This window comes from Acomys russatus, chromosome 19, assembly GCF_903995435.1.
Source record: "Acomys russatus chromosome 19, mAcoRus1.1, whole genome shotgun sequence".
NCBI lineage: Eukaryota > Metazoa > Chordata > Mammalia > Rodentia > Muridae > Acomys > Acomys russatus.
In genome coordinates, this window is record NC_067155.1 from 11,926,337 (window position 1) to 11,996,727 (window position 70,391).

The 70,391-nt window shown below is 48.2% G+C and overlaps 3 protein-coding genes and 2 pseudogenes across 3 annotated transcripts in view; 3 read left to right on the forward strand and 2 right to left on the reverse strand.

Moving 5' to 3' along the window:
- Window positions 1-2,552: 2,552 nt before the first annotated feature.
- On the forward strand, window positions 2,553-8,474 carry LOC127203191 (tubulin beta-2 chain-like; annotated as a pseudogene).
- Window positions 8,475-10,468: 1,994 nt separating this feature from the next.
- On the reverse strand, window positions 10,469-13,913 carry LOC127203192 (carcinoembryonic antigen-related cell adhesion molecule 15-like). The gene is made up of 3 exons (XM_051161988.1): window positions 13,859-13,913; window positions 12,066-12,425; window positions 10,469-10,761 (listed from the first exon to the last, which is right to left on the reverse strand). Exons 1-3 carry the CDS (start codon window positions 13,902-13,904, stop codon window positions 10,469-10,471), a joined length of 699 nt encoding a protein of 232 aa, XP_051017945.1. The 5' UTR covers window positions 13,905-13,913.
- Window positions 13,914-44,073: 30,160 nt separating this feature from the next.
- LOC127203193 (40S ribosomal protein S7-like) lies at window positions 44,074-45,580 on the reverse strand (annotated as a pseudogene).
- Window positions 45,581-50,030: 4,450 nt separating this feature from the next.
- On the forward strand, window positions 50,031-55,897 carry LOC127203637 (carcinoembryonic antigen-related cell adhesion molecule 3-like). Its single transcript, XM_051162464.1, has 3 exons — window positions 50,031-50,085; window positions 53,419-53,778; window positions 55,614-55,897. The coding sequence occupies exons 1-3, from the start codon at window positions 50,040-50,042 to the stop codon at window positions 55,895-55,897; spliced, it is 690 nt and encodes a 229-aa protein (XP_051018421.1). The 5' UTR covers window positions 50,031-50,039.
- Window positions 55,898-66,106: 10,209 nt separating this feature from the next.
- The window catches only part of Ap2s1 (adaptor related protein complex 2 subunit sigma 1), a 9,599-nt gene continuing 5,314 nt past the window's right edge, over window positions 66,107-70,391 (forward strand). Inside the window, exons 1-2 of the mRNA XM_051162462.1 lie at window positions 66,107-66,274; window positions 70,130-70,279. Of these exons, the coding sequence (XP_051018419.1) occupies window positions 66,272-66,274; window positions 70,130-70,279 (153 nt within the window). The 5' untranslated portion in view covers window positions 66,107-66,271. The remainder of the gene's footprint in view (window positions 66,275-70,129; window positions 70,280-70,391) is intronic.

Genomic DNA, 70,391 nt, shown 5'->3' on the forward strand with positions numbered 1-70,391 from the left:
GGCTCCTCTCTTCCTCTTCGCCCCCTCCCTTTCCAGGCAGCTGCCAAGGTTTACATCGTGCATGTCTTGCTCTGTTGTCTTTTGTTTTGTTTTTGGTTTTCCAGGCAGGGAGTCTCTGTGTAGCCCCTGACAGTTCTGGAGCTCCCTCTGTAGACCAGGCTGGCCTTGACCTCACAGTGATCCACCTGTCTCTGCCTCCAGAGTGCTGGGACTAAAGGCATATGCCACCACCACCAGCTTCTTTTCTATTTTCAAAACATATTATTAGCCGGGCGTGGTGGTGAGTGTCTTGGGAGGCAGAGGCAGGCAGATCGCTGTGAGTTCGAGGCCAGCCTGGTCTACAAAAGTGAGTCCAGGATAGCCAGGACTGTTACACAGAGAAACCCTGTCTTGAAAGACCTAAAAAAACAAAAACATATTATTATGTTTTTATTTTGTGTGTATGGGTATTTTACCTAAATGCAAGCCTTGCATGCACGGTGTAAATGCAGGCCAAGTGAGGACATCAGGAACACAGGAGCTAGAGTTACAGAGGGTTGTCAGCTGTTGTGTGCTGCTGGGAATCAAACCCTAGGTCTTCTGGAAGAACAGCCACATGCTCTTAACTACTGTGCCATCTCTAGGGCACCTTTCTTTTTCTTCTTCTGACAGGGTCTCACTGTGTAGCTCTGGCCGGCATTGAATTTGCAGTGGAGACCAAGCCGACCTTGGACTTAGACAAATGTGCCTGCTGGTGCTGAGCTCGGGCACTAAACAGGTGTGTTGCCACTTCAGGCAAGCCCCTGTGCTTGATTCCAAAAACTGAAGAGGGATCCAGAACACAGAAATCTAGTAAAAAAAAAAAAATGTCAACACCTTGCAATCGCTGGGACATTTGTTCAAAGAGATGAGGTTCAGACCCCACTCGCTAATTGTAATTTAATTGTTTTGGAAGCTAACGCAAGCATGGGTGACTTTCAGTCATCCACATGTATTAATACTAGGTCATCATCCATGGTCAATGTTGTCCATTGAAAAGAGTCTAGAATCTTCTGGGTGACAGGCCCCAGGCACATCTGTGAGGGCCTAGGATGTCTGGCGATATTAGCTCAATCACTTAGCACCTGTGACAAGACCCATCTTCCCGTGTGGGTGGCACCATCCCAGCCAGGACTCCCTGGACTATAAAGAGAATTCACGGAGCACTGCGGACTGTGGGTGTGATGTGAGCAGCTGCTTTGAGGTCCTGAAACCGTGGCTGCACCACTGCCATGGACTCTGCCTCTGAACCGGAACCAGATCTCCGTGTTTTACCACAGCACCAGGAACAGGAACCTACAAAGGTGCCGAGGGAGGTCTGCTGGAGTAGACTGGAGCCGTAAGGGAATGCAAACCCATTCTGCTGTCTGCTCTGCCTTGCAGCTGTTGTCCGTTCTCCGCACACTGGCAGGTCTTTGCTCTCTGGAAGCTGTCACAGTCAGACATTGTAACAGAGGCCCGTGCTGACCCAGGCAAGCTTCAAGGACAGTGAGTGGCCTGGATCAGGTGACAAAGTAGAAGATGTCATGGAAGAGCCCCTCTGTGACTTGGATCTTTACTCAAGGCATCCCAGGTCAAAGGGCAGGCTGTCCTGAGGCCGAAGCTGGGTTGAGGCACACCCACCTAATACTGGGAGGGGGGCAGTGTACAGTGTAGGGGTTCTTTTACTTTGCTGGTTTTTGTTAGTTTGGGGCAGATTGTGTGTGTGTGTGTGTGTGTGTGTGTGTGTGTGTGTGTGTGTGTGTGTGTGTTTGGTGTTTGGAGACAAGGTTTCTTTGAGTAGCCCCGGCTGTCCCAGAACTAACTCTGTAGACCAGGCTGGCCTTGAACTTAGAGATTGGCCTGCCTCCACCTCCTGAGTGCTGGAATTAAAGGTGCGTGTTACTACTGCCTGGCCTGTGTTTGATTTTTAAAATTTATTTCATTTTGGTTATTGTTACTGTTTAATGTGAGAATGGCGAATTTTGTAGCACCGACTGGCATGGAACACACAGTGATCCACCTGCCTTTAGCTCCTGAGTGACAGAGTTGAACTACGGCCACCACACTCAGCTTCATTTTGTTGGGTTTGGAAGAGATGATCCTGTAGTGCAAGCTCTTCTTGCATTCCCTATACAGCCTAGGCTGCCCTGCCAGCACTGCCTTCCCATTGTGGGGGGTGCCGGATGCTACCCCCACATCTTGCTGAAGTGCATCTGCTGGCTGTTTTGTTTTTGTTTAATAACTCCCAGTTTGAACGTATCTTTCTTCATGGCTAAGCTCAAGATCCACACGTTAGTAAGGTACCGCAGGAAGGATGCGGTGGCTTTTCCGTCTAGCGCGTAGGAGGCCCGGGATGTTGTCATGGTAACTTGGAGAGAGGGGAGAGAGAGAGAGAGAGAGAGAGAGAGGGAGGGAGGGAGGGAGGGAGGGGGAGAGAGAGAGAGAGAGAGAGAGAGAGAGAGAGAGAGAGAGAGAGAGAGAGAGAGAGAGAGAGAGAGAGAGATCAGAGACCTTCAGACTTCCCCGGAAGAGTTAGAATCTGTATTAGAGCGATGACTGATGCAAAACCGAGTAAGGCTTTGGGACTTCTAGCTGAACGGGGCAGCAGACAGAGGGGTGGGTGGAGGGATTAGCTTCCCTCAGGGTCCAGACCCGCTGGGTTAGTATCAGAGGAGCCCGGTGGGCGGGGCGCTACTGAGTACCCCCAATTCACAGTGTTGGGTTCCCCCCACCCCCTTTTAAGGCACAGAAGTGATTCTCAATGACACGCTCCTGGCAAGGAGAAACAATGAAGCCATAGCACCCAGGTCATCCGGAAGTTAAGGAATTCTGGGAAGTTAAGGAATTCTCCCGAAGGAAGAGTGGCCACGTCTGTAATAGAGGCCGGAGGGAAGGCATTGGGTGACTCCTAGAACCGTGCTTCCCTCAGGCCTGCCTAGCCTGGGTTCTCTACGGGGCTGTCTCAGACAACTTTTTTTTATAATTAGGAAGACTATGAAGAGCTATGAGATCACTAGCTCTTGGAAGTAGAGATCCCCTCTGAAAACATAGGGAAAGGAGGGATTAGTCAGTGAGGCCAGATCTCCCGGCTGAGCAGGACCTGCCTGAGGCAGGACATCGGCTGAATCACGTCTCCAAAACAGACACTGTGACTGCTCTCTACCCTCACGCAGGCCTTTGCGCCTGAAGCTGGGGGAACACTGTGAGTGGTTTTTGCTTCTGTCAAAAGGATTCTATCATTTCCACTTTTGGAGGAATAACTGAGGGTTAGAGTGGGGTTAACAAACAAACAAACAAACAGAAAGCAACTTAATAAGTCGCGTGCGGATTTTTGTCCAAGGGGCCCTTGATTCTTATGTTAAGCCCTTAAAGCAAGAACATGAGGGCCGGGCTTGGTGGCGCACGCCTTTAATCCCAGCACTCGGGAGGCAGAGGCAGGCGGATCGCTGTGAGTTCGAGGCCAGCCTGGTTTCCAAAGCGAGTCCAGGACAGCCAAGGCTACACAAAGAAACCCTGTCTCAGAAAAACCAAAAAAAAAAAAAAAAAAAAAAGCAAGAACAGGAGACCCTGGCAATTCCAAAAGAAAACAAAGAAAACCCAAGACTCACCAGCCCATGACACAAAGCCACTGGAAGGAGGCAATAAAGACAGAGAGTGAAGATAAATAATTAACAGTATCCAGAGTCAGTTCCAGCCGGGTGGTGGCGCATGCCTGTAATCTCAGCACTTGGGAAGCAGAGACAGGCAGATCTCTGTGAGTTCGAGGCCAGCCTGGTCTACAAAGCGAATCCAGGACAGCCAAGGCTACACAGAAAAACCCTGTCTCAAGAGCAAAAACAAAAACAAAAAGGAAAGAAAGAAAAAGAAAGAAAGAAAGAAAGAAAGGGCAGTTCCACTTTTTAGTTTGGTTTTGACAAGTGATTAATACTGACCTCTTTTAACTAGATTAACTTCATAAGGAAATGGGTTAATATTAATAAAACTAGAAGTGAAATTTGGGACTCTGCTATCCATGCTTCAGAATAACAACAACAAAAACTCCGTGGGTAGCAAAGCTGTACGATACATGTGTCATACATGTGATACGTACATGTGATGTGTGTCAGCTATTCCAAGGCCAGAAAGCGTTTCTGCAGATAGCACAACGTTGTCCATAGAGGACCCTAAAGATTTGTACAAGATATGGTCAAAGCAATCTAGACTGACTGTATGATTCTCCTGTATTTACAGGCTTGCAGATATTGGGAACTATCTGTTTTACTCTGCAGTATGTAAGTAAACTCAACACCGTTTCCTGTTAGTTTTTTCTTTTGCCCAGTGTGATCCTTCAGTTATAAGCATCAGTGCATAAAGATGGACCAGCCCAGGCCCCGAGGAATGCCAGTCCCAAGGGGACAGAAGCATAGCTCTACTTTGTCATCAGCAGCTGCTTGGGGGAAGTCCCCTAAGCTTTAGGGACCTGGACTCAAGCCAAACCAGGCTTAATCTTTTCATTCTGTTGTTTTTGTTTTGTTTTGTTTTGCTTTGCTTTTTGAGACAGGATTTCTCTGTGTAATCTTAGCTGACCTGGAATTCACTCTGTAGACCAGGCTGGCTGGCCTAGAACTCAGGAATCCGCCTGTCTCAGCCTCCAAAGTGCTGGGATTAAAGGCATGTGCCACTACCACCCAGCCTTTTAAATTTTTTTAAAACTTTATTTATTTATTACCATGTATACAGTGCTCTGCCTGCAGGTACACCTGCAGGCCAGAAGAGGGCATCAGATTACATTACAGATAGTTGTGAGCCACCATGTGGTTGCTGGGAATAGAACTCAGGAGCTCTGGAGGAGCAGTCAGTGCCCTTAACCTCTGAGCCATCTCTCCAGCCCCCCCTTTTAAGTATTTTTAATTGCCAATAACTATTAGCTAACCGCACTGAATCCACCGATTTTGAGGTAGTCAATGGCACATTGAGGGACTTTGTTTTGTTGTTGTTGTTGTTTTGAGGGACTTTGATTTTACAGTTTTTGCTTTATCCCTCCAATGTCCTATTTCACATATGGTTTTAAACAATCCCCATTCGTCTGGCATCTCCCACAAATACATTCCTTTCTGCTGTCATTCTTCCCACAGTGCCCTCTTGCCTAGAGACCCTAAGTGCAGCATCAAGGTCTTTTTTTTTTTTAAGATTTATTTGTTATTATGTATACAGTGTTGTCTGCTTGTAGGCCAGTAGAGGGAATCAGGTTACATTATAGATGGCTGTGAGCCACCATGTGGTTGCTGGGAATTGAACTCAGGACCTTTGGAAGAGCAGGCGGTGCTCTTAACCACTGGGCCATCTCTCCAGCCCAGCATCAAGGTCTTGAGTCCCCCTTCCACACCCTTGACTGGCCCGGATCCACAGAGCCTGCACCCTCCACCTGCAGTCCTCATGTGGACCCTACGTCCACCAATCTCTGGCAGGAAGTACCCGCTATGACCACAGTGACCCTTGTCTGGACCCCAGCCATCAACACACAGGGAGAACACAGCAGGTGATGGTGACTCACTTTGAATAAAGTGTAATCTGGCTTCCCCCGCCCTTAGCCCTTAGTGCGTCCTGTTCCCTGAAACTTCCAGCTGCGCAACTTCTGTCCCTCCCTGTGTCCTCTTGTCCCTCCCTGTGTCCTCTTGTTAGGGTCTAGGTGATCTGCTGAAGAAAGACCCCCCAAGGCAGTATGCAAAAACAAAGAGTGTTTTTATTCTAGCGTGCTAGGATCACCTCTCTCCTCTACAGGGCGACCCCAGAATGAGCGTGCAGGCTCAATCTATAGACAGTTGGAGGAATCTGTGACAGAATTTGGTCAGAATTGGGTCAGAGTGTACGAGGGCATTCAGGATTGGCTGTTTGTTTGGTTACTGGGGACTTTTTGCGTCACTGAAGTTTTGGGCTCTTACTCAGGAGTTGGCCTTTAATATGATTGGATGGGGCCAGCTGTGTTCTTTACCAAGGCCATGACGTAATAAAAAACATGGTATCCGGTCATTTTGTTCTATAAGCTGATTAGCTGCCCATGAGCTGTCCATAACTTGTGGTTTTTCCAGGAATTGTTAGAAACTTGGCCTAGATAGGCAGAGTGAAAACCTGAAGCCCGTCATGGGGTCTAAGTCAAGCAAACTGGGGTCTTTGGGGGAGGGTGTTGAGGTCCCTGGGGGAGGGCCCCTTCACTCTCCCCTCAAGATTCAGGCAGAAAATGAGTCTCCTCTCAGGGCCTCTTCCCTTCTGAGGTCCCTTCCTCAGCCACTGTGAGCAGGAGCCCCTTGAGGAAAAAGAGAGAAGGGGGCGCCATGGCCTCTGTGCCTGCTTGCCTCAGCTGCAGCCCTGCATCCCACCTGTGCTAATCTTTTTTTTTCTTTCTTTCTTTCCTGAGACAAGGTCTCTCTGTGTAGCCTTGGCTGTCCTGGGCTCACTTTGTAGACCAGGCTGGCCTCGAACTCACAGCCATCCACCTGCCTCTGCCTCCTGAGTGCTGGGATTCAAGGCGTGAGCCACCACTGCCTGGCTCCTGTGCTAATCTTATTCCTTCACACGTGATCATGGGAGCCCCTCCCAGAGCCACAGGACCGTGGAACGTGTTGCATCCCCGTCCCATGCCTTTTGCTACCTGTACCTTCCAGGAACCATATACAGTCCGCCATCCAGGGACGGGAGAGCAAGGAAGAACCCAGGAGGCAGGAACTGAAGCAGAGCCAGTCCACGGAGGGACTGTGCTTACTGGCTTACTTCTGGGCTCGTGTTCATTAATCTTTCTTTTTCTTTTCTTTTCTTTCTTTTTTTTAAAAAGATTTATTTATTTTATGTGTATGAGCACTCTGTCTACATATACACCTGCATGCCAGCAGAGGGCACTAGATCTTATTAAAGATGGTTGTGAGGCACCAAGTGGTTGCTGGGCATTGAACTCAGGACCTCTGGAAACCCTGTGCAAAGTAACAAAGAAACAAAGTGCAAGTATCGCTGGAATGTTTTCTAGGAGTAAGAGAAAGTAGCATAGAAGGTTTTTTTGTTTTGTTTTGTTTTTGTTTGGAGACAGGGTTTCCTCTGTGTAGCCTTGGCTGTCCTGGACTCTCTTTGTAGAGCAGGCTGGCCTGGAACTGACAATGATCCACCTGCTTCTACCTCCAGAGTGCTGGGATTAAAGGTGTGCGCCACCACACCCACCGTTAGTATAGAAGGTTAAGCACAGACTTAAAAACTCAGATTGTGTTGTGAAGCCTTGTATTATAAAAGAGTCTCAATTATTTGTGTGATAGCTGGGTTAAGAAATAGGTGAAGAGGCTCAGCCCATCGGTTCTGGAGTAAGTTCCAGGTGGCCCAGCAGTGGGTGTGGAAGGGGAGGATAGCCAGACCCAATGACACAGATCCAAGCCAGCGAGAAGCTAAGGAGGCACCACGTGAGAGCTCGAGCACATCCATGCGGGCGAGTACGGCAACCTGATCCGGTGCCCAAGTCTGGGAAGTCATCAGTAATGAGCATGGTATCGACCCCACTGGAAGTTACCATGGTGACAGCGATTTGCATCGGGCAAGAATCAATGTATATTACAACAAAGCTACTGGTAATAAAAATGTACCTCTGGCCATCTTGGTGGACCTGGAGCCAGGCACAATGGACTCAGTCAGGTCTGGACCACTTGGGCAGAACTTCAGACCAGACAACTTCGTGTTCCGCCAGAGTGGTGCAGGAAATAGCTGGGCAAAGGGCTACTACACAGAGGGTGCTGAGCCGGTGGACTCCGTCCCAGATGTGGTAAGAAAGAAATCCGAAAGCTGTGACTATCTCCAGGGCTTCCAGCTGACCGCACTCAGTGGGCAGGGGACGAATGGGAGCACTGGCTCAGGCATGGGGACCCTGCTCATCAGCAAGATCAGAGAAGAGTGACCGGACTGCATCACCCGACACCTTCAGCATCATGCCCTCATCCAAAGTCTCTGAAACCCGTGGTGGAGTCCCTGTACGACATCTGTTTCCGCACCCTCAAGCCGACCACGCCCACCTATGGAGATCTCAACCACCTGGTGTCAGCCACCAAGAGCGGGGTGACCACCTGTCTGTGCTTCCCAGGCCAGCTGAACTTCATACCTGAGCAAGCTGGCTGTGAACATGGGTGCCCTTCCCACGCCTGCACCTTTTCACGCCAGGCTTTGAACCTCTCTGACCAGCAGGGGCAGCCAGCAGTACCGAGCCCTGACAGCGCCTAAGCTCACCCAGCAGAAGTCTGACTCCAAGAACAAGATGGCTCAGAGGTTAAGAGCACTGGCTGCTCTTCCAGAGGACCTGAGTTCGATTCCCAGCAACCACATGGTAGCTCTGTACACGCAGGCAGAGCACTGTACACACAATAATAAATAAATCTTTAAAAAATAATAATAAGATAAAATCTATCTTTAAGCAATGACTTTGGTGGGCCAGAAAGACAGTGATCAAAGCTTTTGTGACTTCTAGCTGAAAGACATAGCAGGTCAAGGGGGTTGGGTGGTGAGGGTGTGGCCCACGATGAGGTCTCACATTAGCTTCCTTCTGAGTCTGGTCCCAGGATGGCACCATCTCTGACTTCCCCAGTTCACAAGGTGTTCACCACTTTTCCTAGATGTGCTTTTTCCAGGGCAGCCACAGTGTTAGGACGCAGGATAGATGTCACAGGACCCAGGTCATCCAGAAGAGAATTAGAGTCTGGCCAGTAAAAGTGCCCAAGTTTGGCTGGAGAGATGGCTCAGCAGTTAAGCGCACTGGCTGCTCTTACAGAGGACCCAGGTTCAATTCCCAGCTACCATATGGCAGCTCACAACTATCAGCAACTCCAATTCCAGGGTATCTGACACCCTCACACAGACGTGAATGTAGGCAGAATTCATTCCTCTCAGCATGCTGGACACAGACATCCTGCATCCTCCTTACTCCAGCCCCAGACATCTGTTGCTGTTACCCATCAGAATTGGACAGCTTCCCAGACAGCGTTGTAGGAAACTTCTGATCCCAATTGGTCCAGCATTGCTCTTAAGCCTGGAATCTCTCAACATTTAGAAACTGGACCACAAATGCAATCCCTGGCTTGCTTAACCATTTTCCCTAATTTTTTTTCCACCCCTTCTAAGGTATTATTCACCCGAAATCAGCCTGAAGAAGTCTTAAGAGAACAACATCCCACTTCCTCTAAGGGGGGGTGGGTAGGTTTCTGTTTGCTCTCTTGGTCTACCAATGCTTGTTTTCATAGGGAGGTGGTTATAAGTTATTATTGGTTTTGTACCGAGAAAAAACTAGGGTGAACTCAGGGATGTCTCTCTTTTCCTTTATCTTTCTTTTTGTAGGTAAGGAGATAGGAGCTGAAAAGAAAGGGGGATATAGAAATATAGAGGGAGGATAGAACAAAAGGATAGAAGGAGGATAGAACAAAAGGTGGATGATTGAACCTACTCCTTAACTCAAGGCCTTAATGTTACTCACAAAGGAGGTTATTTCTAAGTCATTGGTATAGTCTTTTGTACATTGATGTAAATCATGGACATGTCAAATACTAGTCTGTTTTTATTATTCTAAAGACTCTTTGACAACAAGACAAGTTAACTCCTGGCAACACCCAGCCGACCTCAAAGAAGATGATGAGCATCAAAGAACCTCCTTATGGAGTTGGCTTCAAATGTGGCAAGCCAGCCACTGGGCAAAATGCCCTTGTTTCTGCCACAGACAGAATTCTGCCTAAAAATGGGGAAGCTTAGATGCAGGCAGAGTCGATGGCCAAACTCTGCCAAGACAGAGTAAGCAAGTCCTAAATAGTTCCTGCCTTGTGAATATGTCTGGCAGAGATATTGGGCCAGAAGGCTGAAGATGACGCTCCAGCATTATAATATTGAGTGACTGTTCAGGCAGTTAAACTGTGTCAGTCATTTTTTCACTTTGGAAGCTGCTAACTTGCACTACCGGTTCACTCAGGCATTTAAGTTTTATTCCTTTTCAATTTTCTGAGGGGGGTTGAAGACCAGATAGTTTAGTCTTACAATCAAGTTTAGTTGGCTAGCAGATAAGATCTTTTTTAGATCAAGATAAATGATTTAAGTTAATAGAGATGAGATATGATAGATACTGAATTTCATTCAGAAATTTAGACCCAACAAGATAGGAAAGATGTTTACTTCAAGTTTGACAAATACAAATAGCCAAATCACTATGAATGTAACATTTATATAACTCAGGATTGTCTCATGGTTCTTCCTGCTGTATGTAGTTTATTTTTACTCATGTGTAATAAAATAAATGTATATGTTAAAAAAAAAATCACTGTCACACGTGTAACTGGGCAGGCCTTGTCCTCTTGTTCCTCCTGACCTGTGTTTTATGTAGGGTATGCCACCACGCTGGCTGTCTCTGTGTCTGCAGGGAGAATTCTCTGCCTATAATTTTTATACCCTTTGCCACCACCACCCCCCACGCAGTGTCATAAACACCTCAGTTCTTTGTGCCATAAGCGATCACCAGGACCAGTGGGTTAGTCTTCCTGGAACTTATGGCGTTGGAGACCTCACAGTGATAGATTCCTATATCCACCTTCCAGACAGGAGATATGGTGAGGGTGCGCTGATCAGGGGACAGTGTGACCCTCTCGGTGACATTCAGGGGCTTGTAATTGAAGAGCCAATCGATGTCCACTCCAGTGTCAGGCGACACACAGGTGAGGATAGCGGAGTTCCGTCTGTTCACTTTAGTGTAGTTGATCTGCAGGTAAGGCTTTGTCACGATCTCTGTGGGTAAACAGAAGAGACCAAATGAGTGATTCATCTTCAGAGACCTCAGCCAGCCCCTCTCTGCTCCATAGGCACCTAATAAGAAGGCCTTTTCATGAGGGAATTCTGGCCTGAGGGTGCAGCCCGCATCTTGTGCTTGCCACTCATGGCCTGGGTTGACCCTCATTCATCCACAGATTCCTGGGTCTCCTTATAATAGGGCACACGGTGAAATACCATCGCCAAGTCTGTGATTTAACTTGAAATATGAACAAGGACCTGACCTTGGGGTAGGGGAGCTGTCCAAATCAGAGCAGTCTATTACCATTTCCCTCACTATAAGATTTCCCCGGGCTGAAGCCGGGCGTGGTGATGCACACCTTTAATCCCAGCACTTGGGAGACAGAGGCAGGTGGATCACTGTGAGTTCGAGGCCAGCCTGGTCCACAAAGTGAGTCCAGACAGCCAAGGCTACACAGAGAAACCCTGTCTCAAAAAAACCCCACTAACACCATACACACACACACACACACACATACGTACACACACACACACACACACACACACACATATATATATATATATATTCTAAGCTGGGCGGTGGTGGCACATGCCTTTAATCTCAGCACTTGGGAGGCAGAGGAAGGTGGATTGCTGTGAGTTCGAGGCCAGCCTGGTCTACAGAGTGATTCCAGGACAGCTAAGGCTACGCAGAGAAACCCTGCCTTCCCTGAGCTGGACCCATAATGTATGAGAACATCTGGCTGATTGCCTGGGCACCCATCCACCTCTGCTCTCCATGGCGAGTCTTAGCAGAAGATGATTCCCAGGGGACCCAGCTTACAAGTGGCTGCCATGGCAGTGAGCTGACTGCTTATACAAGCCAATAAAGCCTTGTTTCCTGTCAGCCCTAACAGGAAGTCCAGTTCCAGCCCTGGGTCCCCAGGGTCACGTGGAGTGGAATCTGGGACAAGGTCTGGAGCCAGAACTTCCTGCTGCTCACATCTGTGTGGGGATCCCATGTTTTGCTCATCCATGCCTGCCTGAGTCCCTCAAGGTCTGTCGGGGCCATGCTCCGAAGGTCTCGGTAGAGTCCGACACCCTTCCTTGAGTTACCCGCCCAGGTCCTGTTCTCTGCAGGATGGAGTCGCTGATGGACTTTGACCTACTGCAGTTAACTCCCTCATGAGCATCCTGCACTAAATGCTCAGACCCCAGTGAGGGGACACAGCAGAGGAGAGGCAGGCTCAGGGTTGCCCTGACACTCCTGCATGCTAAGAGAATGATCACCAAGGACCCACAGGTCCCAGAGAGCCACTTACTGTACACTTGAAGATGGATATATGTTATTTCATATTGATTTTGTGTTTTAAAGGTTTCTAGGGTGTAGATCCCCATGTCTTCCTTTGTGACGGGCCCGAGAATCATGGATCCATCCTTATAAATTTCTTCTCTGCCGCTGACTTTACGTCCAAGTTTAAAGACGTCTTTGGCCTTTTCGTAATGCACAATTGTAAAATTTTCATGCACATCTTTCCCTTTGTACCAGGAAAAGGAGAAGAGGTTCTTTTCCTGGTTAGGGACGTGGAGAAGAACCCTGGCCCCTTCCGCCACAGAGAACCGCAAATCTGTAGATGTTAGGATCGCTGGGGCGGGTGAGCTCCAGCAGGTTAACAGTGAGGCTGGAAAGAGAGATGGAATCAGCATTAGTACTGGGCCCACGGTGTCCAGAGCAGGAGAGTGTAACCAGCTGAGGGAGAGCATCCTTTACACCGGGGATCTTAACACATCAAGGGAGCTCTGTGGTTAGCCTTTGTCTTAAACCAAGCCTGTGACATGTTCCTGGGCTATAGAATTTGCGTTCAGGAGATAAAGCCTGAGGAGGAGAGGTTAGAGAGGAGGACCGTGGGATGAGGAGGATGGAGGGCATCTGTTCCCTGCTTTCCTCACACTTGTCTACTCTGTAGAAGGCAGATGAGTCAGTAGCCAAGTCCCTCCACTCACACGATGTGCATCTTTGTCCTCCCCCGGCATGTGCGCGCGAGTGTGTGTGTGTGTGTGTGTGTGTGTGTGTGTGTGTGTGTGGTTTCAGACTCTAGTTACCTCCCTATCTCCCACAGATGCCCTTCCAGAAGACCACGGGCTCCCTGAGGCTGCATGAGGAATGGAACAGCCTGCTCTAGTTTCTAAGGCTGTCTCCTTCCTAGGTGTCCTGATTCCTGAGAGTGACAGTCAACTAAGAACACGTGAGCTAAGGTACATGCCCTGCTCACCCACTCAGGTCACCTAAGGCACCCTTCCTCCATGCCTCCCCCTGGGTTCTTCACTTTCCCACAGTGATAGCCCCCTCTCCCCCTCCCAAGCCCACCACCCCCATCTTCTCTAGCACGCATCCTGGGCCTCAAGGATCGGTCTCTGTGTCCTGTGTGGCACCTCACTTCCCAGGAAGATGCCCTCTCCTCCTTAGTCCAACACTTCCTCTCTGCCCTAAGTCAGCCCCCCTCTCTCCCCTCCTCTCCCTCCTCTTCCTCCTCCCCCTCCTCCTCCTCACACAGAGGAGGCTCCCATGGCCCCCTGGAGAGTCCCAGGCTCTTCTCTATCATCCCTCCCCCTCCACTGCCTGTCCTCCCTCTTCTCTTTCCAAAGCCCCAGCCCACCAGGGTCTCCTCCAGCACAGCGCTGTGCCCTGCACTCCCTCCCTCTGTGAGCTCCTCCCTGGAAACTCAAAGCTCATCCCACAGCTCAGCATCAAGGTCCTCAGCCCATTCCAGAGCCCGTGATAGGCACAAACGCAAGAGCCTGGACCTGACCCAGGACGTTTGCGTCTTTTGTGTAGGGTCCCCTGGCAAATCTATAGAGGGGAGCACACCCCCATTACCATGGCCTCCCCTGTCAGGACCCCAGCGGCCAGGGCACAGCCATGTTCCCTGTGGTCAATGGCGACACACTTTAAATAGAGAAAGTTCTGGCTTTTCCTCCCCTCTTAGCACCTCTTGTTTCCTGAGAGCACCCAGGGGAGCAGCCCCTGTCCCTCCTGTGTGCTCTCACCTCAGGCTGAGGGTCCCTTCCTGTCACAGTGCCCTCCCCACAGCACTCCAGGACCGGTCTGTCTCACCTGTGAGCAGGAGCCCTTTGCAGAGAAGCAGAGAAGGGCGCTCCATGGTCTCTGCTCCCAAGGGTGCTGTCCTGATGTCAACCTTGCTGGTCCCTCCCTTTTTTATTTCTACTGTCCTTAGCCCCAGGGCCATCTCTCAGAGTCACATGGGCTGTGGGAAGGGTCTCTGCTTGAGGCCATGTCCTGCGTCATCTCCTCCTTTTTCTGTGGACTGAACAGTCCCTTCCCTGCCATCTCCTCCCCTACCACACCTGTCTCAAACACTCATTCTTTAAGATTTACTTTTTTCTTTTTTCTTTTTGCTTTTTCGAGACAGAGTCTCTCTGTGTAGCCTTGGCTGTACTGGACCTGCTTTGTAGACCAGGCTGGCCTCGAACTCACAGTGATCCACCTGCCTCTGCTTCCCGAGTGCTGGGATTAAAGGCATGCGCCACCACGCCTGGCTTTCAGATTCATTTTTAAAAAATAACTTATTTAGTTTAATTTTATGTGCATTGGCGTTTAGCCTGTATGTATATCTGTGTGAGGATGTCAGGACTTGGAGTTACAGACAGCTGTGAGCTGCCATGTGGGTGGCTGGGAGCTGACCCCGGGTCCTCTAGAAGAGCACTCAGTGCTCTAACCACTGAACCATCTCTCCAGCCCCAAGATTTATTTTTTTAAATAGATACAAAAAATTCTTACTTTATAAATAAAGGTTGAAGGTTCTCAGATCTTAAGAGAAGCCATGACTAGATGTCATCTTTTTCTTCCATCCTCACAGACCCCATTTTAATCCCACCATTTTGATTGCCCTGGGTCTCCACAGCCTGAACGTTTGCTGCTTCCTTTACCTCTGAAGTTCTGGAGTGACATCCACGTTTCTCTGCATCAGCTTTTTGTACTTGGTCAGGATGTGAGCCCTGACTGTCTGGGGCCTTTGGGCAGCTCTTTTCCTCCAAACCCACTGTTATCACCACCGGGACATAGGAGAGAGAAAATGCCCCAGTATTCCAACTCTCTCTGCAAAATTATTGTGGTTTTATTAGTTTTAATTTTCTCTCTCTTTGAACTATTTTTTCAAGTTTTATTTTATTAATTTATTCTTGTTACATCTCCCATTCCTCCCATTCCTCCCTCCCTCCCATTTTCCCCTTACTCCCCTCCCCTCTCCCCTATGACTGTGACTGAGGGGGACCTCCTCCCCCTGTATATGCTCATAGGGTATCAAGTCTCTTCTTGGTAGCCTGATATCCTTCCTCTGAGTGCCACCAGGCCTCCCTATCCAGGGGACATGGTCAAATATGAGGCACCAGAGTACATGTGAAAGTCATACCCCACTCTCCACTCAACTGTGGAGAATGTCCTGTCCATTGGCTAGATCTGGGTAGGGGTTTGACGTTTATGGCCTGTATTGTCCTTGGCTGGTGCCGCAGTTTGAGCGGGACCCCTAGGCCCAAATCTGCCTATCATAATGTTCTACTTGTAGGTTTCTAGGACCCTCTGGATCCTTCTACTTTGCTATTCTCCCATGCTTCTCTCATCTAGAGTCCCAGTAGGATTTTTTTTTTTTTTTTTTTTACAGCTTATGCATTGCTCTGATTGACATCCAGACCTCAAGCCTCACCTGTCCTTCAGGCTCCGGTTGGTGTGACTTCTAGCTATTCAAGCCTCCAGGGTCACACTGGGAATTCTGGAGGTTCAAGCCAGCAGCCCCCACTTCTTCCTGTGTGATGATCTGTCAGCTGCACCTTGACTTGTCCTGGGGCGCATGATGGATATAGCTGTGAGGTTAGGGTGGGGAAGGGAAGCAGAGGTCAGGGACTGGAGAGGTTTAGGACAGGGGTGAGGCTGAGGAGTGCTGAGAGGAACCAGTCCCTGGATCCCCGGGGCCTGGCATGTAAATAGGCACCACAGCTAGCCTTGGTCCTAAGTTTCTTTGGGGCCTTACAATAAGCACTGGAATGTGTAGCTGAGGAAGAATGGCCTGGCCAAAGACACTGTATTCTGGTGTATAAGATGACCCCCAAGTTTATCTCTAACTTTCCCAGTTAAAATATAGAGTTTGCAAACCCTGAGTCTGCTGCACAGGGTGTGCGTTGGAAGAGGAGTAGTTTTTTTTTTTTTTTTTTTTTGTGTGTGTGTGTGTGTGTTTGGTTTTCTGAGACAGAGTTTCTCTGTTTAGCCTTGGCTGTCCTGGACTCCCTTTGTAGACCAGGCTGGCCTCGAACTCACAGCCATCTGCCTGCCTTTGCCTCCTGAGTGAGGGGTAGTCTTACACAGCAAGTGTGTTCCAAACTATATTTTAACTGGAAAAGTTACAGCTGAAGTTGGGGGTCATCTTATAACACCAGAAAATGCGGCACTTTTTACCCCCCAAACAAACAACACCCGTCCCCGCCCCCCCCCCCCTCGGAGAACTTTCTGACGCCCTCTCTTGTGTCTGATCTGTCATAGGGATATTGATGGTGACTCTGAGTCCTGGCCCTGCCCTTAGGTCACGAGAAAAGTAAGAGACAGGCTTTCCTGTCAGTGTGGCCAGGGCTCTGTAGGAGACTAGAAGGGGACATCTGACTCAGCATGATGGACATCCAAAGACAGAGTCTGAAAGGACAGCAGTTAGTGAGTGGACAAGGACTTTATTTTTAGGCTGCCATGAGATTTAATCCCAAGGGCTGAAGACATGGCTCAGTGATTAAGAGCACTGGCTGCTCTTCCAAAAGTCCTGAGTTCAACTCCCAGCAACCACATGGTGGCTTACAACCATCTGTAATGAGATGTGGTGCCCTCTTCTGGCATGCAGGTGTACATGCAGGCAGGACATTATACATAAAATAAATAAATAAATCTTTTTTTTTTAAAGGAGAGAGATTTAATCCCCAATATCTCTTTGCTTAACCACTGAGTTAATTTTTCATTCACGTATATTAATTCACATTTACTATTTACTGTTGGTTGAGCCTAGTAACTTTGGAAGTCATTATATATTCTTATTACACTGGTTCCCAACATAAGAGTCCCCTTGCTTCAGCCTCCTAAGTGCAGAGACTATATGCAAACAAAGCTAAGCGTATACAGGTGAGCAGTGCATGCCTGTAATCACAGCACTTGGGAGGCAGAGGCAGGTGGATTTTGTGATTGAAGACAGCCTGGCCACAGAGCTAGTTCTAGGATAGCCAAGGCTACAGAAAGACACTCTCCCTCAAAACACAAAAAACAAAAATGAAAATCAAAATAAGTGTGGTTGCATATCAAAGATGCTTCTTACTAGCTGTGTAGCCGTGACCTATAAAATCTCTAAGGTCACTTGTTAATGGGCTCCACTTAGATCTAACAAAACTCAAACACCAGGTGAACACAGATGACAAAAAGTTATTGTCATCAAGTTGCTACTGATTAATCTCAGGACTCAGGAGCTGAGATGCAACCCTGTGCCAGAATATCACAAATATTTAAGCTTCTTAACCACAAACATTCAGGCCAAGTTATTGACTTTTTTCCACCAATCAGAATATGAGTTGGTCCATGGGCCTGGGAACATGAACTTCTTTGATCCTGCCAGCAAGTGGAAAAGTTATCCTTGAGATGGCCGGACTCAGACAACTGTTTCCTTATAACAACTGTTCAGGTATTGTGAAGTCTCCAGCTCCCCTGGGGCCTGGGACCTTGAACTGAGTTTCTTCTATGATTAAATGAAGCCTGAAAACAAAATGGCAGCACTTAGAACTTTCTTTTTTTTTTTTTTTAGTTTGTTTTTTGTTTTTTTTTTGTTGTTGTTGTTTTTTTAAAGATTTATTTATTTATTATTATGTATACAGTGCTCTGTCTGCATATACACCTGCAGGCCAGAAGAGGACACCAGATCACAGTATAGATGGCTGTGAGCCACCATGTGGTTGCTGGGAATTGAACTCAGGACCTCTGGAGGAGCAGTCAGTGCTCTTAACCTCTGAGCCATCTCTCCAGCCCTTGTTTTGTTTTTTTTGTTTTTGTTTTTGTTTTTTTTTTTAGATTTTTTAGATTTATTTATTTATTATATATATATATATATATGAGTGTTCTATCTGCATGTACACCTGCAGGCCAGAAGAGGGCATCAGATCCCGTTATAGATGGTCGTGAGCCACCATGTGGTAGCTGGGAATTGAACTCAGGACCTCTGGAAGAGCAGCCAGTGCTCTCAACCTCTGAACCATCTCTCCAGTGCACCCCCCACCGCATCCCTTTCTTTCTTTCTTTCTTTCTTTCTTTCTTTCTTTCTTTCTTTCTTTCTTTTTTTAAGTTTTTTGAGACAGGATTTCTCTGTGTTATCTTGGCTGTCCTGGACTTGCTTTGTAGCTCAGGGTGGCCTTCAACTCACTTTGATCCTCCTGCCTCTTTCTTCCAAGTGCTGGGATTAAAGGCATGCACCACCACACCTGGCTCTAGAACAATTTTCTTGTTGGGGGATTGTTGCACAGTTTTTGCTCCCAGAATAAAGATTCATGAGGCTCAAAATATATTTACAAATACTTAGGCCACATAGCTAGGTTCTTCTCTGAGGAGTTCAAAACTTAATATAACCTATTTCTTCTAATTTACATTCTGCCATGTGGCTGGTTACCTGTGCTCAGGTACCATGTGTCTGTCCTCCTCACATCTTCCTGGGCACACCTCTCCATGCCTGGCTCTATCCCAGAATCCTTTCTGTCTGCCGGATGTCCCAACTTCTAATCTACCTATCCTATAGGCCATATTTTTTTAACTGACAGACAATGCATCTATACAATACACAAGATAGTCTATCAACAGGGGATAGTCTTGTGCACTGTGTATTCAGATGCTGGATTCTGTGCCCCAGAACCTGGTTGTTTTCTGGGCCTGGGCATCATCATTTCTATGAAGCATCTCCTATGTCAATGTTGTATAAAAATTGCTCTTCATCATCTCTGATTGGTGAGTAAAGGAACTGATCAGCCTATAGCTGGACAGAGAGGAGAGGAAGCAGGACTTCTGATCCCAGTGGGTGGGTGGGGTCTCTGTTAGAGGTGAGAGAAGAAAAGGGAGGGAGGAAGAGGAGGTCACCATAACGACTTTTCCATGAGAACAAGGATGGAGCAGAAACAGCCAAGGCTAAGATGGCAAGTGACATGAGACATGAGACCAGCATAGACAGGTTTGAGTAATCAATATCTGCCTGGTGACATTTTAAAGCTTATTAATAAATCTAATAGTCTCTGTGTCATTATTGGAAGCTAGAGAGGGAACAGAAAAAAGAACTCATTATTTATATTGTTATACAGAGTTTTTAGCTTGTTCCCAATATCCTTCCCTTTCTTATGCAAATCCTTGAGTGTCTGTTTCTTTCTTCTTCTTCTTCTTCTTCTTCTTCTTCTTCTTCTTCTTTTTTGTTTGTTTTTCGTATTTTTTGAGACAAGGTTTCTCTGTGTAGCTTTGGCTGTCCTAGACTCACTCTGTAGACCAGGCTGGCCTCAAACTCACAGCGATCCATCTGCCTCTGCCTCCCGAGTGCTGGGATTAAAGGCGTGTGCCACCACGCCCAGCTGAGTGTTTCTAAGTAAAAGGGAGTGTATTGGGTTCTTAGGACCATGAGCATAATTGAGTTAATTCTTGAATGAATAAAATAAAGCATCGAGAATGCAAGGCCCTATGAGGATCCGGAGGAAAAGGAGAGACAGTGGTTCTGTTAAGGAGGTGAGCAAGGTGGTTACTCAAGGGGACCAATCAAAGAGATTCTGGAACCAGTTATCAGCCGTTTCCCTTGTTCCTCTCTGTGTAACAGGTTTTGTCTTATTTTTGTTAAAGTATTTTGGACGCGACCACCAGTTCTTCTCCAAGCAGTTTATTCAAGCTCTTCATGCAAGCAACTCCCCCCGAACCACACCCGTCACACGCTAATAAAGCACACCATCATCCAATCAAATCACACCACGTCTCGTATCCTCATAGGTCCACGAATGCGGAACTACTGCAGGCAGCGGGCTATCTCCAAATAAGGACATGTTTGTTTTCTACAGAGGCAGCTCTGGCAACGTGCCAGGCGCCATCTTAGGGTGCGGTCCTCGGGGGCTCTCCACAATTCCTGAATGAATGGCATAAAAACAACACCTTCCCCCCCCCCCCCCGAGGGCATTTATTTGTGACTTAGCATTTCAGCCTGTCAAGGGGGACAGACAATATAATCTCTTTTGTAACTACTTGGATCCCAGACAGGCAACAACCAGAGAACAGAAGACAGGTTTCCCTTAAAAGGTTTTGGACTTCAAAATGAAGTCAACAAATAAGGATTACAGACAGAGACCTTGGTGCACTGCTTGGATTTCCCAGTCAACACACCAGACGCCATGGGCTATGACTACATCCAACATAGCTCAAGCACCAGATAGAGAAGTTTTCTTGTAAATGGCTGAACTTAGACAACTGACTTCTTACAAGGTGTCCCTGGGATTCCTGGACTCAGACAACTGTCACCTTACAGCAGAAACTGTTGGGCTATTGGGAAGTCTCCAGCTCCCCTGGGGCCTGGGGACTTGAACTTAGATTGCTCCTATGATTAAACAGAGTCTGAAAACTAAATGGTAGTATTTACAGTAAGTTTCTCTTTATTGGTCCCAACAACTGTCTAGCTTACTCTGTCTAGTTTGCATAAAGAACCAAAAAAAGCCAGGCATAGTGGCACAGGCCTTTAATCCCAGCACTTGGGAGGTAAAGGGAGGCAGATTTCCGAGTTCAAGGCCAGCCTTGTTTTCATACTGAAACTCTGTCTCAATAAAATAAAAATTAGAAAAAACTTCAGTGCTTTCGAATGCTCCTGACCACAATATTTATCCCTTCCTGTTGGTTGCTGGAGACAGGCTACCCTGTGTCCCACTCTGGCCTGGCATCCTGTGCAGCGGAGGATGACCTTGGGCTGCTGGCCTTCCTGCCTCCAGTTCCCCACTGCTAGGATGACAGGGAGGAGCAGCCTCCTGGATGATGGGGTGCTGGGGTCTGACCCGGGGGCATGCTAGGTGCCCTCAGCCTGCTGCACAGCATCTCAGCCCAGTGAGGCCTTCCAGCAGAGACCCAGGCACCGCCCTGCAGCACAGGGGGCTCAAAGTCTCTGTGAAGCCTTCCACAGAAAGAAGGAACCCAGGCCCTCTTTCCAGGAATCAGGCCACTGCACACACAGGAAGTCATCCTCCTGATGGGACACCTGTCCTGGAAGGGAGCTGACCCCAGTGATCATAGATTAGTCTCCTCAATGATTGATCACGGTCTAGTTACTCACTTCCTAGCCTTGGGAGACATCTCTGTCACCTGCCTGCTGTGTGCGAACTGCTGGTTAGGACCCCAGGATGTCCTGCTCAGTTTCTGCACCACAGAGCTGATGTAGAGAGGCTTGTGCTGCCCTCCCTGGTACCCACTGACTCAGGCCTGGACGCGGCAGAGGGCATCCCGGGATGAGCTGCTGTTCTCTCAGGCAGGGGACACTGCTCAGCCTTGCTACTCACTGTGTGGCCTGGAGGACTGAGACATAAAGAGAGAAAGGGGAGGGGGAGGGATGGAGGCAGGCACTGAGAGCGGAGGGGACACAGGGTCTCTGTGGTCCTGGAAGGTGCTGCTGCCTGGGAGGAGGCTGAGGGAAGGGAGTCACTTTCATCCATGACAGGAATGGAGGGGGGAAACAGAACCTCTTCAGACAGCAGCCTTCATCTCAGGACCAAATCCCTGAGCATCTCTCCCTGGGAGTCCTGGACCGATTCCCAGAACAAAGGAGATGTCTTATTGCTTCTGTCCTGTTGTCTGGGTGGGAAGTTTCAGATCTCACAATTTAATTGAGCACAGCATTAAGTTACAAGGAACACTGAAGAACAAGCGAGGATAGACAGAGATGTCAATCACTGCAGAAGGAGGGGCCATAGGCAGAGCTGTCAATCTCAGCTGTTCGCAGCTACAGGAAGCGCAGTCCTATTGAGGCTGGGGGGGGGGGGGGGTTTCTGGCCTAAAGGTGCAGGCCTGGGTTCTGACAAGCAGGGGATGAGCCCATCCTCTGACAGCGGGTGAGCAGAGGAGCTCAGGGCCTGGCTGGGGTCTCCCTAGGAGAACAAGGACCTGAGAGAAGACACAGAAGGGGACAGAGGCAGCCCTCAGAGAAGAGGAAACCATAAAGGAGGGGGTGAAGAAATGCCACACTGTTTGCTGCTTAAGTTAGTAACTTTGGCCCCTTTACTCTGAAGTCTGTCGTTCCTGACCATGACAGGGCAGCTTTCTAAAAACATCAAGCAGTGGGTGGGACAGAGAGATGACTCTGCAGTCAGAGCAACTTGGTGACAAGACTGATGACTGGACTTCAATACTCAGATGCCACATTAAGGAGAGAGTTGAGTAATGCCCCTTGGCCTCCGACCTACACACACACACACACACACGCACGCACACACACACACGCTTGCACTCATGAACATATGCATACCATAACCAAACTTAAACTGTGATGTCACTCTATCCTTCCATCAATACTGGAGTGTTCTGTGACTCCATGGCAGACATGTAGGGCCCTGGGATGTTCCTTCATTTATTCCTGGGTATCTGAGGCTTTTCCAGGCACTGTGCCTTCCAACAGTGTACACCGGGGTCTCTCCTCATGAAGCCCAGTTCTAATGAGCTGAGACACCATCAAGGGCATTTAGAAGTGAAATCCAGGGCTTTATTGGAACCAGAGGAGAAGAGAGATTAAAAGAGAAAAAGTTAAGAGCCAGGGTCTGGGAAGGAGGAGCCACAGAAGGCAGCCACTCCTCCAGGAACTGTGGCAGTAAGCGTCATGGTTGAGGAAACCATAAAATCCTCACAGAGAGGTGAACACCTGGCTTGATCCAAGGTGACCCTGGGTTAGAGTCTCTCCAGGGCTGGAATTTGACTTCCTGTTTGAGTTGAGAGGGAACAAGGCTTTATTTGGTGGTCACATCTTTATAGCATGTGGAACCAGCTGTTCACTGCCATGACAGCCACATTAAAAAAAAAAGATTTATTTATTATTATGTATACAGTGCTGTCTGCATGTACACCTGCAGGCCAGAAGAGGGCATCAGATCTAATTATAGATGGTTGTGAGCCATCATGTGGTTGCTGGGAATTGAACTCAGGACCTCTGGAAGAGCAGTCAGTGCTCTTAACCGCTGAGCCATCTCTCCAGCCCAACAGCCACATTTACACTCGGTCTCCAGAGCGTCTCCTTCTGAGAGTCAGTCTGGAGATCACAGCTGGACAGGTGCCCAAGGCCTCAGCTAACCGCCCTGATGGGCTTTTGAGACGTCACAGGAAGGAAGGTCAGCGTGCTGGGTAGTTTTAGGTCAACTTGACATGTTAGAGTCACTTGAAGGAAAGGAAGTTCAATTGAGAAAATGCCTCCATAAGGTCTGACTGTAAAGTATTTTCTTAATTACTGATTGATGGGGGAGGGCCCAGCCCATTGTGGGTGGTGACATCCCGGGGCTCATGGTCCTAGGTTCTATGAGACAGCAAGCTGAGGAAGCCGTGAGGAGCAAGCCAGTAAGCAACACCCATCCGTGGCTTCTACTTCTGCTCCTGCCTCCAGGTTCCTGCTCTCTTTGAGTTCATGTCCTGACTTCCTTTGATGACGAACAGTGATATGGAAATGTAACCCAAATAAATCCTTTCCTCCTCAAGTTGCCTTTGGTCATGGTGTTTCATCCCAGCATTAGAAACCCAAACTAAGCCGGGCGGTGCTGGGGCACGCCTTTAATGCCAGCGCTTGGGAGGCAGAGGCAGGCAGATTGTTGTGAGTTCGAGGCCAGCCTGGTCTCCAAAGGGAGTCCAGGACAGCCAAGGCTACACAGAGAAACCCTGTCTCGGAAAAAAAGAAAAGAAAAGAAAAAAGAAAAGAGAAAGAAAGAAACCCAAACTATTCCTCTGACAGACCCGCCAGTGTTGTTTGGGGGGAGGAGTGTGGAAGGACACTGGAACTTTGTGTAAGAAAAGCCATTGAGTGTTGAGAGCTCAGTGAGCACTTATATAGGATCTTGGAAGATAAGAATATTAAGAGAATGCAGACAAGCCGGGCGTGGTGGCGCACGCCTTTAATCCCAGCACTCGGAAGGCAGAGGCAGGCGGATCGCTGTGAGTTCGAGGCCAGCCTGGTCTACAAAGTGAGTCCAGGGGCTGGAGCGATGGCTCAGAGGCTAAGAGCACTGCCTGCTCTTCCAAAGGTCCTGCGTTCAATTCCCAGCAACCACATGGTGGCTCACAACCATCTGGAATGAGATCTGGTGCCCTCTTCTGGTGTTCGGATGTACATGCAGGCAGAGCACTGTATACTTAATAAAAAAAAAAAAAAAACAAACAAACAAACAAACAAAAAAAAACAAAGTGAGTCCAGGACAGCCCAGGCTACACAGAGAAACCCTGTCTCAGGGAAAAAAAAAAAAAAAAAAAAAAACAGAATGCAGACAATGGAGGCCAGGCCTGTGATGTTTCAGGGGGCAGGTTTAAAGTCTCTATCAGGCATTTGTGTGAAGAACGCATGACATCCCATCAGCTAAAGCTGAAGAGCTGGCTGTGAGGAACAAGAGATCAGAAATAGCTCAAGGCCAGCCTGGTCTACAAAGCAAGTCCAAGACAGCCCAAGGCTACACAGAGAAACCTTGTCTTGGAAAAAGAAAATGAAATACTAGCCAGGTGGTGGTGGCGCATGCCTTTAATCCCAGCACTCGGGAGGCAGAGGCAGGAGGATCGCTGTGAGTTTGAGGCCAGCCTGGTCTACAAAAGTGAGTCCAGGACAGGCAAGGCTACACAGAGAAACCCTGCCTCAAAAAACAAAAACAAAGAACAAAAAAAAAAAAAAAAAAAGAGAGAGAGAGAGAGAAAGGGTCTGCCAAGTTGGCCATGGCGTATTGAAGAAAGTGAGTGAGTGAGGCACGGAGCGGCAGAGCCGCACAGCCTCCCACCCTCCTGGCTGGTGTCAGGGCCCGGACGAGACGGGCTTTGCACTCCACCCCCAAGTCCCTGGCAGGTGAGTTCTCCTTGATCCCGCTGGCTGGCTGGGTTCTAGGCCGAGTTCTAGGCTGGCCTAGAACTCAAAGATATACCTGCTTCTACCTCCAGAGTGCTGGGATGAAAGGCCTGCGCCACCACCAGATATTAATGTGTGATCTTGAGGATGAAGAAAGGAAAGGTTGTGGCTTGATAGTGATGTGTTTGTGTGTCAAGAGCTAATGTCGTGGGCTGGAGAGATGGCTCAGAGGGTAAGAGCACTGGCTGCTCTTCCAGAGGTCCTGAGTTCAATTCCCAGCGACCACATGGTGGCTCCCAGCCATCTGTAACAAGATCTAGCGCCCTCTGTACATGCAGACATAACACTGTATACATAATAAATAAATAAATCTTTAAAAAAAAAAAAAAAGAGCTAACGTCGTTTGAGATAAAGAAACCTCAATTAAAATGTCTTCATAAGGGCTGGAGAGATGGCTCAGAGGTTAAGAGCACTGGCTGCTCTTCCAGAGGTCCTGAGTTCAATTCCCAGCAACGTCACGGCGGCTCACAGCCATCTATGATGAGATCTGGTGCACTCTTCTGGCCTGCAAGTATACAGGTAGATAGAACATCATATACATGAGTTATAAAATGTCTTCATAAGAGCAGGCTGTAGGCAAGACTAGAGGTCATTTTCTTAGTTAATGAGTGATGAGGGAGGGTGCAGTCCATTGGTGGTGGTGCCATGCCTAGGTTGGTGGTCCGGGGTTCTATGAGAAAGCCATGAGGACCAAGACAGTAAGCACTACCCTCCATGGCCTCTGCTTCAGCTCCTGCCTCCAGGCTCCTGCCCTGCTTGAGTTCCTGTCCTGGCTTCCCTTGATGATCAACAGTGATATGGAAACGTAAGCCAAATAAACCTTTTCCTCCCCAGGTTGCCTTTGGTCATGGTGGTTCATCCCAGCTACAGTAACCCTAACCAGGACATAAAGTTTTGTGGACTCTGGGAAATATCTCTTTCATTCTTAAGCAAATCAGCCATCTTTTCGTGTTACTTTTTCCGTTGGTCCATTCTGACCTTCAGGTATAAACATCGTCAGTGCATGAAGACTGACAAAGGTCCTGAGTTTGGATCCCAGCAACCACATGGTGACTCACAACCATCTGTAATGTGATCTGATGCCCTCTTCTGGCCTGCAGTTGTACATGCAGGTAGAACACTGTATACATAATAATAAATCAATAAATCTTAAAAAAAAGAAAAAGAAAAGAAAAGAAAACTCACCCAATGGGGACAGAGACTAGCTGTGGGTCAGCGAAGATGTTGGGTACCTCCGCTCCCAGTGAACCAGAGAGGTGTTGACAGTCTCTCAGACAAAGAGAAGCATTTCTGTGGCTAGGAAAAGAGACTGTAGCTGCTGTTGGGTGCAGAAGGGTGGCAACCAGGTAGTTAGGTGAGGGGAGTCCCAAAAACCAGTGAAGAGGAGGAGGAATCCCACCCTCAGAGATATGCAATAGGTGAGAAACTTAGGCTTTGGATTGACAGTGTTTATCTGGACTCCATTTGACCTGAGAGATGGGTTTCCTGTAGCTTACAAGAATCCTTTTAAGTTCATAAAGGAAGGGTGCTGGGGCGATGGCTCAGAGGTTAAGGGCACTGACTGCCCTTTCCAGAGGTCCTGAGTTCAATTCCCAGCAACCACATGGTGGCTTACAACCATCTGTAATGTGATCTGATGCCCTCTTCTGACCTGCAGATGTACATGCAGGCAGAACACTGTGTACATAGTAATAAATAAATAAATATTTTTTTAAAAAAAATGTCATAAAGGGAGATAAATTTCAGACATGTTAGCATCATCCCTGTTAGAAATATACAGTGAAATACACATTGTTAGACATGAACACATTGTAGGAAAAGGCAGTAGACACATAGCAATAGTACAGGCTTGGGGAAAAGAACTTTGTGTTAAGAGCACAAATACCCTGAGTTTGGAAAGGCAGAAGCTCTTTTGGCCTCTGTGGAACAATAACAAAAGGAAATTTTAAATCTTGGATCTATGGTAGGATCATATAGTGGGATGATTTACCATAATTAGATAAATAAACCAGAGCTCCCCACTGACCAGTCTCAGTACTCTGAACAGTTAATACAATAGCTTAGCAAGAGGAAGAAGTAAAGTATTCTTTTAGACATGTTGACCTTCATAACTCACATTTACCAACTTAAGACACGTTCTTAAAACACCTTTTTGGAGCCAGGCAGTGGTGGCGCACGCCTATAATCCCAGCACTCGGGAGGCAGAGGCAGGTGGATCTCTGTGAGTTCGAGGCCAGCCTGGTCTACAAAGTGAGTCCAGGACGGCCAAGGCTACACAGAGAAACCCTGTCTCGAAAAACCAAAAACAACAACAACAAAACAAAACAAAAAAACCCACCTTTTTGGAAGCTTTAAGCAATAGGTGAAATTGACAGTTAAAGTTTGGTCTCCTGCATATGAAGAGAGCCGGGAAGGTACCTGAAGTCTCCCGTGACAGAAGCTGGCCACATGACTATGTTACCCAAGCATGGGTTTAACACAGACCTGTAGCATTACCCTGTGTGGAGAGGCTGCTGAATTGAAGAGCCATCTGGATGCTCCACCAGGTCAAGGAGCTTGAATGCTGGACATGTGCACAGCTCTTGCGCTGGTTAAGCCTCCAGTGGCTGGGCACAGAGAGCAAGCCTGCATATAAGCAGTGACATCCATAGGCCAAATTTGCCAACCGGCTCAGCTGTGGGACCAGCATCCCATTCTGGTTGCAGAAGGTGTGAGACCATGTATCCTTTTGGCTGTATCTGAAACAGGTCCCTGGCAGAGCTGGCTCAGGCTGGACCCCGGCGGGAAGGGGCATACAGACCTCTATTTTCTTGGGGTAGTGGTTAAAGCCTAGAGCAGTTTGAGCCTGTCAGGAAGGCCCCTCAGGTTTTAAAGATTTATCAGTCCTTATATGGGTTTCAGGACACATCCTCAGCCTTTTAATTAAAATGGCAACGAGACCAGTCTTCTCTATCTTAAAAATATTTAAATAGGGGGCTGGAGAGGTGAATCAGTGCTTAAGAGCACTTGACTGCTCTTGCAGAGGTCCTGAGTTCAATTCCCAGCAACCACATGGTGGCTCACAACCATCTATAATGTGATCGGATGCATACTGTATACATAATAAATAAAGTTTTAAAAAAAGAATATTTAAATAGATAATTTTAAAGACTAAGACTTTAGGTTTTATCTTTGTTAAGTTGGAACGTTAATAACACAAGTACAGTCCAAAAACGCAGTCCATGCCGGGTGTGGTGGCGCATACCTTTAATCCCAGCACTTGGGAGGCAGAGTCAGGCGGATTCCTGTGAGTTCAAGGCCAGCCTGGTCTACAAAGTGAGTCCAGGACAGCCAAGGCTACACAGAGAGACCCTGTCTCGAAAAATCAAAACAACAAACAAACAAACAAACAAACAAAAACAAAAACGCAGTCCATAAAAGAGAACAGAACAGTTTTTGTATGACCAATAATATCACCTTTATAATTTTAAGCTAGACATAGTTTAAGGCAGTGATTTAAAATTTAATATTGTAAACAAGTGAATGTTAATATAGTAGAACATTATAAAATAACTTTAAAAACCGTACCAAACCCATTAGCTGGGAAGCCTGTAGTTGAATCCAGCTTAGCTGGTGACAGGAAAAATAGCATTTGTTTACTTGTCTAGGAATTAGCAAAAGCATAAATTAAAACAGCCAATAAAAAATTGTGTACGCAATAAACAATCATACGATTTTTTTTTTAGAGTAGAAAATAAATTAGAGACATTTTTATTTTTAGGAGTTGGAAGGTATAGCCTTAAGAAAAAGCAAAACAAAAAACAAAAATAAATAAATAAATAAAAAGAAAAAGCAAAACTGAGTCTGAGGTCTGGAGGCCTTACTCCGTGTAGGGTATTGACTCCACCCCTCAGCAGGAGGGGCTCGGGAGTAGGGGCCAAGGGTGTTCGTGACTCTCCAGTTTACCAGAAAAGGGGGAGGGGCGGGGCAAGCCTAGGGTGGGATGCTAGCTGTCCCGTAGCCAGGCCCTGGGTAAGAACTTTTTAAGTGGGAGAGAACAGGCAATCCTCAAGCACCCCAGAAATGGTCTGGGGTCCCTTTGGAAGAGCGCAGATGCACAAACTGGTCATGAAGCAGGGAGTGGCAGTAGCGGGCACCATCTGGCCGGAGTAATCTCTGTTCCCACTCGTATCTGAACCATGCAATGCAGCAGTACAGCAGTTTTTTGTTGTTTGTTTGTTTGTTTGTTTGTTTTTAATTTTAAACCTGAGTAGGTCTAGCTCCTAGACCATTCCCTTGCGCAGGCAGTAGGGACGGGAAGCCCAGTGCCTGAGTGCTCTAGGGGACAAGGTTAGGGCTAGCGGCTAGGGAACCGAGACAAAGAGAGCATCTGTTTACCTCAGGGGCAGTCTTGAAAGCTGGCCTGGAAGGCTTCTCCACGGGTGGCCTGGGGCAATCGGCTAGGCTAGTCTGAGGCAGCTGGAAATAGAGCGCCTAGAGGAATTTGTTACAGAGAAGGGAGACGGGATTTCACCGTGAAGACAGCAGAATGGACCGCTAGGTTTAGTATCCGAGTCACGTGCACCAATGTTATGATGAATAAAAAGAAAATATGATGAGATAATAAGACGCCAGGCAACAGATATAATAGGAGGTTTATTAAGTGGGCATGGGGGGAGAAGGAAAGGGGAAGAGGGGTACCCCAGAGAGAGAGGAAGTAAAGAGAGAGGCTAGAGAGAGAAAAAGAGTGGAGAGAGGAGAGAGAGAGAGAGAGACAGCGACACAGAGACAGCGACACAGAGAGACAGAGACACAGAGACAGAGAGCGTGCCACGGCGAGGTTTGTCCTTTATATGGCCCTGGGCAGGGCCACGCCCCCGTGGCAGGTAAGCGATGACATCACAAGTAGGCGGGCTGAAGTAGAATCCTAACACATACCTTGTCCTCAACAGCTGCCTGAGGAAGTCCCCTAAGCTTTAGGGACCTGGACCAAGCCAAACCAGCCCTCATGGCTTCCGAGTGCTAAAGGGAATTTTAGGACTGGCTGGAGGGATAAAGATATTCTCTTGTAGATCGCTGCTTCACAGGGAAAACAACAACACAAAGAAAAAAGACACAGAGCAGTCCTTGCTTGGTCTGTGTGAGAAGGGTTCCTGAGGACAAGAGCTCTTTGCATGGGGCACATTTTCACGCGGCATGAAGTCTCTCTCTCTCTCTCTCTCTCTCTCTCTCTCTCTCTCTCTCTCTCTCTCTCTTTGTATCTTAAAACAGCCATGACATTTTCCTTTGATGCTGAATTTTGCTGTTTGAAGATTCAGCGGGCAGTGTCAAAAAGAGAGGAGAGTAAAGGAGGTTTTGTGGCAATCTTTTTGTTTTTTTTTTTTTTTTTTTTTTTTTAAATTTATTTATTTATTATACAGTACTCTGCCTGCTTGTGTGCCTGCAGGCCAGAAGAGAGCACAAGATCTCATTATAGATGGTTGTGAGCCACCATATGGTTGCTGGGATTTGAACTCAGGACCCTTGGAAGAAGAGCCGGTGCTCTTAACCTCTGAGCCATCTCTCCAGCCCCTCTTTTTGTTTTTTTTTTTTTTGTATTGTTTTGTTTTTGGTTTTTCGAGACAGGGTTTCTCTGTGTAGCCTTGGCCATCCTGGACTCACTTTGTAGACCAGGCTGGCCTCGAACTCACAGTGATCCGCCTGCCTCTGCCTCCCGAGTGCTGGGATTAAAGGCTTGCGCCACCACCCCCGCCTCTATTGTGGCAATCTTAACTCTGACATGACTCCCAGGTTTTTTGTTTTGTTTTGTTTTTGTTTTTGTTTTGTTTTGTTTTCGAGACAGGGTTTCTCTGTTTGGCCTTGGCTGTCCTGGACTCACTTTGTAGACTAGGCTGGCCTCGAACTCACAGAGATCCGTCTGCCTCTGCCTCCCGGGTGCTGGGGTTAAAGGCGTGCACCACCACCACGCCTGGCATGACTCCCACTTTTAAAAATGGACTTTGAAGCCAGGGTGGAGGGTGGTGGTGGTGGTGCACACCTTTAATCCCAGCACTCAGGAGGCAGAGGCAGGCGGATCGCTGTGAGTTCGAGGCCAGCCTGGTCTACAGAGTGAGTCCAGGACAGCCAAGGCTACACAGAGAAACCCTGTCTCAAAAAATAAATAAATAAATAAATAAATAAATAAATATGGACTTTGTATTTGTTTTTAGTATCTTCTTGGGCCTCACCTGTATTTTCCTCAGTTCTTGCTAATTCATTGTGGTGAACTGCCTGCTGCATAATTTCCTTTATACGTCGTCTACACTGTAACAAAAGCAGGCTTCCTATTTGTTACTTTTTATACATTTTAATTGTGATTGTTAGTTAATTGCACGCAATCAACCAATTTAGAGGGAAATGTCATTTTTCCTTAGATTTTGCTTTATACATCCAACATCCTATCCCATGTCTCCCCCCCCCCCCAAGATAGGGTGTCTCTGTGTAGCCTTGGCTGTCCTGGAATCACTCTGTAGAACAGGCTGGCCTCGAACTCACAAAGATCCACCTGCCTCTGCCTCCTCTGTGCTGGGATTAAAGGTGGGCGCCACCATGTCCAGCCCCCATGTCTTCTTTTAAAAGCTCCCAACCCACAACACATCCCATTCTCCTGACCCTCTTCCCACAGTGTCCTCTTGCCTAGAGACCTCAAGTGACCCCGATGGGACGTGTGGCATCAATGTCCCGAGTTCCCCTTCCACACCCTTGACTGGCCTGGATCCACAGAGCCTGTATCCTCCATCTGCAGATCTCATGGGGACCCTACATCCACCAATCTCTGGTAGGAAGTACCCACCATGACCACAGTGACCCTTGTCTGGACCCCAGCCCTCATCACATAGAGAAAACTCAGCGGGTGATGGTGACTCAGTTTGTATAAAGTAGGATCTGGCTTCCCCACCCCCCAACACGTCTTGATCCTGGAAGCTTCCACCTGCACAACTTCTGTCCCTCCCTGTGTCCTCTCCCTTCAGGATTCAGGCAGAAAGTGAATCTCTTCTCAGGGACTTTGCCCCTCTGAAGTCTTCTCAGCCACTCTCAGGACCATCTGACATGTTCTTATTTGCGCTGTTCTTATTTTGCATCCCCCCACTCCCACCCCATCCTACCACCACCCCATTCCACCCCCACCCCACTCCCACCCCATCCCACCTTCATCCCACTCCCACCCCACCCCATCCCACCCCCACCCCTACCCCATCCCACCCCCACCCCACTCCCACCCCACCCCCAACCCACTCCCACCCCACCCCACCCCACCTACCCCCACCACCCCACTACCCACCCACCACCCCCATTCACCCCTAACCCCACTCCACCCCACCCAACCTACCCCACCCCACTCCCACACCCACCCCATTCCACCCCACCCACTCCCACCACCCACCTACCCCCACCCCACTCCCACCCCACCCCATCCCACTTCACTCCCACCCCACCCCATCCCACCCCCACCCCACCCCTACCCCATCCCACCCCCACCCCACTCCCACCCCACCCCACCCCACCTACCCCCACCCCACTCCCACCCCACCCCATTCCACCCCTACCCCACTCCCACCCCACCCCATCCCCACCCCCAAGCCACTCCCACCCCACCCCACCTACCCCCACCCACTCCCACCCCACCCCATCCCACCCCCACCTCACTCCCACCCCACCCCATCCCACCCCCACCCCACCCCACCTACCCCCACCCCATCCCACCCCCACCTCACCCCCACCCTACTCCCACCCCACTCCCACCCACCCCATCCCACCCCCACCCAATGGGTTTCCCTGTGCAGCCCTGACCCATTAGGACTCTCTAAGTAGACCAGGCCGGTCTCGACTCTTAGGTACCTGCGTGGCGCCCTGCCTATGTTTGATTTCCATTGCTGTGCTAAACACCGTGACTGAAACCTACTTGGTAGAAGAAAGGGTTTGTTTGAGCTTATGGTTTACAGTCCACCATCCAGGGACGAGAAGGCAGGAACTCAAGGCGGAACCCAGGAGACAGGAACTGAAGTCGAGTTCCTGGAGGGATTGTGCTTACTGGCTTACTTCCAGGGTCATGCTCAGGATTATTTCTTAAACGGTCTAGGCCAGTGGTTCTCAACCATCCTAACGCTGCAACCCTTTAACACAGTTCCTCATGCTGTGGTGACCCCCTAACCATAAAATTATCTCATTGCTACTTCATAACTGTGATTTTTGCTGCTACTGTTATGAACAGTAATGAAAATATCTGATGTGTCAGATATCTAATGTGTGACCCCTGTGAAACAGTCATTTGACCCCCAAAGGGGTTGAAATTCAGAGGTTGAGAACTTCTGGTCAAGGCTCAACCGTCTATGGATGATACGTTTACATTGCGCTGGGCCCTCCCACATCAATTATTAATCCACAGGCCAACTATTAGAAGCAGTTATTGAGATAAGGTTCCAACCAGGCCTGGTGGCACACACCTGAAATCCCAGCACACAGGGAGGCAGAGGCAGGCAGATCTCTGTGAGTTCGAGGCCAGCCTGGTCTACAAAGTGAGTCCAGGACAGCCAAGGCTACACAGAGACGGGGACAGGGATCAACAGAGGGAAATCCTCGGTGAGCGGGAAATGGTGAGGGGGAAGGGAAGGAAAAGCCGGATTGTTCCTTACTCAAAGCTGATCAGCTTTGGCCACTGTGTTCTGAAGACCTATGTTCCCAACTATGACAGGATGACTCTCCAAAAGTTATCACACCAGCGTGGGACAGTCATGGCTCAACTCACTAGATGCTGCCATGCCGGACCACCTCAGTTCTACGTGTTTCTACACAGTTACACACGCGCATGCACAAGCACACACATACACACTCAGAGAGAGAGAGAGACAGAGACAGAGACAGAGTGGTAGGGGTTGGTGTTGGGGGGGTGTGTAGTCTCAATTTTCTTAACCAATATTTCTTATTATAAACTTATTAACCGAGCATACATCACTTATAACACAACTAACCAAAACAATAGTAAAAGAGGATTAACGGACACAATAACAAAACCGTAAGAATATCAGTTCCGAGGAACAATTCTCCTGGCATGATCAGCAGGATTTCTTCTGCTGGAACCTGGAGTAACCAGAACCTGGAACCTCAGCAGGAGTCGGAGCCCCAAAGTCTTCCCTGGAGCGGTTCTCTCTAGGAGCATCAAAGGAGCGATGAACAGCCAAAACTATCTGGTCTCCAACGGCCCCGCCTCCAGTTCTGGGCTCATTTATATATCTCCTCCCAGAGTCTGGTCACGGGATCTTTTCAGCTGGCAACAATCAAGCTCCCGCACCAGGTGGTTGGTCTTCTAGTGAATTAACCTCACCTGTTCTCTCACAAGACCGTTCTGATCCCACACTTGGGAAACAGGTTTATCTCTCCTTCAGGGGTGTCAGTCAGGACAGGTACCCAGGCCATTAGCCACCTGTTCTGAGGGGCTTGTGAGATGTCACAGGAAGAAATGGCCCTCAAGGCAAGGAACATGGAAGACAGCCCTCCTGCTTAGCGCTTGTCCTTAGGGGTCCATCCTATGGACTTCTCTGGTAGGCAGATAGCAACGGTCTCTGCTGATTTGGGCAGCTCTCCTACTCCAAGCTTGGGCCTAAGGTCACCTTGCAGACATGACAATGGTCCTATTTTAGGGAAACAGAAACATGTGAGATGGTGGTAAAGTCTCCATCACTCAGGCCATGCATGGCAGGTCAAAACAGAAGCTGTGTGCCCACATCTTTAGTGCTGACTCTTCAACCCCGGAGGCCTACAGGTGACTGTGGGCCTGAAGATGGAACTGCTGTCACGTGGTTCCCTCCTCAATTTCTTTACAGAGCCAGCTGTGCAGCCCTCCTTCCAAGCTACCGATACCACAGTCCATGAGCAGGGCTCTGTGACCCTTATGTGCATGTCATTTGACACTGGAATCCCCATGCAATGGATTTTTTTTTTTCTGAGACAGGGTTTCTCTGTGTAGCCCTGGCTGTCCTGGACTCACTTTGTAGACCAGGCTGGCCCCGAACTCACAGCGATCCACCTGCCTCTGCCTCCTGAGTGCTGGGATTAAAGGCGTGCAGTGGATCTTTAATAACCAGAACCTGGTCCCACGAAAGCCTTCACTTACCAGGAAACTGGGACAGAGGGGAGGGCATCCTGTTGGGACTCTTAATGAGAGACGCATGCGAGAATAGCAAAATAAAAGGATCCAGAGGGTCCTAGAAATCTACAAGTAGAACAATATGATAGGCAGATTTGGGCCCAGGGGTCCCGCTCAAACTAAGGCACCAGCCAAGGACAATACAGGAGGTAAACTTTAAACCCCTTCCCAGATCTAGCCAATGGTCAGAATATTCTCCACAGTTGAGTGGAGAGTGGGATATGACTTTCTCACGTACTATGGTGCCTCACATTTGACCATGTCCCCTGGAGGGGGAGACCTGGTGGCACTCAGAGGAAGGACAGCAGATAGCCAAGAAGAGACTTGATACCCTATGAGAATATATAGGGGGAGGTAATCCCCCTCAGGAACAGTCATAGGGGAGGGGAATAATGGGAAAATGGGGGGGGGGGAATGGGAGGATACAAGGGATGGGATAAACATTGAGATGTAACAAGAATAAATTAATAAAAAAAAATTAAAAAAAAAAAACAGAACCTGTTCATGAAAGAGTGAGGCTTGTCCCACAAACAACAGCAACATAAACCAGGCTCAGTATGGTAGTTTGGATAAAATGGCCCCCATGGGTCGATAGGGAGTGGCAGAATTAAAGGTGTATCCTTGTTTGAGGAAGTGACACAGTTGATTCCCCTGCCTGCCGGTCAGGATGTAGAACTCTCGCCGGGGCGTGGTGGCTCACGTCTTTAATTCCAGCACTCAGGTGCCTAGTAAGGGGAGCAGGGGTTGTCTCTGACATGGATTCTGTTGCCTGCTTTTCAATAACTTCCCCCCTGGAAGGGCTGCCTCACTAGGCCACAGAGGAAGAGGATATGCTTAGTCCTGATGTGATTTGATGCATTTGGATGGGTTGGTAGAGGGGTTCCCCTTTTCTGAGGGGTAGAGGATGGAGAAAGGGAAGATAGGGAGTGTGGGACTGGGAGGAGTGGAAGAAGGGGGCTGTGATCAGGATATAAAGTGAATATACATAAATATATATAATAGATGGATAGATAGACAGAGATAGATAGATAGATGACAGATAGATAGATAGATAGATAGATAGATAGATAGATAGATAGATAGATAGACAGATAGATAAAAAGAACAAAACAGCTGCACTGTTTTAAACCCAGCACTCAGGAGGCCAGAGGCAGGTGGATCTCTGTGAGTTCATGGCCATCCTGGACAAGTTCCAGGACAGCCAGGGCTTCTGTCTCAAAAACAAAAACAAAAATAGAAACAAACAAACAACAACAACAACAAAAATCAAAGGAAGAGTACTTGCTATCAGCACAGAACACCATGGTTGGGGTCCCACCATCCACGCAGTGGCTCATCACAGACCTCAGTGCTGGTTCCTGGGGATCTACCGCCCTCTTCTGGCCTCTTCAGGAAACAGACAGGCACACAGGACAGTATGTACATGCTAGCCGAATACTCAGGCATATTAAATAAAAATAATAAATACATCTTTTTAAAGGTCATCAGTATAGGAAACAGAATTGCAAAATAGTAAGGAGAGCTTTGGTTCTGAAGCCATGGGGATTTTTATTTCTTTCCTCTTTTTTTTTTTTCTTTTTAAGATTTCTTTATTATTTATACATTATTTGGCCTGCATGTGTGCCTGCATGCCAGAAGAGGGCACCAGATCTCATTATGGATGGTTATGAGTTGCCATGTGGTTGCTGGGAATTGAACTCAGGACCTTTGGAAGTGCTCTTAACCTCTGAGCTATCTCTCCCGCCAGGGATTCTGATTTCTGAAGGCTCAACTTTCTAAGGTTTCTGCATCCTTGGTTTTAGAAATGTGTGCAGTGAGCTGGGCATGGTGGTGCACACCTTTATTCCCTGCACTTGGGTCCAGAGGCAGGTGGATCTCTGTGAGCTCCAGGCCAGCCAACGTTACTGTTAGCATTTAAAAATAAATAGCGAGGTGCAACAGAACTGATGGAGAGATCTAAGGGAAAGGAGTTAGTTGAGAGCCAGAGAGAGAGATGGGGTATGGGGGGGGGGGGTGGGGGAAGGGTGGGGGTGGCCGGGAGAGAGAGAAAAAAGCAAGAGCAGCAAAATATCCAGATGATATGGTGAAAGGGAAGGAAAAACTCTGCCCTGGAAAGTTCAGGGTAAACTGCAGGGTATGCCAGCCATGCCCTGCCTCAGTTAGGGACTGAGGAATGCTGGGAGAACTTGGAGCTGTTTGTCCCAGCTCTGAAGCACACCGTTCCAACCTTTTGTTGATAATGAACAGGCAAAGGGTAAAGAAATCAATTGTTCTTTGGCTGTTTCCCGCTGACACTGGGGCGGTGACAGGAGGTTTAAAAGGCTGAAATGTTTGCCAGGTCCAGGAAGAGCAGGCTGTTGTATTTGCTTCCTGGGTCTGAGAACCCTTGTGGCTGGGAGGGGCAAGGCATGATCTGCAAGGGTGGACTGGAGCGCCTGTGGGTAGCTGCTTTGGTGCTGCCTTGGATGTAGGAAGTCTAGCAGGATACTGGAGCATTTTTATAGGCAGAAGACAAAGTTAGGTAGGTTTCTGGAGAAAATTCCCTTTAAGTGTACATTTGAAACTTTTGGGAAGGCGAGCCGAGATGGAAGAAGAGAAAAGCATGAACGCAGAGAACCTCCTTGCATTTACCCGATTGCTGACAGTAATTAAAAAGGTCTTGTTTTGTTGGGCTCGGTGGTGCATGCCTTTAATCCCAGTACTCAGGAGGTAGAGGCAGGCAAGTGGCTGTGAGTTCGAGGCCAGCCTGGTCTACAAAGTGAGTCTAGGACAGGCAAGGCTACACAGAGAGATCCTGTCTCGAAAAACCAACCAACCAACCAACCAACCAACCAAACAAACAAACAAACAAAAATAAGGTCTCATTTTAAATTTGTCCAAGTTTGGTTGCAGAGGCCTGTAAGCTTAGAAGCCCTTAGGGATTTGACAGTCTCCAAATTGAGGTGCCATTTAAAGACAAATAAACAAACAACCGTGTAGCGTTGCATAGAGCTGAACAAATCCTCTCACGAGCTCAAGTTATTTCTGCTACCTGGTGCCAGTGCTGCCTTGGACACCACTGAGCCATGGGAAGTTAGGATAACAATAGGAATTTGGATTGGACATGTTTCACTGGGGCAGTCTGACCTGAAGTTTGCTTTATCCACAGAAGGAACAGTCCATGGCACACAAGCCCAGCTGGGTTGAGTTTCTCTCCTCATACTGGCTTTTACAGTGTCAGCTTGCATAACAGTCTTCCCTCTCTCTCTCTCTCTCTCTCAAGATTTATTTATTTTTAGCCAGGCATGGTGGCACAGGCCTTTAATCCCAGCACTCAGGAGGAAGAGGCAGGAGGATCTCTGTGAGCTCAAGACCAGCCTGATCTACAAAGTGAGTCCAGGACAGCCAAGATAACATAAAGAAACGCTGTTTCAAAAAACAAAACCAAAAATTATATATATGAATGTATATATATGTATGTTTGTACTTATATACACACACGCACACATATATTATGTATACAGTGTTCTGCCTGAAGGCCAGAAGAGGGCACCAGATCTCATTATAGATGGCTGTGAGCCACCATGTGGTTGCTGGGAATTGAACTCAGGACCTCTGGAAGAGCAGCCAGTGCTCTTAACCACTGAGCCATCTCTCCAGCCCATAACATTCTTTTTTTCAATTAACTGTTTGTTGTCGTCATTGTTGTTGTTGTTGATGTTTGTTAGTTTCTGGTTTTGGCTTTTCAAGGCAGGGTTTCTCTGTGTAGCCCAGGCTGTCCTAGGGCTTTCTCTGTAGACCAGGCTTGTCTCGAACTCACAGAGATCACTCTGTTTCTGCCTCACCTGCTGGGGTTAAAGGTATGCGCCACCCTTGCCTGGCAATTAACTGGGTTGGTTTGGTTTGGTTGTTTGTTTTGTTTTTTCAGACGGTGATAACAGAAATGTAACATTTCCCACATTAGGCGTTGTGAAGTTGGGACTTAAAGTACATTTTATTGCTGTGTGACTGTCACTGCTGTCCATGTCCGGATCTGCTCCGCTCCCTCCTGCCCCGTGGTAAGCTCCATCCTACTTCTGTCTTGAGGAATCCAAGTTAGCCTAAGTTAGCTATAGCTCAGCCATGTTACTTATGTGCTTGCTGCTGAAAGTAGCCCATAGGTCAAGTTGAGAAAAACTTCACGGGCTGGAGAGATGGCTCAGTGTTTAAGAGCACCGCCTGCTCTTCCAAAGGTCTGAGTTCAATTCCGAGCAACCACATGGTGGCTCACAGCCATCTATAATGTAACCTGGTGCCCTCTTCTGGCCTGCAGGTTCACAAGCAGACAACACTGTATACATAATAATAAAATAAATCATGGGGGCTGGAGAGATGGCTCAGTGTTGTTGTTGTTGTTTTGTTTTTCGAGACAGGGTTTCTCTGTGTAGCCTTGGCTGTCTTGGACTCGCTTTGTAGACCAAGCTGGCCTCAAACTCATAGCTATCCACCTGCCTCTGCCTCCCGAGTGCTGGGATTACAGGCGAGCGCCACCACACTGTAGGAGAGATAAACATGTTTTTGTGTTGACCCCGAGTGTGGGATGGGGAACAGACTTGTGAGAGAGCGGAATGTTTATCCCCTTAGAAGTCGAACCACTTCATGGGGGAGCTTGGATGCTGCCAGCTGAAAACATCTTATTAGAGACTCTAAGAGGAGATATATGAGCCCAAAACAAGAGGCTGGGAAGAGAGGACTTGGGATTGTTTGGCTGTTCGGCTGCACTTCAAGAGACGCTCCTAGAGAGAACTGCTCCTAGAGAGAACTGCTCCAGGGAAGGCTTCAAGGCTTTTGGCTCCTGCTGAGGCTTTGGGCCTCAGCTGCTGACCCAAGTCCCGGCAGCCACCTTGGTTGAACTGCGGGTTTGCTGAAGTCCTGCTGACTACGCCAGGAGGCGTTCCTCAGAACCGATATCCTTAAGGTTTCATTATTGTGTTCTTTAATCTCCTTTTCCTATTGTTGGGTTGTGAGGTACGCTCTGTTAGCGAGTTCATAATAAAGTGTACTTGTTAAGAAAATTACAAAAGTAGCTGGGTGTGGTGGTGCACGCCTTTAATCCCAGCACTCGGGAGGCAGAGGCAGGCGAATCTCGGTGAGTTCAAGGCCAGCCTGGTCTACAAAGGGAGTCCAGGACAGGCAAGGCTACACAGAAAAACTCTGTCTCGAAAAACCAAAAAATAAAAATAAAAAAAGAAAATTACAAAAGTACAAGGCTTCATGGAAAAAGTACAGGCTTCATGGAGAAACCCTGTCTCAAAAAACCAAAAAAGAAAGAAAGAAAGAAAGAAAATTGAGGCAACACCACGCCCAGATTTTTTTTCTTTTTTCTTTCTTTCTTTCTTTTTTTTTTTTTTTTTTGAAACTTCCTTTCTTAAATGCAAATGTTTGGTAGCTCAGGGCTCTTTCAGCACTTGCTCACAAGTCTCATCTTTCACCTTTGGATTCCTAGCTGAATATGGCCCTGCCTCAGGGCGGGCGTGACGGCTCAGCGGTTAAAAGCACATCTGTTCTTGGGAGGGAATGAAGTTCCTCTTCCATTACCGTAACCCACTATGACTCTAGCCCTAGGGGATTCTATTACTCCTGACCTCTGGGGACATTTGCACTCACATGTGCAGACCCACAGAGAACACACACACACATTTAAAAATAATAAAAGTTGCCTACCCGAGATTGGGTTCCCGGAAGACAAGCACACGTCAGGAGAACCTGCGTCCTCTGTCCCTCTCCTTGGGGACCCTGACCTTCCTGTGGAGTATCATAACCTACAAAGACAGTTGGCTCATGGCCTAGGCAGCTGTGCAGCTGTGCAGGCCCCCCTGGTTCTCAGAAGGAAAAGGCTGGTGACTTTAGCCTAAACCTAACTGCCATAGTAATGCATGGTTGGGTGCTCAGGTTACAAGACGTGGGTATGGAACAAAGCCTTCGTCCTGCTCCGCTCTAGCAGGAAGTCACATTCCAGGCCTGGAGAGAGTCTAACCAGGGTCACCTAGGATCGAGCCTGGCACAAGCTGTGCAGCCAGGCCTCCCAGTCTCTGTGGGAATGCCATGGTTTCCTCAGCCAGGCTCTGCCTGACGCAACCGGACACTCCCAGGGCCATGGACATGGTGAAACCCAGAGGATTTAAGCTCAGTCTGCTGTTTTAGGGACAACGAACAGGACACCTGGAAGAGTTGACTGCCCTGTTTTGCCTAGACAAAATAAGGTTGGTCAGTCTCTCAACTTCCTCCTCTGCAGAAGAGCTGGGCCCAGCAGCCGAAGATAACTGATGCTGACTCAGGACATTTGCCCATCGGCACCACAGGAGTCTAGCAGTAAGGCTGTCTGGGTAATGGGTAAGCCTCTGTCATATCAGTCAGTACATAGGCTGCATGGATTGTACTTCCTGTGGTAATTTGTCTTTCTCGGGTCTCTGATGAGTTTGAAAATCAGTTTAATAGCCGGGCATGATGGCGCACGCCTTTAATCCCAGCACTCAGGAGGCAGAGGCAGGTGGCTCAGAGCTCTCCAACCGTGACACGGCAACTCGTAGATGATACTCGGTGAAAACAGCTTGTGTGTTGTATTCAGGGTGAACAAGGGCTATATGAACCTTGGGGACTTTCAGAGTGGGCGGATATCATTGGCTGGGTCTGAGATACTGGGAATCCTTTCTTTGCATGGAGAGGCGGTCCAGCTGCTAGGGTACATGACTCTGCCTCTAGAATGTCAAAGGGAGGGAGTGGAGACTACGTGCATTTGGTGTGCAGACACAGAACAGGGAAGGAGCGAACCTTACTCCTACTAGTCTCAAAATTGTGATTTTCGGGCCGGGTGTGGTGGCGCACACCTGTAATCCCGGCACTCGGGAGGCAGAGGCAGGCAGATCGCTGTGAGTTCGAGGCCAGCCTGGTTTACAAAGTGAGTCTAGGACCGCCAAGGCTACACATAGAAAGCCCCTCTCGAAAAACAAAACGAAAAGATCTGTGATTTTTCAGAGTTTTGATACGTCTCAACCTCATCCTAGCTCCATGCCCGTTTCTCTGATGACGTGGTCCATATGTCCCCACAAATACTATGTTTGTTTATCCCAGACTTTCACCTTAAATATTGACCATTGCTCCTTAGTCTTCGCAACCATCCTTGTGAGAGACCTCACTTGTACTTTACAATAGCCAAAGTGACCTCCGTGTTTTCTTAGGGACAGGCCAGTCCTGACCCCCACAAGCGAGGGAGCACTGTTTCTGAGTCAACACAATCCATCTATATGGAAGAAGACATATACGTTTTATGAAGATCTCAATGTAAACATGTAAACATACCTTATACATTGTTGTCCAGGTGGGACTGAATTAATTGTCATCAAGAGATTTTCCCCCCCCAAAAAAAATTGTGCTGTGCTTAAATATGGCTAAAATAAACAAACTTGGTGTCAGACCCCAGGAGCTTGTCTCGGCACCGGCTAACATAGTCTGCATGAACTGAGCTTCACTCTTTTTTTTTTTTCTTTTCTTTTCTTTTTTCCTGAGCTTCATTCTTTTTTTTTTTCTTTTTTTTTCTTTACTTTTTCTTTCTTTCTTTCTTTCTTTCTTTTTTTTTTTTTCTGAGCTTTTCACTCTTATCCTCACTTGCCTGATTTCCCTGCAGGCCTGACACTAGCAGGGACCCCGTCCCTACACTGATCCCTTTCTTATTTACAGCACTGGGAACAGAAGCCCCTGTCATCAGGGGGGTGCCATTTACTGGGAGAGAGGGACAGAGGGCAGGACAGGAGGAGGCAGCTGGGTTCATGGTCTCTGCTGCCTCCTTAATCGTGCCCCCCATGCCCCTCCGCCCCCATGGAGACCAGCTTCAGGTGCAGCCCAGCCCCCATGCTCCATGCTCTGCAGTCAGCTCCTGCCATCCTCCCTCGGAGCTCAGCCTCCTCCCAGATCACAGAGACCCTGGGAAGGTCTGTGACCCAGACACTGCTCTGTCCCCCCTTCTCTCAGTGCTGCCTCCATCCCTCCCCCTCCCCTTTCCTTCTTTATGTCTCAGTCCTCCAGGCCACGCAGTGAGCAACAAGGCTGAGCAGTGTCCCCTGCCTGAAAGAACAGCAGCTCATCCCGGGATGCCCTCTGCCGCGTCCTGGCCTGAGTCAGTGGGGACCAGGGAGGGCAGCACAAGCCTCTCTACATCAGCTCCGTGGTGCAGAAACTGAGCAAGACATCCTGGGGTCCTAACCAGCAGTTCGCACCCAGCAGGCAGGTGACAGAGATGTCTCCCAAGGCTAGGAAGTGAGTAATTAATCTATGATCACTGGGGTCAGCTCCCTTCCAGGGCAGATGTCTCGTCAGGAGGATGACTTCCTGTGTGTGCAGTGGCCTGATTCCTGGAAAGAGGACGCAGCTCCTTCTTTCTGTGGAAGGCTTCACAGAGACCTTGAGGCCCCTGTGCTACAGGGCGATGCCTCGGTCTCTGCTGGAAGGCCTTCCTGGGTTGAGATGCTGTGCAGCAGGCTGAGGGCACCTAGTATGCCCCCAGGTCAGACCCCAGCACCCCATCATCCAGGAGGCTGCTCCTCCCTGTCATCCTAGCAGTTGGGGAGCTGGAGGCAGGAAGGCCAGCAGCCTAAGGTCATCCTCAGCTGCACAGGATGCCAGGCCAGAATGGGACACAGGGTAGCCTGTCTCCAGCAACCAACAGGAAGGGATAAATATTGTAGTCAGGAACATTCGAAAGCACTGGAGTTTTTTTTTAATTGGCACAGAGTTTCAGTATGAAAACAAGGCTGGCCTTGAACTCACAGAAATCTGCCTCCCTCTACCTCCCAAGTGCTGGGATTAAAGGTCTGTGCCACTATGCCTGGCTTTTTTTTTTGGTTCTTTATGCAAACTAGACAGAGTAAGCTAGACAGTTGTTGGGACCAATAAAGAGAAACTTACTGTAAATACTACCATTTAGTTTTTGGGCTCCTTTTTTTTTTTTTCCACTATGAATGACACTTTATTCAGTCATTTTCTTTACAACTAAAACTCTGGAAATTCAAAGTTAACATCTTTGCCTGGGAACTTCTTATACATACCAGAAAAGGTTTCCACCTTGTGCTCCAAGGTTCTGCCGTGCTGTGTCTAATGAACCTTTATGAGCCGGCTGCCATCCAGTTTCACACGGATCCTCTTATCCACAATTTCACTCAGGAAGACCAAGTCCTCAAGGATGGCGTCGTGCACTGCTGTCAGGGTGCGGCTTCTGGGGCGATTCTGCTTATTTTTCTTACGGCTTCTCCTGGTTGGCTTGGGCAGAATCCTCTCCTCTGAGCAATGAAAACCACGTGCTTCCCACTGAACTTTTTCTCCAGTTCACGAACTAGCCGCACTCACTTGGGTTTTCTGAAAAGATTTCAGCTGAGGAACTGGTACAAAAATTATGATAGCTTTCCGACCACCACCAACTTCAATTTCCTTGGCCGCAGTGATGTTGAGTTCCCAGAGCTGCGCCTTGAGATCTGAGTTCATCTCCACTTCGAGCAGCGCCTGAGAGATGCCAGACTCGAATTCGTCCGGGTTCTTGCTGTTGGCCTTCACAAGCTTGGCGCTCGAGCTGAACACGACTTCGTCCTTACGGAGTGCCGGCTTAGAAAGAGCTTGGGCTCTGTTTAATCATAGGAGTAATCTAAGTTCAAATCCCCAGGCCCCAGGGGAGCTGGAGACTTCCCAATAGCCCAAAAGCTTCTGTTGTAAAGGGACAGTTGTCTGAGTCCAGGCATCCCAGGAACACCTTGTAAGGAGACAGTTGTCTAAGTTCAGCCATTTCCAAGAAAACTTCTCTATCTGGCTGGCAGAGTCAAACAAATTCCTGCTTCCAGACTGAGGAACCGACCTCTATCTTGACTGGTGGGAAAATGTAACAATAACTTGACATAGATGTTTGTGTTTTGCAAGCTTTCATATTCTGTGATATTCCCGCGCCTGGTTGCAGTTCAGACCCGAGTCTCTTCTTCGGTCCTAATTTATCAGTAGTGGCTTGATACAATGCATTTTTATCATCTTTGCTGCTCTGGTGCTTGAGCTATGTTGGATGTAATCATAGCCCATGGCGTCTGGGGCGTTGACTGGGAAATCCAAGCAGTGCGCCAAGGTCCCTGTCTGTAATCCTTATTTGTAGACTTCATTTTGAAGTCCAAAACCCTCCAAGGGAAACCTGTCTTCTGTTCTCTGGTTGTCACCTGTCTGGGACCCAAGTAGTTACAAAAGAGTTTATATTGTCCCTGCCCCCTTAACAGGCTGAAATGCTAAGTCACAAATAAATTCCCTTCGGGGAAAAGGTGTTGTTTTTATGCCATTCATTCAGGAATAGTCCAAAATACTTTAACAAAAATAAGACAAAACCTGTTACACAGAGAGGAACAAGGGAAACGGCTGATAACTGGTTCCAGAATCTCTTTGATTGGTCCCCTTGAATAACCACCTTGCTCACCTCCTTAACAGAACCACTGTCTCTCCTTTTCCTCCTGATCTTCATAGGGCCTTGCATTCTCATTGCTTTCTTTTATTCATTCAAGAATTAACTCAATTATGCTCATGGTCCTAAGAACCCAATACACTCCCCTATACTTAGAAACAGACACTCAAGGATTTGAATAAGGTACAAAGAAAGGGAGGGATATTGAGAACAAGCAAAAGACACTATACAACAATATAAATAATGGGTTTTTCTATTCCCTTTCTAGCTCCCAATAATGACACAGAGGCCTATTAGATTTATTAATAAGCCAGGGAGATATTGATCTACTCAAATCTGTCTATGCTAGTCTCATGTCCCATGTCACTCGCCATCTTAGCCTTGGCTGTTTCTGCTCCATCTTTGTCCTCATGGAAAAGTCGTTATGGTGACCTCCTCTTCCTCCCTCCCTTTTCTTCTTCTCTCACCCCTAACAGAGACCCCACCCACCCACTGGGATCAGAAGTCCTGCTTCCTCTCCTCTCTGTCCAGCTATAGGCTGATCAGTTCCTTTATTCACCAATCAGAGATGATGAAGAGCAATTTTTATACAACATTGACATAGGAGATGCTTCATAGAAATGATGATGCCCACGCCCAGAAAACAACCAGGTTCTGGGGCACAGAAACCAGCATCTGAATACACAGTGCACAAGACTATCCCCTGTTGATAGACTATCTTGTGTATTGTATAGATGCATTGTCTGTCAGTTAAAAAAAAAAAAAAGCCTATGGGCCTATAGGATAGGTAGATTAGAAGTTGGGACATCTGGCAGGCAGAGAGGATTCTGGGATAGAGCCAGGCATAGAGAGATTTGTTCAGGAAGATGTGAGGAGGACAGACACATGGTACCTGAGCAGAGGTAACCAGCCACGTGGCAGACTATAAATGAGAAGAAATAGGCTATTTTAAGTTATGAGCTAGTCAGAGAGGAACTTAGCTATATGGCCTAAGTATTTGTAAATATATTTTGAGCCTCATGAATCTTTATTCTGGGAGCAAAAACTGTGCAACAATCCCCCAACAAGAAAATTGTTCTAGAGCCGGGTGTGGGTGTGCACGCACCTTTAATCCCAACACTTGGGAGGCAGAGACAGGAGGATCAATGTGAGTTCGAGGCCAGCCTGATCTACAAAGCAAGTCCAAGACAGACAAGGCTACACAGAGAAACCCTGTCTGGGAAAAACCAAACCCATAGAGAAACCTTGTCTCAAAAAACTAAAAAACGAAAAACAAAAAGGGTGGGGCACAGCTGGAGAGATGGCTCAGAGGTTAAGAGCACTGGCTGCTCTTCCAGAGGTCCTGAGTTTAATTCCCAGCTACCACATGGTGACTCACAACCATCTATAATGGGATCTGATGCCCTCTTCTGGCCTGCAGGTGTACATGCTGATAGAGCACTCATATACATAAAATAAATAAATCTTTTATTAAAAAACTAGAAAGAAAGAAAGAAAGAAAGAAAGAAAGAAAGAAAGAAAGAAAATTGTCCTAAGTGCTGCCATTTTGTTTTCAGGCTCCATTTAATCATAGGGGGAAACTCAGTTCAAGGTTCCAGGCCCTAGGGGAGCTGGAGACTTCACAATAGCTGAACAGCTGTTGTAAGGAAACAGTTGTCTGAGTCTGACCATTTCAGCAACAACTTCTCCACCTTGCTGGCAGGATCAAAGAAGTTCATGTTCCCAGGGCCAGGGACCAACTCCTATTAGTGGAAAAATCAATATCTTGGCATGGATGTTTGTGGTTTGGAAGCTTAAATATTAGTGATATTCTGGCTCAGGGTTGCATCTCAGCTCCTGAGTCCTGAGATCAATCAGTAGTGACTTGATGACAATAACATTTTGTCATCTGTGCTCACCTGGTGTTTGAGTTTAGTTAGATCTAAGTGGAGCCCATTAACAGGTGACCTTAGAGATTTCATAGGTCACGGCCACACAGCTAGTAAGAAGCATCTTTAATTTTTTTTTTTTTTTTGGTTTTTCGAGACAGGGTCTCTCTGTGTAGCCTTGGCCATCCTGGACTCACTTTGTAGACCAGGCTGGCCTCGAACTCACAGCGATCCTCTTGCCTCTGCCTCCCGAGTGCTGGGATTAAAGGCGTGCGCCACCACGCCCGGCTCAGAAGCATCTTTGATATTCAAGTACACTTGTTTTGGTTTTGATTTTTGTTTTTTGTGTTTTGAGAGAGAGTGTCTTTCTGTAGCCTTGGCTATCCTAGAACTAGCTCTATGGCCAGGCTGTCTTCGATCACAAAATCTACCTGCCTCTGCCTCCCACGTGCTGTGATTACAGGCATGCACTGCTGACCTGTATACACTTAGCTTTGTTTGCATATAGTCTCTGCACTTAGGAGGCTGAAGCAAGGGGATTCTTATGTTGGAAACCAGTGTAATAAGAATATATAACGACTTCCAAAGTTACCAGGCTCAACCAACAGTAAATAGTAAATGTGAATTAATATACGTGAATGAAAAATTAACTCAGTGGTAAAGCAAAGGGATATTGGGAATTAAATCTCTCCCTCTTAAAAAAAAAAAAGATTATTTATTTATTTGTTTATTTATTTATTATATGTATAATGTCCTGCCTGCATGTACTCCTGCATGCCAGAAGAGGGCACCACATCTCATTACAGATGGTTGTAAGCCACCATGTGGTTGCTAGGAATGGAACACTTAACCTCTGAGCCATCTCTCTAGTCCTTGGGCTTAAATCTCATGGCAGCCTAAAAATAAAGTTCTTGTCCACTCACTAACTGCTGTCTTTGCAGACTCTGTCTTTGGATGTGCATCATGCTGAGTCAGGTATCCCCTTCTAGTCTCCTACAGAGCCCTGGCCACACTGACAGGAAAGCCTGTCTCTTAGTTTTCTTGTGGCCTAAGGGCAGGGCCAGGACTCAGAGTCACCATCAATATCCCTATGATAGATCAGACACAAGAGAGGGTTTCAGGAAGTTCTGGGGGTTTTGTTTGGTTGGTTGGGGAGGTAAAAGTACCACATTTTCTGGCATATAAGATGAACCCCAACTTCAACTGTAACTTTTCCAGTTAAGGTATAGAGTTTGGAATGCACTTGAGGTATAAGACTGCCCCTCTTCCAACGCACACCCTGTGCAGCAGACTTGGGATTTGCAAACTCTATATTTTAACTGGGAAGGATAGAGGTAAACTTGGGGGTCATCTTATACACCAGAATACAGTATCTTTGGCCAGGCCATTCCTTCCTTGGCTACACATTCCAGTGCTTAATTTTAGGCCCCAAAGAAACTTAGGACCAAGGCTAGCTGTGGTGCCTATTTACATGCCAGGCCCCGGGGATCCAGGGACTGGTTCCTCTCAGCACTCCTCAGCCTCACCCCTACCCTAAACCTCTCCAGTCCCTGACCTCTGCTTCCCTTCCCCACCCTAACCTCACAGCTATATCCATCATACGCCCCTGGACAAGTCAATGTGCAGCTGACAGATCATCACACAGGAAGAAGTGGGGGCTGCCGGCTTGAACTTCCACCCAGAATTCCCAGTGTGACCCTGGAGGCTTGAATAGCTAGAAGTCACACCAACCAGAGCCTGAAGGACAGGTGAGACTTGAGGTCTAGATGTCAATCAGAGCGATGCACAAGCTGCAAAAAATAAAATAAAATAATAAAATAAAATAAAAGTTAAAAAAAAAAAAAAAAAGCTAAAATAAATAAAACCACAATAATTTTGCAGAGAGAGTTGGAATACTGGGGCATTTTCTCTCTCCTATGTCCCGGGTGGTGATAACAGTGGGTTTGGAGGAAAAGAGCTGCCCAAAGGCCCCAGACAGTCAGGGTTCACATCCTGACCAAGTACAAAAAGCTGATGCAGAGAAACGTGGATGTCACTCCAGAACTTCAGAGGTAGAGCGAGCAGCAAACGTTCAGGCTGTGGAGACCCAGGGCAATCAAAATGGTGGGATTAAAATGGGGTCTGTGAGGATGGAAGAAAAAGATGACATCTAGTCATGGCTTCTCTTAAGATCTGAGAACCTTCAACCTTTATTTATAAAGTAAGACTTTTTTGTATCTATTTAAAAAAATAAATCTTGGGGCTGGAGAGATGGTTCAGTGGTTAGAGCACTGACTGCTCTTCTAGAGGACCCGGGGTCAGCTCCCAGCCACCCACATGGCAGCTCACAGCTGTCTGTAACTCCAAGTCCTGACATCCTCACACAGATATACATGCAGGCTAAACGCCAATGCACATAAAATTAAACTAAATAAGTTATTTTTAAAAAATAATCTTAAATAATGGGTGTTTGAGACAGGTGTGGTGGGGGAGGAGATGGCAGGGAAGGGACTGTTCAGTCCACAGAAAAAGGAGGAGATGACACAGGACATGGCCTCAAGCAGGGACCCTTCCCACAGCCCATGTGACTCTGAGAGATGCCCCTGGGGCTAAGGACAGTAGAAATAAAAAAGGGAGGGACCAGCAGGGCTGACATCAGGACAGCACCCTTGGGAGCAGAGACCATGGAGCGCCCTTCTCTGCTTCTCTGCAAAGGGCTCCTGCTTGCAGGTGAGACAGACTGGTCCTGGAGTGCTGTGGGGCGGGCACTGTGACAGAAAGGGACCCTCAGCCTGAGGCAAGAGCACACAGGAGGGACAGGGGCTGCTCCCCTGGGTGCTCTCAGGGATCAGGGTGTGCTAAGAGGGAGGAAAAACCAGAACTTTCTCTATTTAAAGTGTGTCGCCACATGGCTGTGCCCTGGCTTCTGGGGTCCTGACAGGGGTGGCAACGGTAATGGGGGTGTGCTCCCCTCCATAGATCTGCCAGAGGCCCATACACAGAGGACGCAAATGTCCTGGTTCAGGTCCAGGCTCTTGTGTTTGTGCCTATCACGGGCTCTGGAATGGGCTGAGGACCTTGATGCTGAGCTGTGGGGTGAGCTTGGAGTTTCCAGGGAGGAGCTCACAGAGGGAGGGAGTGCAGGGGACAGTGCTGTGCTGGAGGAGACCCTGGTGGGCTGGGGCTTTGGAAACAGAAGTGGGGGGACAGACAGTGGAGGGGGAGGGATGATGGAGAAGGGCCTGGGACTCTCCAGGGAACCATGGAGCCTCCTCTATGTGAGGAGGAGAAGGGGGAGGAGGGGGAGGAGGAGGGGGAGGAGGGGGAGGGGGAGGAGGGGGAGGAGGGGGAGGAGGAGGGGGAGGAGGGGCTGACTTAGGGCAGAGAGGAAGTGTTGGACTAAGGAGGAGAGGGCGTCTTCCTGGGAAGTGAGGTGCCACACAGGACACAGAGACCGATCCTTGAGGCCCAGGATGCGTGCTAGAGAAGATGGGGGTGGTGGGCTTGGGAGGGGGAGAGGGGGCTATCACTGTGGGGAAGTGAGGAACCCAGGGGGAGGCATGGTGGAAGGATGCCTTTGGTGACCCAAGTGGGTGAGCAGGCAATGTGCCGTAGCTCACATGTTCTTAGTTGACTGTCACTCTCAGGAATCAGGACACCTAGGAAGGAGACAGCCTAGAAACTGGGGCAGGCTGTCCCCTCTTTGTACCGCTTCAGGGATCCTAGAATCTTCTGGAAGGACAGCCATATCCCTTGGAAATTTAACTTCTCCAGACACCCAAGGATCATGTGACAGACTCAATCCCAGTTCTCTGCCTGCTGCCATCTGTAAAAATGCCAGGGGACGCATGGTGGCGCATGCCTTAAAACCCAGCCCTCAGGAGGCAGAGGCAGGAGATCTCTGCGAGTTCGAGGCCAGCCTCGTCTACAAAATGAGTTCAGGCCAGCCGAGGCTACACAGAGAAACTCTGTCTTGAAACAAAACAAAACAAAACAAAACAAAACAAAAACAAAAAAGGGGGGCGGGCACAGGAAGGGTGATTAAGAGCACTGGCTGCTCTTCCAGAGGTCCTGAGTTCAATTCCTAGCAACCACATGGTGGCTCACAACCATCTACACTGAGATCTAATGCTTTTTCCCATTGTGCAGGTGTACATGCAGATAGAACACTCATATACATAAATTTAAAAAACATTTTTTTAAAAATGGCAGGGAAATGTGTTCTGATTACACCCTCACTCAAAATACATTCCAGCCTCTTTGCTTATACAGAGAGAAAAAGAGAGACAGAGAGAGGGAGGGAGGGAGGGAGGGAGGGAGAGAGGGAGGGAGGAAAAGAGGGAGGGAGGGAGAGACAGACAGACATACATACAAACAGACAGACAGAAACAGAGACAGGGAGGAGGGAGATGAAGATTCTCCCTTTGCCTTTGTTCCTTGTTCCTAGGTGGGTTGTAAGTTGCTGGGTCAGGGGCTCTTATCGGTATTTTTTGTTTTTGTTTTTTATTGTTGTTGTCGGGCTTTTTGTTTGTTAGTTTGGTTTTGGTTTTTCAAGACAGGGATTCTCTGTGTAGCCTTGGCTGTCCTGGACTCATTTTGTAGACCAGGCTGGCCTCAAACTCACAAAGATCCGCCTGCCTCTGCCTCCCTGAATACTGGGTTTAAAGGCGTGGACCACAACGCCTCACATTCCCCTCCCCCCATATTTTCAAATCAGGAGAGTGTTGTCCACGTGTCTGTGCAGCCTGTCGGACAGTGTTATAGATGAACCGTTCGAGTCTGGATTAAGGAGGGAACCATGGATAGATATCTGAGCATCAGGATTTTAGAGGGTCTGTCGGGAGCTGCATGGAGAGTTTTGATGATCTCTGTTCCATGGCTCGGTACATCCCGTCTGATTTCGGAAGCAGTGGTCCCTGGCTTCTTTGCTCCTCTGACTAGGACCAAGTGGTTCATGCACAGCTACAAGCTTCCTCCGGAACAGTGGTTCTCAACCTGTGGGTCGTGACTCCTACCATAAGGGTCTCATTTCAGATATCCTGCGTATCAGATGTTTGTATTATGATTCATAACAGTAGCAGAAATTACAGAGTTATGAAGTAGCAACGAAGATAATTTTATGTGTAAGAGTCACCACCACACGAGGAGCTCTATTAAAAGTTTGCAGCGTCTTGAATTTTTAAAAAAATATTTTTAAAAAGGCCAGAAGAGGGCGTCAGATCTCATTATAGATGGTCATGAGCCACCACGTGGTTGCTAGGAGTTGAACTCGGGGCCTCTGGAAGAGCAGCCAGTGCTCTTAACCTCTGAAACATCTCTCCTGCCCCGCAGCATTTTGAATTTTAATCAGGCTTTCTGAAATTTCATCACAATGATATACAGACACACAGAAACACCGACACACACACACACACACACACACACACACACACACACACACACACATACACACGCCCCAAATAAATGATGAAAAATAAGCCAAACTGTCATCAGCCCTAAAACTGAATATTCTGTGAGTGAGCCTCCGGACACCCTGAGTCCTGCAGATTCATTTATCCATCCATCCATCCATCCATCCATCCATTCATTCATTCATTCTTCCACAGAAGCCTGAGGCTTTCCCAGGCACATGGCCTTCCCCAAAACCCTTTCCCTGGCCCCTGCCTTCACAAACCCATAGTCCTCACCCACCGGAAAACAGGACATCAAAAATTTCTAGACAGTGTCCCTAGGGGTTGCCTGCAAACAGAGAACACAGCGACAACATTAGGTAGTGATGACCCAGGGTCTCTGGAGGAGGAAGTCAGGGAAGACATCCCAGCTCCAAACAGACTCTTGAGCGTGAACACAGACCTAAGGACGATGGGCAGGGAGCCATGCAGCCACGTGAGGAGAGAGTTCAGTGCAAAGGACGCAGCAGCCCTCGTTGGGGGATTGGGGAAAGAAGTTCACCCTGCACCCTCACCCCGACACCTAGGCTGAGAGATGCAACACACCCGCCGCTCAGGACTTGGGGGCTCATCTTTCCAGCACGCAGTAAGGCCTTTCTCCGTTTCTTCCTAGCCTCCCTCTTAGCCTGCGGAAATGCACCCACCGCCGCCGAGCTCACTATCGAATTGGTGCCGCCCATGGTGGCCGAAGGTGGGAACTCCGTGCTCTTTGTGCATAAGATGCCACTGAACACCCAGGCATTTTACTGGTACAAACAGAAGGATCCCACGAAGAGCTACGAAGTCGCGCGCTACTTAACACCCACGAACGCATCCTCGAAGATGCCGCAGCACAGCGGCAGGAAAACGGTTTTCTACAGTGGATCCCTGCTCATCAAAAACGTCACCCAGGCTGACAGCGGGCTCTACACTTTACTAACGTTTAACACAGAAATGGAAAGCGAATTAACACACGTGCATCTGGATGTACAAAGTAAGTGACCTCTGGGTGCTGCTGGGGTGCGAGTGTGTGTGGCTTTCTATTTTACACATATAGGACCATCAGGCGTCGACGACGCCCGACGACTTCTGTATGTGGCTCCTCCATGGCGTCTTGGTCATTTAGTGCAGGGCACACACTTCCAGAGAGGAGGGTGCACGCTAGGTAGTTCAGCCTGGGTGTTGGGGGTTGTTGTTTTTGTTTGTTTTGTTTTGTTTGTTTGTTTTTTGAGAGAGGGTCTCTCTGTCTCAAAGTACCACACAGGCACCAGACAGCCTTGGCGGTCCTGGACTCGCTTTGTAGACCAGGTTGGCCTCAAACTCACAGCGATCTACCTGCCTCTGCTTCCCGAGTGCTGGGATTAAAGGCGTGCGCCACCGCGCCTGGCTCGTGTTGGCCCTGAGAAGGACTCTTGGGATTCCCGGCAGGGTCGGACTGAGGAAACCGTGGGGTCCTCACAAGAAAGTTCTGACTCCAGATCTCTGTACCAGCATCTAGCCTAAGGAACTCAGGGGACCCAGGGGATCCAGGGGTACCCAGGGGACTTTCCCTCCAGGGCCCAACCAGTGAGAGAGGATCAGGAACAAGACTTTATTGGTTGTTTGTCTTAAACCAGCTTGTGCTGTCTGGAGGGCCACAGTCAGGCGAGATGACGTCACCTGGGCAAACCCCACCCCCCCCCCCCACCCCGACCCCCCGCCCAGTCTCAGCAGGGAAAGCACAGGTGGGCAGGTGCCTCACACGTGCTGTGAGGCAACTGTTCTGAGGGATTCATGAGGACACAGGTCCTCCTGGCAACTACTTGTCCTCAGGGATCCAGCCCTGTCAGCTAACTTGCCCCACCCTCCCACCCTCCCACCCCCGCCCTCCCCTCCCCCTGTGTCTGTAGAGCAACAGACTGACATTTGGAGCAGCTCCCATCTCTCCCAAGCAGGTCTTTCTTTATATTTAAGGTCGCCTTACAGATGTGGCAATGGTCATTCATCATGTGCCATTATTATCATTATTATTGTTATTATTGTTATTATTATTATTATTATTATTATTATTATTATTATCGCTGTTGTTTGGGTTTTAGTTTTTTAGTTCTTTCTTCCTTTTTTTAAAGATTAATTTATTTAGGTGTACCATGCTTTGCCTATATTACATGTACACCTGCAGGCCAGAAGAGGGCTCCAGATCTCTTTATAGATGGTTGTGAGCCACCATGTGGTTGCTGGGAATTGAACTCAGGACCTTTGGAAGAGCAGCCAATGCTCTTAACTTCTGAGCCATCTCTCTAGCCTTCTTTTTTTTTTTTTGGTTCTTGGAGACAAGAGTTTCTCTGTATAGCCTGGACTCACTTTGTAGACCAGGCTGGTCTCGAACTTACAAAGATTCTCTGCCTCTGCCTCCTGAATGCTGGGATTAAAGGCGTGCGCCACCACACCCAGCTAGTTTTTTCTTTTTTTGGGAGGGGAGAGGTTTAGTTTTTCAAGACAAGGTTTCTCTGTGTAACCCTGCCTGTCCTAGAACTCGCTCTGTGGACCAGGCTGGAGTCAAATCCACAGAGATCCCCTTGCCTCTGCCTCCAGGGTGCTGGGATAAAAGGTGTGAGCCACCACTGCCCAGCCAAGTGCGGTATTATATGGAAACAGAGACACAGGAAACACAGTGGCTGAATCAGGGAGACACAGAAGGAAGGTGGCAGTGCTGAAGCAGTACCAATCTGCCTCAGGCCCAACTTCTCCACCCTGGAGGCCTTACTGGGTATCCGTGGGCCAGAGAAGGCTTGCTGGGATCTGAAGATGAGCCACTATCATTTGGTCCCCTCTTCTGTCCCTTCACAGAGCCGGTGGCACAGCCCACCCTCCAAGCAGACCATACCACAGTAACGGAAGATAGTTCCGTGGCCCTCACGTGCCTCTCAGGAGACCCTGGACTCTCCATCCGCTGGCTCTTCAATCACCAGAGCCTGTATTTCAACGACAGGATGACGCTGTCCCAGAAAAACAGCAGACTCAGCATAAATCCAGCCAGGAGGGAAGATGCTGGGGAGTATCAGTGTGAGGTCTCCAATGGGTACAGTTCTAAGCAGAGTGTCCCGGTCCAAGTGTCTGTGACCAGTGAGTGACCTATCCTGTCTTCACGCACCGTGGTGGGGGCGAAGGGAGTTTCTTTGTCAATGATATGAAAAATGGAAAAAGGTGCTAGGAAGAAAAATCACTAGTGAAGATACCAAGCCAGCTAGCATGATGGCACAGACCTGCAATCCCAGGAGAAAACGTGGGTCAGGAGGTACGTGGGTTTGAACCAGCTAGGCCTACAAAGAAAGACCCAGTCTCAACACACACACACACACACACACACACACACACACACACACACACATTAATATAGTAAGCAAAACTGCAAAATGATTATAGTTAAGGTTCTGAGTCAAATATGACCAAGCCTCTAAGTCCATGGTGAACTGATTTCAGGAACCTCCCAAATCTCTAGATGTTCTGAGTCCCCTGTTAAAAACGGTGCAGCATTTGCATAGAGACAAATGCACCCTCTCTCACGCTCAGATCACTTCTGATGTTACCTGACACCAGTCATCTGTGTCAAGTGAAGACAGTGACAGAGAAGGGCCTGCCTGTGTTTCGCTAGGGACATGATTTGTTTCTGAATAGTTTGGATTCACAGTTTGCTCCCTCCACGGATGTAAAATCCGTGGCGTAAAGACCCAACTGGACTGTTTCTATCCTGAGCCTGGCATTTGCAGTGTGGCCTTGCATGTGTGTCTGTCTGTTAACAAGAAATTTGGTGTGTGCGAAATATACATATGTATTTATGTATATGAACATGTATATAGTAAAATGGTTTCCTATTTTAGCCACATTGCAGTGTGTGATTCATTGGCATAAAGCGTCTTGACATTATTGCATAAACATCCCCAGTCAGTTTCCAAACAATTGCTAAGCATGGTCCACTTTTTAAAATATTGATTATTTGGAGCCGGGCGTGGCGGCGCACGCCTTTAATCCTAGCACCCGGGAGGCAGAGGCAGGCGGATCACTGTGAGTTCAAGGCCAGCCTGGTCTACAAAGTGAGTCCAGGATGGTCAAGGCTACACAGAGAAACCCTGTCTCGAAAAACCAAGAAAAAAAATTGATTATTTATTATGTATACAGTGCTCTGCCTGCATGTACACCTGCAGGCCAGAAGATGGCATCAGATCACATTATGGATAATTGTGAGCCACCATGTGGTTGCTGGGAATTGAACTCAGGGCCTCTAGAAGAGCAGCCAGCACTCTTAACTCCTGAGCCATCTCTCCAGCCCCTGTCTATTTGATTTTTAGCCTTAAATTGATCTGCAGCTGGGTATGGTAGTGCACGCCTTTAATCCCAGCACTCGGGAGGCGGAGGCAGGCGGATCTCTGTGAGTTTGAGGCCAGATGGGTGTACAAAGTGAGTCCAGGACAGCCAGGGCTGTTACACAGAGAAACTCTGTCTCAAACAAAACAAAACAAAACAAAAATCACCTGTAACTCCCTAGAGACTCCTATAGACTAAGCGTACGTACATGTCTACAGACTCAGATGGTATCCTTCCACCCCTGGGAACAGCTTTGCTAAGAAGAGGACAGCTGAAGGCCAGGATAAAGAGCATGAGAGCCTGGACCAGTGCGAGGCTTCCATACGGGTTGGGTGGTGGCCCGGGCAAAGCTGCCCTGCCCCATCCACAGCACCATCCTCTGTCAGCTCAGGACATAGTGACTGCAGAGTGCTGCTTGGGACATCCAAGGCACAGCTACAGGCTCCAAGACACCTCAGGTGGTGGGAGGGGGGAGTGAGCACCCATCACCTTGCCGTGTGACCCACGAGGAGTAACTCACCATCCCTGCTGACGACGGGGTTCCAATGTGCTGCCCCCTTGTGCAGTCAGCCTGTGCAGTCAAGTCTTATCTCCCTGTGCTTCCACACCCCGTAGCAAGGCTAGCATGCATTTATTTACTCTAGTAGGGTCTGTGTCCCATTCAGGGGAAGGGGTGCTGTTAAACTCAGGGATACCCTCCCATGCAAGTGCAAAAGCCACCTTGGACTGTGCCTATACTGTAAAACTCAAGCATTCAGTTCTTCGAATCCAGTTTCCCTCAAGACACTCAGCCAAAGTTACAACAAGAAAGTCTAATGACAGTGCGTCCTTTTAGGTGGCCAGGTCATGTCGCATCCCTGTCAGAGTTCACCTTGTAGGCTCCCTAGGAGGAAACTGAATGAGCCCCTAACACAACCACAAGTGTGACTGTCTATAGCTGGCTAACTATAACTTGCATGCTAAATAGTTTATAATAGCAGTCTTCACAAGATTGGAACTTTATATTGCTTTGTCTTTCTTTCTTTTGTTGTTGTTTGTCTGTTTGTTTGTTTTTTGTCTTTTGTTTTTTTCAAGACAAGGTTTCTCTGTGTAGCCTTGGCTGTCCTGGACTCACTTTGTAGACCAGGCTGGCCTCGAACTCACAGCGATCCTCCTGCCTCTGCCTCCTGAGGGCTGGGATTACAGACGTGCGCCACGGCGTCCGGCCCCCTCCTTTTTTCTTTTAATCCCTTTTGCCCCCTTTTCCTCCATAACACTAGGTAGGAGAGAAAGAAGGATAGAGAGAAACAGATCCCTGAATCTAACCTCCTTTACTTTGCTTCCTCCTTAGCCAAGAGCTATAACAATGTGTAACCAACCCCAACCCCACTAAATGACAATAAACACCCCCAGCCACCAAACAACCAAAAACCACCTACCCCACCTCTCAGGAATGAGGGCATTATGTTTTTAAACCACCACCACCACCCCACCACCCCGCCATAATCATTGCAAACTCTTTGCTGATCCTCATTGATTACCCATGCTGAGGTAATTTCAGCATTAGTATCAGGCACTACAATCTCTGCTGGGTCTGTTCCCGCTACTTGATGAAGTCTTTTTATTTTTTTTAAACTAATTTGATGATGATGATGATGATGATGATGATGATGATGATGGTGATGATTATTTTGGGCTTTTTTCGAGACAGGGTTTCTCTGTGTAGCCTTGGCCATCCTGGATTCACTTTGTAGACCAGGCTGGCCTCGAACTCACAGCGATCCGCCTGCCTCTGCCTCCCAAGTGCTGGGATTAAAGGCGTGCGCAGCCACCACCGCCCGGCTTGTTTATTATTTATACAGTATTTTGCCTAGGTGTATGCCTAGACACCAGAAGAGGCCACCAGATCTCACTATAGATGGTTGTGAGGCACCATGTGGTTGCTGGGAATTGAACTCAGGACCTCTGGAAGAGTAGTCAGTACTCTTAACCTCTGAGCCATCTCTCCAGCACCAATTGATGAAGTCCTATTCTCTCTTTAACAGTCAAATCTCTCCTCATAAGAATTCCTGTGGGAGAATGAGGAGAAGGCAAAGTAACTAAAATGCAACCAAGCTTTGGATCCAAGCGGTCCACATGTGCATCCTGTAATCTCCTTTCTACCAGAGCCAATTCATTATCAGCTCAGCTGATAATATTTCTGGGTTAGTTAAGTGCTTACCACATTGTAAAGTTTGGAATAAATTGCCTAGCTCTTGAGTAATTAATCCAATTGTGGACCGCGGCCAATTAATATCTCCCAGTAATTTCCGAAAATTATTAAGAATTTGTAATTGGTCTCTTCTGATCTTTACCTTTTGTGGAAGAATTCTGTGTGACACTATTGTGTTTCCTGGGTAAATGGTAGAATATCCTTTTTGTGTTTTCACCCAATAATGCAAATTTTTCTTTATTTCGTCAAACTTTTTTTCTCTAAGCCATTGGTATTTGAATCGCTCAGCAAGATATATTCCATATAATGAGTGACTAATACCTTTGGAAATTTAAATACCAGACAGGCATGCTGGCACACACATTTAATCCCAACACTCAAGAGGCAGAGACAGGTGGATCTCTGTGAGTTTGAGGCCAACCTGGTCTACAAAGAGAGTTCCAGGACAGCCAGGGCTACACAGAGAAACCCTATCTTGAGAAACAAAAACAAACAAACTAATAAACAAAAATCTGGGCATGGTGGCGTGTGCCTGCAATTCCAGCACTCTGGGAAACAGAGGCAGGTGGATCTCTGTGAGTTTCAAGCCAGCCTGGTCTACAAAGTGAGTCTAGGACAGCCAGGGCTACACAGAGAAACCCAGTCTTAAAAAAAAAAAAAAAAAAAAAAAAAGGCTCAGAGGTTAAGAACACTGACTGCTCTTCCAGAGTTCAATTCCCAGCAACCACATGGTGGCTCACAAGCATCTATAATGAGATCTGGTGCCCTCTTCTGGCCTGCAGTTATGACCCGGCCTGCAGGCCAGTCAGCAGGAGTACCTGGAGGGGGCAGTGGGAATGGATGGGACAAGAGGCGCGAGAAATGAAGACAAGACGGGATTCCGATCAAGTCTCCGTTTGTTGTGCGGCAGAGCAGCCGTACACACAGTCAGCAGAAGGAGGGGCGGGAGGCAGGGGGGAGCGAGGGAAGCAGGTGTTCCGGTTCCGCAAAAACACTGGGTACATCCAAACAGGATATAGGGAAAAGACACCAGATGTGACCAGTGGAAAGGTACGCTCAGTACAAACTCTGAGAGTGTGGCCTTAAGCGATCTTGTGAAAGGCAGCATGCCCGAGCGAGCAGGGCTCCCTACACAATTATACATGCAGGCAAAACACTGTACACATAACAATAAATAAATCTATTTTTAAAATTTGTATTTATTTATTTTTGTTTTTTTTTTCGAGACAGGGTTTCTCTGTGTAGCCCATGCTGTCCTAGACTTGCTTTGGAGACCAAGCTGGCCTCCAACTCACAGGAATCCCCCTGCCTCTGCCTCCCTGTATTGTTTTTCTTCAGTGTCTACACATGCACACACACACACACACACACACACACACACACGTTCTAGTGTCTGTGCATGCCTATAAAATAATTCTACCTCTTTTTCTTTTTTGAAAAAAAAAAAAAGATGTATTTATTATGTATACAGTATTCTGCCTGCATGTACACCTGCAGGCCAGAAGAGGTGTTGGGAGCCAAGAGACCCCTGGCTGAGCCGGACTCCAGCTGGCCGCAAGCCTACTGTTGAAAGAACTTATCAAACATCCTGCTTGGCCCTGAGAAAAGAAGCATTCAGTGTACCTTGACTTCTGAGAAACCACAGACATTCTGCCTGGCCCTGAGAAAAGGAACATTCAGCGTACCGGGACTTCTGAGAGAAGCCACCTATTTCCTCCCCCTCCCCACACATTACCCCGGGGTTCTTACCCCAGAAGATTCTGTACTTTCCCACTGCACTCCTTCCTACCCCCGCCCTCCCCGAACCATGCTATAAATTCAAACACCCGCTTTCAGTAAACGACTCTTGACAAGTTATACTTCCTTGAGTCGTGTCTCTCTCTCGCCCGTTCTTCATTCACAGGTCGCGACCCCCTTCAACCCCCCGAATAACTGGACCCGCGGGACGGGTCAAAGAGGGCACCAGATCACATTATAGATGGTTGGAAGCCACCGCGTGGTTGCAGGGAAGAGCAGACAGTGCTCCCAGGAAGCAAGGTTCAGCAATACTTAACATCCCTTCGATTAAAAATAAATAAATAAATAAATTGTTCTCACCAGCCCCAGGTGAGAACGGGGCTTGAATCTGGTGGACGTAAGAAGAATCAAATGCGGGACACCTTTTAGTGTCCTTTTACACAAGAAGCACGGGGAGAAAACACATCTCTGTACGGCTCGACCTACTCTGACAGCCTGTGTCCCTCACAGGCTTTGCTTATACACACAATCATTTCCCCAGAGACTTTAGGGATTGATTACACAGAGTTTCAGGATACAGTCCTTTCTAAAAACCTTCCTTGATTACATAAGTATATTGGAATTAAAAAAAACAAAAACCAAGTGAGCAAACAGCAAATTTCAAGAAAGCTAAACATTAACGTCAGGGTAAAATCAGTTCTCTTTTTAACTAACCCAGTGTCTTTTTCCTTAAGTTCCATGTCATATAGCCTTGTGGTTACAGAAATGCTAAAGAGGATGGTTCTATTCAAGTTTGGTTCTGTCTAAGTTTGGCACAAGCTAATAGGTCAGAAATTATTTCCTACTGTGTACTATGTCAAACTTTCTACAGAAGCCAAATCTCTCAGGCCCTGGTTCAATTCTTTCTTTTCTTCTTTTATTTTATTTTTTATATTTGGCATAGGACTGCCATCCTTTCTTTTAATTTTTTTTTTTTTTTTTTTTTTTGGTTTTTCGAGACAGGGTTTCTCTGTGTAGCCTTGGCCATCCTGGACTCACTTTGTAGACCAGGCTGGCCTCGAACTCACAGCAATCCGCCTGCCTCTGCCTTCCGAGTGCTGGGATTAAAGGCGTGCGCCACCACGCCCGGCTGTCTTTCCTTTAATTCTTAAAATACAGTGCCGCCTTTCTAGTGGCACACAAACATGTTTACGCAAAGGCAGTCTGTTCTTTGTTTTTCTACAATATCAGAAAAGTCCTGATCTGGCCTGGAGAGATGGCTCAGCGGTTCAGAACATTAACTGCTCTTCCAGAGGTCCTGAGTTCAATTCCCACCAACCACAGGACGGCTCACAACCATTTACAATGTATACATGCATAGAGAACACTTGTATATCTCAAATAGACAAATAGATCTTTAAGAATATGGGCCAATGAGCCGGGCATGGTGGTGCACGCCTTTAATCCCAGCACTCAGGAGGCAGAGGCAGGCGGATCGCTGTGAGTTCGAGGCCAGCCTGGTCTACAGAGTTAATCCAGGACAGCCAAGGCTACACAGAGAAACTCTGTCTCAAAGAAACAAACAAAAGGAAGTAAGGATTAAGGCAAGAGGTACAAACAAGAGCCAGGGGAGTACATATATGGACAACATGACTGGCTCTGCACCGGGGCCTCTTAGAATGATAACGCTAGGATTTCTATTGGGACCAAGCATCTTAAACACCCTGTCCAGGTTCACCAGAACTAGAATGAAAGTGGTAAAACTGCAGACCATATGCCAGGAGTGCCAGCCCGGTTTTTTTTCAGCCTAGAGACACAAGGTATTATGAAGGTAAAGAGAGCATGAGGTAGAATAAGGTGGGAAAGACCAATTACTAGACAGTGATAATTGGTTTAGTGGGGTTTTTTGTTTTGTTTTGTTGTGTTTTGTTTTGTTTGGTTTGGTTTTTGAGACAGGGTCTCTCTGTGTAGCCTTGACTGTCCTGGACTCACTTTGTAGACCAGGCTGGCCTCGAACTCACAGAGATCTGCCTGCCTCTGCCTCCCAAGTGCTGGGATTAAAGGCGTGCACCACCACCGCCCCTGGCTTAGTGGTTTGCTTAAGGAACTGTTTGTACTGCTTACTTGACAAACTTGCCGCCTGGAGAAAGCTGAAACCATGGGTTTTTGCTGTCCTGCCACTGAAGCCACAAAGCCTTCTGTAAAACCTGCTTGCTTGCCCCACCTTGTGGCTTTAGAGTATAAGAGGAGAGTGCAAACTGGTTGGGGCTTGAAGCCCTTTCAGGAACAACGCTGGCTTCGGGCCACCAGTGATGTCACTTCTCTTCCACTCTCATTGGGGTCGGAAGTGCTTATTCCAGAAAGAACCCCGCAGAAAAGAAAATTTTTCTTCTTTACTTTTCTCTTTACAGCTTTTACAAATTGTCACTGTGGCCGGGCGTGGTGGCGCCTGCCTTTAATCCCAGCACTAGGGAGGCAGAGGCAGGTGGATCTCTGTGAGTTCGAGGCCAGCCTGGTCTACAAAGGGAGTTCAGGACAGCCAAGGCTACACAAGAAACCCTGTCTTGAAAAATCAAAACAAACAAAAAAAATTGCCATTGGGTATATGAGCGTGTGTGTGAGCGTGTGTGTGTGTGTGTGTGTGTGTGTGTGAGAGAGAGAGAGAGAGTGTGTGTGAGCGTGTGCATGTATGTGTGTGTGTGTGTGTGTAAGTCAGAGGACACCTGGAGGGAGTTGGTTCTCTCCTTCCTCCTTATGAGTTCTGGAGATTAGATTCAGGTCATCAGGCAGCAGATGTCTTTATCCACTGACCCCATCTCCCTGGCCCTGTTTTTAGATTTTGGAGACAAAGTCTGAGTCTAGAGTCCAGGGTAGCCAGAGAGTCACCATATAACTCAGGATAGCCTCAAACTGATACACTGCATTGAAATTACAGACTCACACCACTGTGTCTGGCTGGATTCTTATCTTTATTATATATATTATATGTGTGTATACATATAAACATATATATCCCTACCTTAAGCTATATTTTAAATAGAGCACAGAATCAGCATAGAAAGACAGATACATATTTAGATCGATGGTGTAATTTCTTATTTAAAACTACTATTTCTGAGCCGGGCGTGGTGGCGCATGCCTTTAATCCCAGCACTCGGGAGGCAGAGGCAGGCGGATCGCTGTGAGTTCGAGGCCAGCCTGGTCTACAAAGTGAGTCCAGGATGGCCAAGGCTACACAGAGAAACCCTGTCTCGAAAAACCAAAAAAAAAAAAAAAAAAAAAAAAGAAAAGAAAACCCTACTATTTCTGCCAGCTAGCGGTGCCACACACCTTTAATCCCAGCACTCGGGAGTCAGAGGGAGGAGGATCTCTGAGTTCAAGGCCAACGTGGTCTACAAAGTGAGTTCCGGCACAGCCAGGGCTACACAGAGAAAGCCTGTCTTGGAAAACAAAAACCAAACAACCCTACTATTTCTGAGACTGGGGTGGTGGTGTCTATAAGGCAGCCCCTTGGTAGGCAGAAGCAGGAGGATCAGGACCCCAAAGGCTCCTCCCCTACAAGGCTAGTTTTAGGCTTGTCTTTAAAAAAAGGGTAGGGGGCTGGAGAGATGGCTCAGTGGTTAAGAGCACTGCCTGCTCTTCCAAAGGACCCGGGTTCAATTCCCAGCACCCACATGGCAGCTCACAACTGTCTGTAACTCCAAGATCTGACACCCTCACACCAACACACATAAATTAAAAAATTAAATAAAAAATATTTTAAGAAAGAAAGAATATTTAAGAGAAAGAAAGAAAATCACCGGAGGGAAGGGTGAAACATGCTTTTGGACATTACAGGCATAACGCCATAAACTCACAGTAATTGAGATTACTGCTCAAATCCTGCAGGAGACCGACCCATCAACATTTATCCCCGGGGAGGCCAAAGGCTCCACCCTCCGGGAGGAATTGGGCGGGTTAACAGCTTCGCAGGTGCTGGAAGGGCGGGTCAGTGTTTAAGAGCTCTTGCTGCTTTTCGCCTCCCAGGACCCACATGGCAGTTTATAATCTTCCTTAACTCCAGTTTCTGGTTTTGTATGCTTTCTACTACCACTTTGGGCATTCCGTGCACGTTGTACACTTACGTACATTGCAGGTAAGAACTCATACACATAAAATAAGTGAAAAAGCCAAGGCTACACAGAGGAAACCTTGTCTCAAAAAAAGAAAATAAGTGAAAAAAAATTAAAAGCCAGTCTCAGTAGATGAGGGAGTCAAATTCCCAGTCGCATATTCAGTTAAGAATTGCCCTTGAGGCCGGGCGTGGTGATGCATGCCTTTAATCCCAGAGGCAGAGGCAGGTGGAGCTCTGTGAGTTTGAGGCCAGCCTGATCTACAAAGTGAGTCCAAAGCTACACGGAGAAACCCTATCTCGGGGAGAAAAAAAAAAAAAGGTGCCCTTGCTCAACTAAGTAACGGTCTCATCCACAAGCCTAGATAAATGCCCCACCCCACTCCGCAAAAATAGAAATTTGAGGAAGAAAGATTTTGGTGGAGGAGAAAGAAAGATAATGGTGTTTTTGGTTGGTTGATTGGTTGGTCGATTGCTTTGGTTTAGGTTTTGTCTTTTTTTTCCGCGACAGGGTTTCTCTGTATAGCCTTGGCTGTCCTAGATTTGCTTTCTAGACCACGCTGGCCTCGAACTCACAGAGATCCGCCTGGCCCTGTCTCCCCGAATGCTGAGATTACATACGTGTGCCACTGCGCCAGTCTAAGAAAGGAAGTAGTAGTAAGGGAATATTATCAAAGTGCATTATATATTATGAAATTGTAAAATTTTAGAAACTCAAGAAAAAACTACTACTCCCAGCATGCCCTTGGATGAGAAATTTGGGGCAGAAGAGCACTAGAACCACATTTCCCGAAATTCTACGCTCACTTCTGCTTTTAACCTATGGAAATTGTCGTTATACAAAGACCTTCCCCCCCCACAACGTCCAGCGTGCATTTGGTGGCTGGCTTTCTTGATAGGAAAAGGGTAATCGCAGAGCATGCTGGGAAGGCGTCCGGACAGGCGTCACCCTCACTTGCCAACGCTTGCGTTTAAACTACAACTCCCAGAAGGCCGTGAATGAGGAGGAAGGCGGGTTCTCCTGCCGGAAGTCAGCTCTAGCTCTGGGCCCCTCAACTGCAAGCCGAGCCGGAGCCACCCAGTTACAGCGGGACCCCGGCCTCTGGGGTCCGGACAGGCGTCGCCATGGTAACGGGGGGAACGTCGTACCGGGCACGGGCAGAGGGGAATGTCCACGCGCGAGCCGTGGAGTTTCGGTTTGGAGCTGACAAGCTTCCTCTTGCCGCGGATGATCCAGCCGGGCGCGGGCTCTCGGGATTGGGGTCGGGAAGGCGGGGGGGGGATCAGGGCCTAGATGCTGCGCCGCGGGGTGTGCTTGGGGCTCCAAGCTGGAGGATATGGAGGGGAGGGACTGCCTTGGTGGGAGGCATTTGGGGGAGAGTTTGAAACCACAGAGGAGGGGAGAAGACACTGGAGATGAGGAAGGGATGAGGAAGAAGAACCAGAGAGTCTACAGACGGGATAGGGAGGGCTCCTTATGGGAAGGAAGGAGCTGGCTTTAGGGAGCCCGAGTTTTGGGACAAGTTGGATAAAGCCAGGGGTGAGACTCTTTCCAAGGGGAGGAAGAGGACCCTGGAGACCGGAAGTCGGCCCCTGTAAGATTAGGGTTAGGGTACTGCCAAAGGAGAGAGGGCTCTAGAAGTTGGAAGTGGGCTCTCAAAGAGAATGAGGAGCCGCTGAATAGAACGTTCCACAGAGGAGAGATCTAGGGTGCAGAGTGGGCTTGGAGGAGTGACATTTGAGGTGGGGGGGGAGCTTTGGGAGCAAGGACTCAGCACTGGATTTGGGGGCGGGAGGGGGGGGAACCTCCACCTCCAAGATGGGGCCTTTGAAACTAAGAGATCTTTGGATAGGGACTTGGGAGAGACGATGAACGGGTGTGAGATGTCAGACCAGGAGATGAGTCTTCACCCAAGGAGCAGTAGGGAACTTGGAGGCACGATGTGACCTTTGTAGCAAGAGAGGCCAGCCTGGGTAAGGGAGAAAAAGGTGCTTGGAATGAAGGTTGGAAGAATGTTCGCGGAGAGGGGCCAAAGGTGAGGAGATGGACGTTAGAACTGGACATCAGGGGAGATGGTTGGGAGGCTCCCTGAGGGGACAGCAGAGGACAGCTACAGGGACAAGGGGCTTCTCAGATGTGTTCCCAGGGGAGGAACGATTCTCACTTGGGGGGGGACACAGAAGTATTGGTTGGGGGAGGCAGGTAGGACACAGGGGGCTTAACTGAGCCCTGCTGTTAGCTGCTCTCCGCTTTCTTTCTCACCTGTGCCGGGCTCTGCCCTAGCCTGCCCGCTGCGCCCACCCCTTTCCTTCCTGGGCTGCCCCAGAACTGGGTTTCCCTGGCTCAGCAGAAGGAGTTCTTGGAAGGAGCGTGTAACATCCTGTTTCCCATTTCTCTGCTTAGGTTAGATGAGGCTGCTAGATTGAGTGAAGGAGGCTTTTAGGGAAGAGAGTGGGAGACCGTAAAGAACCAAGATTTTGAGCAGCGGGCTCTGCCTTCTGCTTGTGATAACCGTTTTCCTGGGAGTCCTCCCGTCCCGGCTCAGACAGACAAGGCTCAAAGCTAAGCTTCCCAGCAGGGAACCTTCGAGCCATGGTTTTCTATTTCTTTCCTCAGTACCTAGGATTGAACCCCGGTATTGAACCTAGGGTTTGGGGCATACTACATGAGTACTTTGCCTTCGGCTAAATTCCCAGCCTTGTGGTTTCTCTCTCTCTCCTTCTTTCCTTTCTCTCTCTCAACTCCTCTTTGATCCCTCCCTCCCTCCCTCTCTCTCCCCCTCCCCACCCATCCCTTCCTTTTTTTTTTTTTTTTTTTTTTTAGTATTGAGGATGAAACCCAGAGCCTTATACATGGTAGTCAAGTACCCTGCCCCTGAATTACATTTTGGTCCTTTCCTTGTGTTTTTGTTTTTGTTTCTGTTTTTTACATTATGTGTGTGGAGGTCAAGAGCAACTTGCAGGACTCAGTTCTTTCCTTGCACCATGTGGGTCCCCAGAGCTCGAACTCAGGTCTTCAGGCTTTGCAACCCCCAGCTTTTTTTTTTTTTTTTTTTATTTTGAGACGGGGTCTTGCAGGTGTCCCGGGCTGCCTTCGAACTCCCAGCCTCCCTGTCTTAGCCTTCACAGTAGCCGCAATTACAGATGTGTGTCACTGGCTGGCTGGGGCACCAGTTTCTGAAACGACAGCACACACTTTGTAATGCTACTAAGAGGCTGTACCTCCTATAGGTGTTACCCAGTTCAGTAGTCTGAGGGAGGAGGGAGGCCCATTGTGTCCGTTACACAGAAGGGGAAACTGAGGCCCAGAGATGCTAAGTGATCTGCCCATGAGCATACAGCCACTGCCTGGTGGTACTTAGGGTGTTTTCTAGCTCAGGAGCGTGTGCTCTTAGCTTGGTTGATTGAATTCATCTAGGTCAGTGGCTCTCAACCTGGGGGTCACGACCCCCCTGGGAGTCAAATGACCCTTTGACAGGGGTCGCCCAAGATCATCAGAAGAAGCATTTACATCACGATTGGTATCACTAGCAAAATTACAGTTATGAAGTAGTCACGCAAAACTTTATGGTTGGCAGTCATCACAACATGAGGAGCTTATTAAAGGGTTGCAGTATTTAGGAAGGTTGAGAACCAATGGTCTAGATCATAATGCCTGCTAGTTCTACTGAGGACTCAGTGGACACTGGGTGCTCATGGTGACACGTGTACAGTGGTGAACAGGTTAAATCACCCTTCCAACATTTGATGGGGTGAAGTTCAGGGCACCTGTTCTTGTTTTATTTTGTTTTTTTGAGAGTGGGTCTTGATATGTAAGTTCCAGACCTTGGCTGGTCTGGAACTCAGTGTGTAGGCCGAGCTTCCTCATAGTTACAGTGATTCTCCTGCCTCTTGCCTCCAGGGTGCTGACTGAGATTCTATCAGGCACCATTAAACCCAGGCATGGTGGCCTATATATATAATCTCAGATCTCTGAGAGGCTGAGACAGGAGGATTGCCCCAAGTTCTGAGCCAACTTAAGCTTGTCTTTGTGGGTGGGGAGGAGACAGGGTTTCTTCTTGGAAGCTTTGGCTGTCCTGGAACTTGCTCTGTAGACCAGGCTGGCATCGAACTCACAGAGATCCACCTGCCTCTGCCTCCCAAGAACTGGGACTAAAGGCGTGCGCCACCACTACCTGGCTGGGAGACCCTATCTTTGAAACACAGGAAACAATGGCTGGAGAGATGGCTCAGCAGTGAAGAGCATCTGTCACTCTTGCAGAGGACCCAAGTGTCAACCACCTGGACCTCCAGCTGCAAGAGATGCCTCTGGTGTCTATGGGTGCCTGCACACAAGGTCACATGCAAACACGAATAACAAAGCGCAGCTGAGCTCCATTACATGTCTGTAATCCCAGAATTTGGGAAGTAGAGGCAAGAACAGGAGTCCAAGGTCTGCTTGGCTGTACAGTAAGTTTGAAGCCAGCCTGGGCTACATGAGACCCTGTCTCAAAAAAAAAAAAAAAAGGCGTATGTGGTGGGAACTCGGACACAAGAAGTCTAAATATAAACAGTGCCTGTTTAGCCAGCATTGACTTGGTTAATAACTTGATACTTGGTAGCCGTCATGCCCCAGTGAGGGGCTGGAGGTGCAGCGCAGCAGTGGAGTTCCTGCCCGGCTTGCACACTTGCGTGCTTCTCCAGCAATGTGGACGACCCCTCCTCCCTCGCCTCCGACAAAATGGAGCATGTTGGGAAACTTGATGTGAGGGTGAGGGGGTGGCTGCAGAGATGGATATAAGATAAACTAAAGCCTGGGACTTGGTCAGCCACTCAGTGAGAGAGGGGGACACAGGGACTTGGAGTGACCCAGCAGGGGCCAAGGAGGCAGCCTTGAGAGCTGGCTACAGGGAGACCCTGTCCATCCGTCGTCCCCCCCCCCCCCCCCCCCGCCATCTCGCCATCTCTCCCCTGAGGTGACCGTGTCCCCGCCTCTCTCCCCAGATCCGCTTCATCCTCATCCAGAACCGGGCAGGCAAGACGCGCCTGGCCAAGTGGTACATGCAGTTTGATGACGACGAGAAGCAGAAGTTGATAGAGGAAGTGCACGCCGTGGTCACCGTCAGGGACGCCAAGCACACCAACTTTGTGGAGGTAACTGGCACCCTTCATACCTCTTTCAGCCCCCCTACTTCCCGGCACCTCTGCTTCCTGCCCACGACCCCACCTCTTCTCATTAATCCGCTTTTAGCTCTCTTTATTTTTC

Excerpts from the sequence above, each read along its gene's own strand:
- LOC127203192 (XM_051161988.1), bottom strand. The coding sequence starts at position 13,904 with ATGGAGCGCCCTTCTCTGCTTCTCTGCAAAGGGCTCCTGCTCACAG. Across the intron at positions 12,426-13,858 it reads CAAAGGGCTCCTGCTCACAG|CCTCACTGTTAACCTGCTGG; the intron begins GTGAGACAGACC and ends CTCTCTTTCCAG. Across the intron at positions 10,762-12,065 it reads TATCCATCTTCAAGTGTACA|AGATCGTGACAAAGCCTTAC; the intron begins GTAAGTGGCTCT and ends GTTTACCCACAG.
- LOC127203637 (XM_051162464.1), top strand. The coding sequence starts at position 50,040 with ATGGAGCGCCCTTCTCTGCTTCTCTGCAAAGGGCTCCTGCTTGCAG. Across the intron at positions 50,086-53,418 it reads CAAAGGGCTCCTGCTTGCAG|CCTCCCTCTTAGCCTGCGGA; the intron begins GTGAGACAGACT and ends GTTTCTTCCTAG. Across the intron at positions 53,779-55,613 it reads CGTGCATCTGGATGTACAAA|AGCCGGTGGCACAGCCCACC; the intron begins GTAAGTGACCTC and ends GTCCCTTCACAG.